The sequence below is a fragment of the Pseudoliparis swirei genome, chromosome 3 (genome assembly GCF_029220125.1).
Source record: "Pseudoliparis swirei isolate HS2019 ecotype Mariana Trench chromosome 3, NWPU_hadal_v1, whole genome shotgun sequence".
In the NCBI taxonomy this organism is placed as follows: Eukaryota; Metazoa; Chordata; class Actinopteri; order Perciformes; family Liparidae; genus Pseudoliparis; species Pseudoliparis swirei.
The window spans coordinates 21918173-21981062 of NC_079390.1; the positions used below are offsets into that span (position 1 = coordinate 21918173).

Here is a 62890-nt window from a genome sequence, read left to right on the forward strand (position 1 = left end):
TTAGCCGACGCCCACTAGAGTTCTTTAGTCATGCCCACTAGAGTCCTTTAGCCGACGCCCACTACAGTCCTTTAGCCGACGCCCACTAGAGTCCTTTAGCCGACGCCCACTAGAGTCCTTTAGCCATGCCCACTAGAATCCTTTAGCCGACGCCCACTAGAGTCCTTTAGCCGACGCCCACTAGAGTCCTTTAGCCATGCCCACTAGAGTCCTTTAGCCATGCCCACTAGAATCCTTTAGCCGACGCCCACTAGAGTCCTTTAGCCATGCCCATTAGAGTCCTTTAGCCGACGCCCACTAGAATCCTTTAGCCGACGCCCACTAGAGTCCTTTAGCCATGCCCACTAGAATCCTTTAGCCGACGCCCACTAGAGTCCTTTAGCCATGCCCACTAGAATCCTTTAGCCGACGCCCACTAGAGTCCTTTAGCCATGCCCACTAGAATCCTTTAGCCGACGCCCACTAGAGTCCTTTAGCCATGCCCACTAGAATCCTTTAGCCGACGCCCACTAGAGTTCTTTAGTCATGCCCACTACAGTCCTTTAGCCGACGCCCACTAGATTTCTTTAGTCATGCCCACTAGGACGCCCACTAGAATCCTTTAGCCGACGCCCACTAGAGTCCTTTCCTGGAAGTTGTTACTCTGCAGGTCGTCCATTGAACTCAATGGAAAGTTATTAAAATGAGCTCCACCTTTAAAGTTAGGATTGGTCCTTCTTCGTCATCTCGTCTTCGCCATTGCCTTCATTCCTTGGTCATCTCGTTTGTGTTCCTTGGGCATCTTGTCTTCGTCATCTCACCTCCGTCATCTCGTCTTCGCCCGTGCCTGCATTCCTTCGTCATCTCGTTTTCGTCAGCGCCTTTGTTCTTTCGTCATCTCGTCTTTATTGCTTGGTCATCTCGTCTTCGTCATCTCGTCTCTGTTCCTTGGTCATCTCGTCTTCGTCATCTCGTCTTCGTCTCCGTCATATCGTCCCTGTTCCTTCGTCAGCTCGTCTCCGTTATCTCGTCTTCGTCATCTCATCTCTGTCAGCGCCTTCGTTACCTCGTCTTCGTCACCTGAACAATGGTTCAGTTTTGTTCAGCTCTTTTCGTCGAGCCCCGGTTCGGCTGTTTGTCCGGTGGACATTTCTCAGAAATGTTCTCAAACTGAAAAAGGCCATAAAGTCTGGACTAAACGAGGAAGGTGTGAAAGGGCTCGAGCGAAGTTATTTATATCGTTTCGTTGAGTTTGTAAGAAGACGTCGAGCTTTCGTGTTACGGTGTATTTTAAAACGGTTTCATGAGCCATCGGGTAAAAGGATTTAATCTCTTAATCTGATAACATGACACCGACCACATGCCGAGAACAAAAATGTTTCAGTAATGATGATTATATTAAAAACATGACGGTGCATGTCAACTCTGCAGCTACACTACATTCTAAGAGTGAACAACTATTTATTGAACTTCCTTATTTCTATTTACATCAGTTCATGACGCCACCTGAGCGGCTTCCTGTCCCCCCATCCTCCCCTCCACACCGATTGGGCGTCATGGTGCGATAGTGAAGGCGTTTTCAACGCAGACTAAAACTATACGCCACTCCGAAACTTTTGCATCAGAAGAAAAGTTCATAATATGTATTATTTTTGTATATTTGGTAGATTCATTTATGGGACTACACTTCCCGTACCGCTTAAACAGGAAGTGTAATGTCACCATGGCTTCAGTGACTTATCTATGCGCTCCATCTAAAACCAGTTTTTTTGGCCCATGTTTGTCACATTGTGTCAAATCTGCATCATAAAAGTTAAAATATCATCTCCCGTCTGCAGCGTACTCAAAGATGTTCAAACTACTCTCACTGAATTACTTTGATACCGAAAAAAACCGAAAAACAGACGAGTTCTAAAGAGTTTTTTTTATTTTTTAGTGGACGTCAATTCTTCAGAGATAAAATAAGTCACTGACTCGAAAATATTCAGTTTACTATTTCAATGTTTTTTGAGGAAGAAGAGGAACTTTTTAGTAATCAGATGCTAAGTGTATTAAAATAATCACCTCAGTGATCTGCGTGTCTATGCTGCCCGTTGGACTGCAGCCAAACGATAGAAACCTAACTTCCTGTTGCATGCCTCACCTCACAGTCTAATAAAGAATAAAACAACGAGGTTTCTGTTCTGGTGTTTCAGTGAAGACAGTTTTTAAAAAACAAACACAAGAGCCTCTTTAAAGTAACTTAAATGAAAATCAGTGAAGGAAGAAAACTATTTTTGTGGTCAGAAAGTGGCAAAGGATTTACTGCAAGTCACCGGTCTGACGTCACATCTATAAACAGTGTAAAGCTTCTCCAAGGAGCTGGTATGTAGTGTCTGTCGCCCCCTGTGGACTAAAATGGTACTGTCTCAGAGCAACAGGGTCCCTTTAGAAAACCTCATTTTACTGCAGCAGGGTCTGACAGTCTGCTCCTCTCAGTTCTGGTTCTGGTTCTCCCGTGCCCCCCCCCTTCCCAACAGCAATACATCCTGGGTCTCCCCACACTGGACTGGTCTCTGCTTGAGGCCCCCGCTGGAGTCTGAGCTGAAGGAGGTTCTGGTGAACCTGCATGATGTCATCCGGTTTCACCAGAATCCGACCCGGTGGTTCCGATGAGGAGCTTTAAGAAGAACTCTATAGAAGCAGACCATCTTCTCTCTGGTGGTCTGTTTACTGATAGAGGTCTAGTCTATAGAGGATCAGGACTAAACTGAGACTGGTAACTTTAATTGACACTCAACAAGACCACAAGAAAGCAGCTCGCCGTTATGACACTTAAAAACACGTTCAGACCAAATAATACGAGACGTCATTTAAAACGACGGATTTTCATTTGGTATTTAATAATTTCTCAAAGGCTATAAGTTCATTACAGCATTAAAAATGCTTTAAATTAATGCTCCCCCACCCCCAAAAAAACAAATGGACATTTCTAACTCTTCAAAGATGAAGATTCTAACCAAATGTTTTTTTAAAAAAGACCAAAAAAAGCAACAGCTAATTTTTTTTTTGCACAGTTTTTTTTACAAACAGTCTCTGTTGCCACAGTAACCGGCTGGATGTGGCGTTCGCAGGCTCCGCCCCTACAGCAGGACGCAGTGCTTCTTCTGGGCGGCGGGCTGCGGGTTGAGGAAGGCCCTCACGGCCTCGGCGAACACCTCCTTGATGCCGTCCTGGTTGAGCGCCGAGCACTCCAGGTAGCGCATGGCCTGGATCTGGCGGGCGAGGGCGGCGCCCTGATGGTGGCTGACCGGCACCTGGTTCTGCTCCTTCAGCTTCCGCTGGGTCTCGCCGTCGTTCCGGAGGTCGCTCTTCGTGCCGACCAGGAGGATGGGGACGCCGGGGCAGTGGTGAGACACCTGGAGACGATGACACACGTCTTTTAAAAGGGGAAGTCGGATGTTTCGGGGAGAGTCGGTTCAATTATTTGATTCAATCTTGAACGCCCACTAGAGTCCTTTAGCCGACGCCCACTAGAGTGCTTTAGCCGACGCCCACTAGAGTCCTTTAGCCGACGCCCACTAGAGTCCTTTAGCTGACGCCCACGAGAGTTCTTTAGCCGATGCCCACTAGAGTTATTTAGCCGACGCCCACTAGAGTCCTTTAGCTGACGCCCACGAGAGTTCTTTAGCCGACGCCCACTAGAGTCATTTAGCCGACTCCCACTAGAGTCATTTAGCCGACTCCCACTAGAGTCATTTAGCCGACTCCCACTAGAGTCCTTTAGCCGACGCCCACTAGAGTCCTTTAGCCGACGCCCACTAGAGTCCTTTAGCCGACTCCCACTAGAGTCCTTTAGCCGACGCCCACTAGAGTCCTTTAGCCGACACCCACTAGAGTCCTTTAGCCGACGCCCAAGCGGAAACACTCGCGGAGCACGGATTACTTCGCCGGCCTACGACCACACCGACCACACCGGACTCGACTGCCACTCCTCCCCCAGAAAGGAGGCGCCGCAAGCGTTGTGAGAGGAAGCAGAAGAGGGGTAGGCGCGGAGGTATCCGAGCTAGGCTAGCGGCTAGGCCAACTCGTCCAGCCATACCATCCATTATCATGGCTAATGTGCGATCCTTGGACAATAAAATGGACCACATTAGACTGCTGCAGACGGAGCAGCGAGACGTGAGGAACTGCTGTGTGCTTATCTTCACGGAAACATGGCTAAACGACAACATCCCCGACTCTGCTGTGAGACTGGAGCAGCTAACATGCTACCGAGCGGACAGAGCCCTCGCTGATGGAGGGAAAACTCGCGGCGGCGGGGTATGTGCTTACATCCGGGACGCATGGTGCCGGGACGCTGCCGTGGTATGTAGACACTGCTCACCACTGGCGGAGTTTATGATCATAAGGTGCCGTCCTTTTTATCTGCCGAGGGAATTTACGGCGATTCTGCTAGTCGCTGTTTACATCCCCCCGACCTCCAACAACAGTGATAGAAATGCGGCACTTTGTGAACTGTATCAGGCCATCGGTGAACAACAGACGGCTCACCCAGACGGCTTCACCATCTTTGCTGGAGATTTCAACCATGCAAACCTTAAGACTGTCCTTCCCAAACTACACCAGCATGTTGATTTCGCTACAGGAGGAGACAACATTTTGGATCTGGTCTACACAACCCACAAAGGAGCGTACGAGGCCGCCCCAAGTCGCCACATAGGTCTCTCTGACCACATCACCGTCATGCTAATGCCAGCATACAGACCCAGAGTGAAAGCCTCCAGACCGGTTCTGAAGCAGGTACAGGTGTGGCCAGAGGGGGCCTCCTGCGCTCTCCAAGACTGCTTTGACTCAACAGACTGGGGAATGTTTAAACAGGCAGCCACATACAACGACCACACTGACATTGGGGAGTACACAGACACTGTTACTTCTTACATTAGCAAGTGCATTGATGATGTGACCCATGTAAAGACCATCACCACTCGGGCTAACCAGAAGCCGTGGCTAACAGGGGAAGTCCATCGGCTGCTGAGGACTAGGAATAGGGTCTTCAGAGCTGGGGACGAAACGGACCTGAAAACAGCGAGAGCCAACCTGTCCCACGGCATCAGGAAAGCAAAAACTTCCTACACAAAAAAGATAACCCGGCACTTTAAAGACAGCAGAGACACACGCAGCCTGTGGCGGGGCATTCAGACCATCACAGACTATAAACCCACGCCACAGAACTGCGACAGCAACATCTCTCTGCTAAACAACCTCAACAGCTTCTTTGCCCGGTTTGAAGCACAGAACAGCACTCGTCCACACAAGACTCCGCCCCCTCCCCATGATCAGGTTCTGTGCCTGTCTGCTGCCAGCGTGAAGAGGACTCTCTCGTCCATCAACACCCACAAGGCAACAGGTCCAGACAACATCCCTGGTCGTGTGCTGAAGGACTGCGCAGAGGAGCTTAAGGGCGTCTTCACGGATGTCTTTAATACTTCTCTGAGACAAGCTGTTGTTCCATCATGCTTCAAGGTAACCACCATCATACCTGTGCCAAAGAAATCCACTCCGTCCTGCTTCAACGACTATCGTCCAGTGGCACTGACCCCATAATCATGAAGTGCTTTGAACGACTAGTCATGTCGCATATCAAATCCATTCTCCCCCCCACTCTGGACCCTTTCCAGTTTGCATACCGGGCCAAACGGTCCACGGAGGATGCAATCTGCTCTGCTCTCCACCCAGCCCTCACCCACCTGGACAAAAAGACTCCTATGTAAGAATGCTGTTCATAGACTTTAGCTCAGCATTCAACACAATCATCCCACAACAACTAATCTGCAAACTTGACCAGCTGGGGCTCAACACCTTGCTGTGTAACTGGCTGCTGGACTTCCTGAGTGAGAGGCCACAAGCAGTACGTGTTGGCAACAACACCTCGAGCAGCATCACACTCAGCACAGGGGCCCCTCAGGGCTGTGTGCTCAGTCCCCTGCTCTTCACCTTGCTGACTCACGACTGCAAAACCAGCTACAGCACCAATCACATGGTCAAGTTTGCAGACGACACAACATTGATAGGTCTCATCACCAAAGATGACGAGACCCTCTACAGGAGGGAGGTCAACCTTCTGACCACGTGGTGCGGAGCCAACAACCTCCTGCTCAACAACAGCAAGACCAAAGAGATCGTTGTTGACTTCCGGAAAGGCCACACCCATCACCCACCACTGACCATCAACGGTGCGGACATTGAGCAGGTCAGCAGCACCAAATTCCTGGGGGTGGAAATCAGTGAGGACCACTCGTGGACAGCCAACACTACATCGCTGGCAAAGAAAGCACAGAGGCGCCTCTACTTCCTCTGGAAACTGAGGAAAGCAGGGAGCCCCCCATCCATCATGTGCACCTTCTACCGCGGCACCATCGAGAGCATCCTGACCAACTGCATCACTGTGTGGGGCGGAAGCTGCACAGACCACAGCAGGAACGCCCTGCAGCGCATAGTGAAGGCAGCTGGAAGGATCATGGGTGCCTCACTCCCCCCCCTCCCATCCCTGCAGGACATATACAACACCCGCCTCACCCGCAAAGCGACCTCGATTGTGAATGACCCCTGCCACCCCTCACACGGTCTCTTCAGCCTCCTGCCCTCTGGGAGGAGGTACCGGAGCCTCCGGGCTCACACCGCCAGGCTGTCCAACAGCTTCATCCACCAGGCTGTCAGGAAGCTGAACTCTCTCCCCATCCTCCCACTCCGTCCTCTTTCAGACTCACATGTCTGAATGCTGCTAGCACAATTTATGTTGTCTATATGTTTACATGTTTCTTACTATTTTTGCACTTTATGTTGTCTATGCACTTTATGTTGTCTATATGTTCACATGTTTTTTTACTATTTTTGCACTCTATGTTGTCTATATGTTGCACAATTCACTTTATGTTGGACAGAAGAGAAACGCAATTTCGATCTTCTGTATGTTTGCACATATGGAAAATTGACAAATAAAACTGACTTTGACTAGAGTCCTTTAGCCGACGCCCACTAGAGTTCTTTAGCCGACGCCCACTAGAGTCCTTTCCTGGGAGTTGTTACTGTTTGATTCAATCTTGAAATAGATAATAAAACATTTTTACCTTCGCATTCTGAGAATGCGGAAGGTTATGTTTTGATCGCTGTGTATTTGTTTGGGTGTTATTCGCATAACTCAAAAAGTATTAAACCGAATCGCATGAAATTTGGTGGGATGATTGGTTATTATCAGGGGACCATTTGATTAGATTTTGGGATCGATCGGGTCAAAGGTCATGGTCAAGGTCATGAAAAGGTACCAAAAAAGTGGCTGCGGCGAAGGTATGCGCTCTACCGAGTGCCCATTCTAGTATAAATCATATTTTCTGTGTCTGAAAACAACGTTAACAAACACGATAACGCTGCGTTCCAGTGTTTTATATTTATATTTTTACGACATGCTGCAGCCTCCCTCACAAAATACGCCCTCTTTGCATGCGGTACATATTCAATTGGGACACAGTACTTCCTCAAAGACTTGACCTTTGACCCTCTTGCTCATATGTCGGCTGCACAAAGTTATTGTGGGTCAGAATATCCTGAAATACTGAACTTCCTGGTATTTGTTTCTAAATATGACTAAATACTAAATAATTATAGCTTGAATATGGACAGTAATTCTCCTCAGAAATCGGACTGCTCTCTATATTTTCTTCTCCTTTTTTTATTTATTTAAAGAGACATGCAAGAAATAAAATATGCTACTGCGCAAAAGCAGCTTGTTAGCTTAGCTTAGCATAAAGACTGGAAACCAGGGGAAACTGCTAGCATGTCTCTCAGCAGAAATAATTGTCCGGCACATACAACTGAATTCTTGTTTATACATTTAGTTCTTTTTAAGGAGATACAACATGTTTAATCCGTGCTGGTACTTTATATAAAATAAATTATTATTATTATTATTATGAAAAAAATTGTTTACAGAATTATGGCCACTAAATGTGAAGCTACATGACATAAATAGTTATTAGACCACAAAGTAAATTAAATTACATTTCATACATTTTTCAATACAAAAACTATTTGTATGCCGAGACCTCATCGTGAATATATATTAAGAACATAATATTTAAGGAGAAAATGTAGTGATGAACACAATTATCATGAAATGTATTTATAAAGTGCCCATGTGATGCTTTCAAGACCCAGAAATGTATTAATATAAAAGCAGGAAATTAAAGCGCTCTCGTTTCAAATTACATTTCAAATTAAACTATAAAAAAAAAGCTGAACAACTAAAAAAAAATGTCTGCCTCTGTTGCCGGGTAGATTTGCGACCTCTGACCTCTGGATGCCACTTGTGTTTGATGTTCTCGTAGGAGGCGGGGCTTGAGATGGAGAAGCAGATGATGAAGACGTTGGTCTGCGGGTAGGACAGCGTCCTCAGCCGGTCGTACTCCTCCTGACCCGCCGTGTCCCACAGGTTCAGACTGATGGTCCTGTTGTCCACCGTCACCTGAACGCACCACACACACACACACACACACACACACACCTGATCAGAGACCAATGAAATACTCTTCAACCATTTTAATCGATTACTTTCATAAGAAACTTCAAGCGATTTGCTGTTTTTTTATTTATAATAATCCGACTTTAAGCAGAATATTATTGAGATCTTTATTATTTGTTCGGACAAAAACAAGATATTTGAAGACGTCAACTTTGACTTAATAGATAATGAAGATAATCGTTAATTATAGACGTACACACACACACACACACACACACCTGGCTGCTGTAGTTGTCGAACACAGTGGGGATGTACTCTTTGGGGAAAGCTCCGGTCGTGTAGGAGATGAGGAGGCAGGTCTTCCCCACAGCGCCGTCACCCACAACCACACACTTTATGCTCTGCATGACGACCTCTGACCTCTGACCTCTGGCCCTTCAGCAACCTGCAACACACATAAAGTTCCCGTTTCTTTTCATGTGAACATTTCTTCTCCTCAACTTTTTTCTTTTAAGTTGTTTTGCTACATCCCACTTCTACTCTACTAAAAGTAAACATTTATACTGTACTACATCTCAGAGGTCAATCTGTATTGGTACAGTGTGGTTTTAGTACTTTTACTGGATCTGAAAACTTCTTCCACCGCTGCATAAACAATAAATAAACCATAAATGATCATGATATGAGCATCTGGGCCGTTAGTTCACCTCCAGAGAGCCGGTCGGTTCACTCGTTCCTCTCCGGCTGTCAGCGACACTTCACTTCCTTTCAGTTAACACAGTTTGTTCAGAGACACATGGCGTCCCATCGTCTGGCTGTAGGGGAGATGGAGGGGGTGGGGGGGGGGGGGGTTGTCGTCCGTCAGTATTTGTGTTTATGGAAATCATCTCTGCAGAAGGAAACGGTCTCCAAACAAAACAGAGATGTTAATCTGCACACGCTCGAACACAGACAGATTTGAATACCGGCGTGACACACACGAACACACACACACACGCACACACACACACGCACACGCACACCGTCAGTTTAGAAACTGTATTTACGTGACAGAAAGACACCTACTTGGATTTGTATTATTTGTTATTTTGTCCTCAAGCTTCACTTACAGGAGGTGGACCAAACCTCTGTGTGGCTGTCGGGTCCCTAAACCTCCAAGTCCGAGTCACCGATGCTGTGTTCAGGGACCCAAGGCCACATGCAAGTCACCAAGGCCACATGCAAGTCACCAAGGCCACATGCAAGTCACCAAGGCCGCATCCAAGTCACCAAGGCCACATGCAAGTCACCAAGGCCACGTCCAAGTCACCAAGGCCACGTCCAAGCCACCAAGGCCACATCCAAGCTACTAAGGACACATCCAAGTCACCAAGGCCACATCCAAGCCACCAAGGCCACATGCAAGTCACCAAGGCCACATGCAAGTCACCAAGGCCACATGCAAGTCACCAAGGCCGCATCCAAGCCACCAAGGCCACATCCAAGCCACCAAGGCCACATCCAAGCTACTAAGGACACATCCAAGTCACCAAGGCCACATCCAAGCCACCAAGGCCACATGCAAGTCACCAAGGCCACATGCAAGTCACCAAGGCCACATCCAAGTCACCAAGGCCACGTCCAAGTCACCACGTCCCTTCCCCCTATCCACAGACACCTGTGGTTGTTTTTCTCCCCAGGACCCTTCAAGGCCATCTCCATGGCAACGACCATCTTGCGGTCTGGGAACTTTGTCTGTTGTGGACTGGGGGAGGACGATACATCAGGCCACTCACACACGAACTTCCACTCACTGAAATGCACTCACTACCCCCCCCCCATCCCACGCCTTCGCCTGCTTTGCCCCCCCAGGGTGACAGGACGGGGTCTGCGTCCGGCGCCGTGACGGCGAAGGACCGGGCTGGCTGCTTGTCGGTGCTGGTTACCTTCTGCCCCAATGACGGGGCTATCGCCCAGTCTTTGGATTACCTCCCCTCCCCCCCTTCCTACTCGTTGCAAGTCATGTCTAAGATGTATGTGCTTATGTGCAATGGTGTTTTTTGTTTCTCCTGCTCCCACACTGTACCCCTCTAGGGGCATAGTCGGGGGGTGGCTTTTTCTTTTTCTCGCCTCTCTTCCCTCATGTTATGCTGTCATCTTTCATCCACCCTTTCCAAGATGGCACCGCGGACGGCGCCTCGGTGTCTTGGTGCGCGAATCTTGCACCTTCCGCCAAAAAAAAGTTCCTCGTTTGTTTGTGAAAACATTCTTGGCAATAAACCTGTTTCTGATTCTGATTCTGATGCAAGTCACCAAGGCCACATCCAAGTCACCAAGGCCACATCCAAGTCACCAAGGCCACATCCAAGTCACCAAGGCCGCATGCAAGTCACCAAGGCCACGTCCAAGTCACCAAGGCCACGTCCAAGTCACCAAGGCCACATGCAAGTCACCAAGGCCACATCCAAGTCACCAAGGCCACATCCAAGTCACCAAGGCCGCATGCAAGTCACCAAGGCCACGTCCAAGTCACCAAGGCCACATGCAAGTCACCAAGGCCACATCCAAGTCACCAAGGCCACGTCCAAGTCACCAAGGCCACATGCAAGTCACCAAGGCCACATGCAAGTCACCAAGGCCACATGCAAGTCACCAAGGCCACATCCAAGTCACCAAGGCCACGTCCAAGTCACCAAGGCCACATGCAAGTCACCAAGGCCACATCCAAGTCACCAAGGCCACATCCAAGTCACCAAGGCCACATGCAAGTCACCAAGGCCACATGCAAGTCACCAAGGCCACATCCAAGTCACCAAGGCCACGTCCAAGTCACCAAGGCCACATGCAAGTCACCAAGGCCACGTCCAAGTCACCAAGGCCACATCCAAGCCACCAAGGCCACATCCAAGTCACCAAGGCCACGTCCAAGTCACCAAGGCCACATCCAAGTCACCAAGGCCACATGCAAGTCACCAAGGCCACGTCCAAGTCACCAAGGCCACATCCAAGCCACCAAGGCCACATCCAAGTCACCAAGGCCACATCCAAGTCACCAAGGCCACATGCAAGTCACCAAGGCCACGTCCAAGTCACCAAGGCCACATCCAAGCCACCAAGGCCACATGCAAGTCACCAAGGCCACATCCAAGCCACCAAGGCCACATCCAAGCTACTAAGGACACATCCAAGTCACCAAGGCCGCATGCAAGTCACCAAGGCCACATCCAAGTCACCAAGGCCACATCCAAGCTACTAAGGACACATCCAAGTCACCAAGGCCGCATGCAAGTCACCAAGGCCACATCCAAGTCACCAAGGCCACATGAAAGTCACCAAGGCTGCATGCAAGTCACCAAGGCCACATCCAAGGCACCAAGGCCACATCCAAGTCACCAAGGCTGCATGCAAGTCACCAAGGCCACATGCAAGTCACCAAGGCTGCATGCAAGTCACCAAGGCCACATCCAAGCCACTTAGGCCACATCCAAGTGACAAGACCAAGACCCCCGGTCTATGTACGAGTCACTTTGGGTTTAGCGGGTCCTGAATCACTAAGATTGTGTCCGAATTACCCAAATTGCCCCGAGTCACCCAGAGGTCAGTCGGAGTGCAGCAGCAGCATATCTGGAAACAAGCGGCGAAGAAGAAGAAGAAGAAGAAGAAGAAGTGTTGATGCATATTTAAGTTTCTCTCTGAAGGCTCTGATTAGTTTGAGCTTTGTGTCCTCTGTGCTGCTAAAGAGGAAACGTACCAAAGAAAGACGAAGAGCAGCGATCTGACCGTGAAGTGATCAGACGAGCAGCTCGCGGTGGATTGGGTCCCGAACAGTAAAATAGTTTAACTCCGTCATGTCTCTCTCCAGATGTCTGGATAGAGAAAGTGGTTCAACCCAGACTCTGGGGACGCCGACCCCGCCCCCCCACCCCCCCCCCTCTCTCTCTGGGCGGAGGTCGGCTGATCTCACTCCTGCTGGAAGCTTTAACCTGTGATCTCACACTTTTTTCACTTTCTCCTGCTGTTTCTTTCCTCATAGCGTTTAGACGGCGCAGTGCGAGGAGGACCGTGACCTCCCTCTGACTCGCTCAACGGCCGAGGGAAATATTCAGAACGTGAACTTAAGAGTGTAGTCTTGCTTCTGACCTGGGGACTATTTTCAGCGGCGGATTAATCCAAATTTGGTGCTCAGTTGGTTCATATAGGTTGAATCAGAATAGTGTTGAAGGACGTCCTTTTGTAACTCAGATGTAGTTGGAGGGGGGGGCTCCCTCACTGTGGTTTCATGTTGATATAATGCAGCAACTGCAGTAACTTAAGAACTCAAAGACGCGATGAGTCCGACTCGCTGCCTCTGGTTCCGTGATGATTATATTCAGCGATTCATTTGAAAGCTACCAGTTTAAACGCGTCGCTTTAAATATGTGCATCTCTGATTGGCTGCAGTTCCTCCAACACGTCTGTGACTGCTTGGAAGTGAACGGGGAACCCCTCAAGTCCACAAACAGTTCATATGCAGGACTTCATGATCCCAGCAAGTCTTTTCTGAATCTTTGCGCTGACGGAGTCAAACTGTGAGAGGAAGAAAGAATAAAACACGTTGAGACAAAAGAGGAAGAGAAGGATCGAGATCAGTGATCTGACGCACATTCGTTGTGTGAAGGAAACCTTCCTCTCATAACTTTAGAATATCCAGTGACCCATTGCCTCCGTACGGCTCTCAACATGGCAGAGAGCTAACAGCGCTAACAGCGGCCACAGTGCTGATGGGGCCAACAGTGTAAACCTGAGGGCCGCATGAGAGCAGCGCATAGCATGCTAACCAGTGGGGCACGCTCACATGCACTAAAAGACACAGTCACATGCACTCACATGCACTAATATTAACTAAAAGCCACGCTTTTTTTCCAAATAAAAAGTCACAAGACACAGTAATAACATTCTTCAAAAAATATTAATTAAATAACTATATAATTCAACTTTTTAAATACATTTTAATCAATTAAAAATAATAGTCAGAAACAGGCAAATGATACAAATTAAATGTATATAAAAATACCTTTATAATTGAAATTAATAATCCATAAAAATAATACAATAATAATATTACTTTTATAACTACACCTCCAAAATGTTCTCGTCTATATATCCATGTTTTTATAATTAGAATATCTTATAAGTTAAAAGCATGACAATAATCAATAAAAATAATACAATAATAATATTACTTTTATAACTACACCTCCAACATTTTCTAATCTACATATCCATGTTTTAATAATTGGAATACCTTATATGTTAAAGGCATGACAATAATCAATAAAAATAATACAATAATAATATTACTTATATATCTTCACCTCCAGAATGTTCTAGTCTACATATCCATGTTTTAATAATTAGCGTTCCTTATCTGTTAAAGGCATGATATATGAACATTTGTTGAATTCGAGTGAGTAACTTTTAATTTATTGCTCGATGCAAAATGGAAAGTATTCAGATCTTTCACATGAGTACAATTATTAATACTGCAGTGGAGGAATTTAAAGTCATGGGTTCAAAATCTTACTTGTACACAAGTATGAGCATCAATATATAATTAAAGCACCAACAGTACTCCGTAGAAGGGCCTATATTAGAACATCATATATTAGATTATAATTATTGATGCATTCACGTGTTCATCACTTTAATGTTGCAGATTGGATGGAGTGCATTCGTTATACTTAATGCTGCTACGTTAGCTGCTAACCCACAATATCATAAACTAGACACAACCCACACACACGGCACCAGTTCCCTGATTGAGGGAATACATTTCTTCATTAAATGCTCTTTTAAAAAAGCAAAATGTTGAGTTGATTAACCCCCCAAAAAAATCCCAGGCGTCTCTTTCCCATTGTAAATCTTTGGGTCGTTTTTTGGCGCGATGGCGTCACGTGACAGACCTGGAGGGTCTCTTGCTGGGCCTGTGTCGGTGTTTGTGAACGCAGCCTTAATGGAGGAGAAAATAACGACGAGGTCGGCATCTGAAACTCACATTTTGCCCACAATTTGAGGATTTATGGCGAGTAACGTTAAAATGCGATCAGCGCCACTGAAGCCCGTCGTCTCCGTGTTTCAGGAACTAACGAGCCGCTTCAGTTTCGCCTCGTCAGCTGTGGTCTGGTTCTGCATCTTTATTTGACAATGCTGGTTCTGTCGACCCACAGAGGAACCGAGTCATCTCGGGAGTTTTGAGGTTTACAGGATGTTTTCACGGTGGACTTTTTCTACTTTTTATGAAATCTAAAAAAACACCTGCTCTGCAACATGACTAACAGCAGACCGCGGACAAACAGAGGTCGTGTACGTCTGCACAACTTCAACCGGGTGGTGGACCACATCTGAGAAAAACAAACCAGATGTTACGACTTGGCTTTCCCCTCGGAGTCCTTGAAACATTTAAAACCACACAGGTGTTCACGTGAACACGGATGTTCCACGAAACCACTCGAAGATATTGAAACCACCGAATATTGGATCAAACCAGGACTAAAACGGCAGAGTATATTCAACCAAACTGGCGTTAAAACTCCGGATAATATCGGACAGATCTGGAGCTAGACATTAGAGATTATTGGATCAAACTTCCTAAAACACCAAGGAATATTGTGCTAGACCAGAGACCAGAGACCAAGACTCAAACACAGAGACGACTCGACAAAACACAAAGGAATATTGTGGTAAACTCAGACTGTAGTCACAGAGATTATTGGACTAAACAAAGGACTAAAAAACCAGAAAATACTGAACCAATGCGCCAGAGATTAAAATACCACTAAATATTAAATCATAACAGGATTAAGAAAGCAGAGCATATTGGACCAAATTGAGGCTAATCACACTGGAACATATGAGTCCAATCTGGGGCTAGATCATCTGAGATTATTGGTACTGTACTTAAATACCACAGAATATTGGATCAAACCAGGACTAGGACAGCAGAGCTCATTGGAAACTATCGGATCAACCTCGGGCTAGAACATTGGAGATTATTGGATTAAATTCTCTAAAACACCATGAATATTGGGTTAAACCAGGACTAAGACGACAGAGACCACTGGAACAAACCGGGAATAAAACAGTGGAAACATATTCGACCCAACCGGAAATATACAAGAGACCAAAAACACACATCGGATCCAACCGGAGGGCCGAGAAACTCGGACCCAACCGAGGCTAAAACATCAGAAATCATTGGAGCCGAACCAGGAACAGAACCCCAGAGGATTCTGGACCAGCCGGGGTTTTAACTCGGTTCCCGTCAGCTCGGCTCGCGCTGCGTGCCGAACACAACGCTGTCGTTAGGGTGCCACTGGCCCGCCGATCACAAAGGTTTGAATCGCACCCGACGGTCCGCTGAGATGACCTGAAACCACTTTGATGGAGGGCGAAGCTGAGAGGACAAGAATCAGCTCTCAGAGAGCAGGAAGTGGGTCTGCAAGCGGCTGTGAACGTCCACGACGGACAGCTTGCTTCTCGTTGGACTGATCGACTTTGTTTTCTCTTCCATTTTGAGTCTGAGTCCCCCCCCCCCCAACAGGCCAAAGAGGAACTGGTCTGTGTTGAAACTGAAACAGGAAGGGTTCGGCCGACGCCGTGTTCATCCAGCAGAAGGCCGTGTGAAGGAAATGTGTTTACTGAGTCGCAGCGTTCGCCGAGGCACTCAAGACACTAACCCCAGAGCCACAGACATCCTGCTTGGCAAGGGTCGGGTGGATGACGACACCAACAACATAGTCCTGGTCTTAAACTCTGATGATTATTGAACCAGATCAGGGGTAAAACAACCAGGAATATTAGACCAACCTGGGGACTAAAACACAAACACATGTTGGACCAGAATAAGACTTAATTTTTTAAAGAATAACAGACTAAACTAAGACTGTAGCACCAAAGGGATTGGACAAAACCTGGATTAAATCTGGTTTAAAGACGAAGATATTAGGCCTGGACTGACATATCAAACATTATTGGACCAAAACTGGAAGAAAAGAAACAGCAGATATCATGGTCCAACAACCAAACCACAGAATATCAAACCAAAGCAGGGCTTCAAGGCCACAGAATATCGGACAGAATTAGGGCTAACGTAGCAAAGATTACTGGAGCAAACCAGGAATAAAACAATTGAGAATATCAGATCAAACCTGGAATAGAAAATGTGAGTATTGGGGAAAAAACGAGGCCAAAGGGCCAAAGAATATCGGACCTCACTAGGACCAAAAACATATTATATTGGACCTAAGTACAATTTAAACACGAGAAGATTGGGCCAAACCCGGAATAAAACATTAGGATATTAACCCAAACCAGGGAGATAAAGGCCTCTAACATACCAGATAATATTGAATTTAACCCGGAATAAAACATGAGTATATTAACCCAAACCAGGGAGATAAAGGCCTCTAACATACCAGATAATATTAAACTAAACCAGGAATAAAACATGAGGATATTAACCCAAACCAGGGAGATAAAGGCCTCTAACATACCAGATAATATTAAACTAAACCAGGAATAAAACATTAGGATATTAACCCAAACCAGGGAGATAAAGGCCTCTAACATACCAGATAATATTAAACTAAACCAGGAATAAAACATTAGGATATTAACCCAAACCAGGGAGATAAAGGCCTCTAACATACCAGATAATATTAAACTAAACCAGGGTAAAACCCTAGAATATTGAACTAAAACTGAGTCATACTTTAATATGTCCATCTTCTGGATGATTCACCACGTCGGGCCGAACTCGGCGGTCTCTGACACGTCTCCCTCTCCGACTTCCTGTTTCGTATCTGAAGGCGTGACGTCAGCTGCATGAGCTCTCTCCTCCGAGCCGTGATCCCACAGCGCATTATGATAATATAATGTACATTCTGATCATTTTAGATTACTAGGACTATGATTTACAAATGTATTATATGGAATTGTATGTAATATGATAATATTTACTGCCGTTCATTATTCATTTTTATTTGTATTTATTTTTACCAAATTTAATTAATAAAGATTAAAAAATAACGCTAAACGTCTTCAAAAAGGCAGTTTGTGATTTCTATAATATTCATAATCTCATGTTGTTTTAATATTTATATATATATATTTTCTGTGATATACCTGGAGTTAAAGGTTCACGTATAGTTTAGTACTCCTATGATATAACTATAATTTCTCTATAATATTAATGTAGAGAATATTTAAATTTATATCCAATAATATCTTAATATTCTAATATTTAATTTGACATAACGACTATAATAGTTCCACAGTACTATTTATATAGGTGGGTGTTTCCTCTGGTATTACTGGAAGTGATATTTATCCTTATACTGGCCACTGTTACATCAACGTAGTATTTATATGATATTTATAGTAAGATAAAACTGTGAAAAGCTCATATATATTAGTACTGTTATGATATTCTGAAAGTATTATACTACATATATACAACATAAATATATATATGTCGTATATGTATATATATATATATATATATATATATATATAAATGCTCATAATGTTGCCGAGTATTACAGGTACTATTTCACAACCCCAAATACTCGCTTCTGATACATTCCACAGTATTTCTGTGAGAAATACTTTTAAATTGAATTTATGTCAAAGTGCAAAGAAGAAGTGGGTGACACACACACTAACACACACACACACACACACACACACACACTGGGAGTGGTCGCACCTCATCTCTAGTTTGCAGCAGCAGCTTCAACAAACAAACAAACAAGGTTATTGATCAGCTGGGGAATCGATCAATCTGCGAACAGGAATTAAAGCCGAGATCAATAAAAAAGTTTGGACAGAGAGAGGAAACAAACACACTCACACACACACACACACACACACGCAGCTGATCCCGGAGCACCGGGCGGATGAAACAGCAGAGACTCACCGGGCATCAGTCCTCCTCTCCGGGCACGCAGCTCCGCTCAGACCCGCTCCGCGTCTGTGTGTCAGTATGTTTGCTTGTGTGCGTGTGTGGGTGTGTGTGTGTGCGTGTGCGGGGGTGTGTGTGTGTGTGTGCGCGCAGGAGGGACAGCGGATCTCTATCTCAGTGCGAGGCGGGCGGGCGGAGCTAATGAAGAGGAGGAAGTCCGAAAGGAGCGAGAGGAAGTGGCGGAGCAAGTTTGAGGAAGTTTACTGTGTGTGTGTGTGTGGTTGTGTGTGTAACACTGGACTTTTATGTTTGTTCAGTACAGAGTTGAGAAACTCTTAACAAAAAAACAAAAAAAGATGGTGTTTCATGTTTCTACTGTAATTTAAAGAACCAATCAGAAATAAGCAGGTCATCATGAAGCCCCGCCCATTATCAGACTGATCGACAGATCTGTTAAGACAGAAACTTGAACACGTTTATCTCAGTGGGAACCTTTGAATGAGAATCAATTGACAACTTATTGTTGTTTGTTTGTGTGCCTTTTAATCATGGTGTGTCCCTTATGGTAGTTCATGGTAATCAGTCAGTTTGTGTCTCTTTCATAATGTTCTCACCCTTTGTGAACGTGTTGGTTGTCTCATTTTGGGCTCTCTTTGTGGTCATTTGACTTTCAACAACTATTGTTAGCATGTGTGTCCCTTGTGTGGCCAGTCTGTGTCCCTTTGTGGTCATTGTTATTGTTGTGACTGAAATTAGACCATCTTTTCGCTGTAGCGTTTCCTGCACCTGTTCTCTCTGGCCGCAGCGGGGCGCTATTATATCGCCGATACGGAGCTATGATGCCTTCCTGTGCTGTCGGAGATTAGACAACCCTGGAAAGAAAATTAGCGATTCAGTTAAGGGTTTAACATCATGAATCTACTTTACTTTGTCTTATTCTTTTGTTCTTGGATATAGAGAAAATAAATGTTTCAAAAACAGATTTTTTAAAACGAAAAATGTAGTCTTTTTCTTTTACCATTTTAAATCCAGAATCTGTCTCTTGATCCAGAAGTATTTTAATTAATAAAGACTGGAGGAATATCTTACATGTTGCACTCGGCCGCAGACGAAGGATACGGTCGACGACGAGGAGGCCGAAGTTCCAGAGCAGCAGAACAGCCAGCACGAAGGACGGCCGGCTCAAAACTTCCCATGGGTTTTCCGGCTCCTGAACGCACCTGCAGCTCCTTGTGGAGGACACAGCCAATCAGGACGAGGCTGTTGAAAAGACCGGAAGAGTTCAATGTTCCATCCCGCCCCGCTGTTGTTAGTTAATGTCTCCTCGCCATAAAAATAAAAGTGTCATAGAAAGGTTTGGTGGGGTACGACCGACCGTTTTAATTAAGTAACTTTATATTAAAAAAAACAGCCAACAAAAGACCTAAAACCGTGAGACGAAACTTGTTCCCATGGCAACAGGTGTCGGGGGAGCGGTTCAAAGAACCCGGATGTCAACATCAAGTCAAGTCAAGTCAAGTCTTTTATTGTCAGATACACAGAATGACACAGGGTCAGACTGGGCACTGAAATTCTTAGGACAAGGCACCACACAACAACTACCATAGCCTAACATAATATAACATAACATAACATGACATACACACTGTACAAGAACTCTGAACATAATACTAACATATATACATATAATACACATAATAACTAGACTACAGACAAATGGGAGTAGCAGGAAGTGAAAGCAGGTAGTGCAATAGAAAGTGTAAGTGTAAGTGTAAGTACAAGGCTGAAAGTGACAGTGTATGTAAAGTGACGAGTGTAAAGTGTCGAGTGCAAAAGTGTCGATCGTGTGTCAGTGTCCATTGAGCAGCCTGATGGCTCTCGGGAAGAAACTGTTCTCCAGTCTCTGTGTGCGAGACCGGATACTACGGTACCGCCTTCCAGAAGGCAGCGGGGTGAACAGTCTGAAGGCTGATGATGGCAGTCCTTTAGGATCCTGCCAGTCTTCCTGAGGCATCGTGTGGTATGTGTCCTGCTGGGAGCTCCCTACCGATGATGAACTCCACAGTCCTGACCACACGACGTAGGGCCTTGCGGTCCTTGGCTGTGCAGCTCCCACACTGTGATGCACCCAGTAATCACAAACATCTGCCTCATTAATTTAGAGATTTAAAAGGTTTAACAACTTATTTTAAAACGCCACCTGTTTGAGAAAGCAGCAATGTTGTGAACGGCTCCTTGAGTTTGTTTGTATAACTTTATTGACACGTTTAGTGCCGAACACAAAGTAGACTGAACTTGTATTTACATCAATATATTTAGATTTTTAATCACCTGGTAAAAAGTACAATAGTTTTATTATATCTTAAATAAACTTTATTGTTGAAGGACATAATTAGTCCTGTAAACCTCGTGAAGTTTGGTATTCTGAGATTCTCATTTTGTCGATTACAATTTTGTTGTGGACTGAAGTAGAAGATCTGAACCGTTAAAATCAGAGAACACCAGAATGTGATGAAGTGGTTTATTACATGGTAAAATCATATTCTGATGCATGTCCGTTTGGCAAGTCCAAAAGGTGAATTGAATGTTGTTTGTGATGCAAACAGTTCGTTGATAGAAGAATTACACTTCACTCAAAAATCTCCCTTAAAGCAAACTTTATATAAATAATGTTGGAAATCTCAATTCAAATTAAATGCAACTCAGGTTTTATGTCATCTTATAGAAACAACTGGATTAGTCATACGTAGCTGTATATATTTTAACACATGAAATTAGACAAATCAAACAATACTACAAATGGGGAAAAGTAACCGGCTACTGCTTCCCGAAAACAATAATCAGAATCAGAAACAGTTTTATTGCCAGGAATGTTTACACAAACGAGGATTTTTTTTGGCGGAAGATGCAACATTTAGACATGACAAACGACAATCAACGCAACAGTGAACTTAAGTATAAGATAAGGGTGTCCAGCTGCTCGTTCTATGAATTTAATCTCGCCCTCCCGCTTCCATCTTTTGGTTCAGCTCCTTCCGACGCTTCTCTGTAACGTACTTCAAAATATCATTCTGCCTTTTTCGTGATGTGGGCCCTTGATAGTTCTCAGGATGGCCCTGGAGCAGCGGCCCGGGGCTCCTCATCCGAGTCCTGTGCAGTGGCTGTGAGGTCCAGAGGCCGGATCGAGTCCCTCTGCCCCCGAGCCGTGTGCGCGGCCTCAAAGAAAGGCCGACGGCCAGCGGTCGTCCTGCCGCCCTCGTCCCCCGAGCAGCTTCTGGTCATAACGGATCCTGAGTGTAAAAAAAACACGGTACACAATAAAACTTAAGAGTCACCGTCAGAGTGAAGTTACAGAACGCGCCCATGTGATCCAGTAGCCCAGTCACCAGATAGAACTTTGATTTAAACCTGTATTTTGTCAAGTTCTCCCACTTCTTTGAGGCGTGAATCGTTGCGTCGTCATGCTGCAACGCCATCTCTTTAGTGAGCTGATGAGAAAAGTAAAGTTGGGGGTCCATGATGGGCGAGGATTAAATGCAATGTAAAGATAAAACATGCAACACAACTGTCAGAATGTTATGCCGCTCCCAAAGAGCTCGTGTGGGATGGTAGAATTAAATTGTTTTTATTAATGGATGAGGGAAACATGTGAAAGTGAGATATGAATATTTAGCATGAATCATTTGGATCTATTTTTGGTTGCATTTTTATACCTAGAAGTGAGACAGTTGGATCTTAGAATATGATGTGAAAGAGCTTCATAAGCTTCAGCTTTTTGCTTTCTTCTAGGTTTTATGTCTCATTTTTCTACTTTTTTTTGGGTGTATTCTTGTGGAGAAACACTAATACTTACTTAAAATCTTGAGCAGGAGCATTTCTGTGGCCAGTAACGTGAAGCTCGCTCGTTCTCCATCTGTAACTGGATAGCAACGTCCTTTGATCAGAGCAGTTAGAAATCATCATCGTGTCACCAGAGAACAAATAACTACACACAGATATCAACCACCAGTGAGCTCAGACTTCATACTCACATACTCTGTGGTGGATCACGAAGACCGGCAGAGGCTTAAAGACTCCGTTGCCGTCTGTGGGATTCAGCCCGACAACCCAAACAAGCCACACATTGGGGAGCAGCTCAGGCCCAGGATCCCACAGCCGGAGGAGCTCATCCAGAGCAGAGGGAGCAGTTTCACCCGGCCGGCGATCCAAATGGAGCACCCCTCTTCAAGCCCTCGAGGCTGGAGGTCTGGCGGATGAGCGAGTGCACATCCTGTGGTCGAAGGAGTTTTACAGGCGTGGAGGATCAGACTGTGGGGGGGGGGGGGGGGGGCTAATTTATAATGGTTAATTTATTATTTGTTGCGCTACTTTTATGAACGCAAGACTTGCAGTCAACGCTACGGTACTATTCTGAGTTCAGGCTGCTCGTCTTCATCGGTCTCCTCGTGTTCAGGTGACCGTCTCCAATATCCAGCGTAGATACACGGGAGAGGAGTTTTGTATCCGTGTCCTTCCAGGAGGTCTGATGTTAAGTTCCAGCCGCCCTCGTCATCTGCTCCGGGTGAACGACCCCCTACGACCTCGGCCGGTGGACAGAAGGTGCCATCGACTGGCTTCTGATTAAACACCACGGAGCTCCACGCATGAAGGAGGAGGATGACGACTACGCCTCCATGGTCCAGAGGGGGTGCACTGACCCGAACAGTTTAATTCATCCGACCACATGCCAACATATCTCCAGATATGTCAAGCATCTGGCCAGAATGAAAACACCAGCTCGTCTCTGAACACCAGCCCAGAGAACAGAGCAGTGGAGAAGATGGTGGCTGAGATCCTGAGAAGCAGCAGCAGAAGATGACGAGGAACTGCGCTCAGCCAGAGTCCCGTTACCTTGCCGACGGTTCCTCGGTTCACTTCTTCTTCCAGACCAAGACAGTCAAATATTTCTACTGCTCCGCTAAGGTCTTTAAGACGTATGAATGCGAAGGCCTGAGAGACCCCCGCATGTCCTTTGAGGACTTTGCAGCGTCTCCTTTCTTTGAGCTGGAGGCCGCCAAGCAGAGGGGGGCCGAGTGGAAGAAGGTGAAGGAAGAGAGGAAGAAGAGGAAGTCGGCGGAGCCACTGAAGCGAGGCCCCGGCAGCCCTCACGTACACAGCTGCTTCCCCGGGGTGTTGGGGAAGTACATCTACTGGCCCTCCAGGGTGTTCTCCCTGTACAAGGACCAGGGCATGGGGAAGGAGATGGCCTGGGGGGACTTCCTGCAGTCCTCTTTCTATGAGGCGGAGAGAGACAGATGGGTCACAGAGAGGAAGAAGAGACCAATCACACCCGCTAAGTGGCGAGGAAGGTGGCGCTGTGGCACCATGTCTTCATACGCCATCAGGAATGAGAACTGGATGATCCTGAGCCGACAACCCACTGGGGCTTCACCAACTCCCAGAGAGGTCTCAGGAGACACTGGAGAGACGTTTGGCCGGGAATACTTTGAGCCTGGTGGCCGCCCAGTTCCTCTGGACTGGGACACAAACTGGACCAGGATCCCTCCGATGAGGCCATAATGATTAAAACCGATCCCTCGCTTCAGGACAAGTCTCCTGCTCAGCTCCAGCATCGCGTGAGCACCAATGCTCTGTCCTTCAGCGGGGAGGAGATGTGTCCGACCGACAGGAGGTGATGGGGGAGTACGTCCTGCAGTTTGGTAAATACAAGGGGAAATCATTCAGATGGCTCCTAGAAAACGACATTGGCTACGTCATCTACCTGATGAAAACGGTAGAAGAGGAGAGACCTGCTCAGCCAGATGAGCCCCTTGTGGCTAAAGCTTCAGTAAAAGGTTATTATTTAGTTTTGCTCCTCACGTTCCACCATCCTGAACGTCGTTCTCACTCCGTGTCGTTTCGTTGTTTTTCTTTCGATCCCACAGCGAAGACTCTGCTGCCGGTCCCTCCTCAGCTGCTTGCCATCGCCCCTCAGCTTGTGAGGGAAGATCAGGAACCCAACGTGTTGAGGCCAAGTGTGTAGTGCTCCTAGCCTCGCAGGGTGTTATAGAGCGTATATTAATCATGTATTGATAACATCTGCTGTTAACAATTAGTTTTTCACATCTGTTGTTCAAACTTTGTTCCAAAGCACAAGCAAAGCCAGCGTCCCACACTTCTTCTGCAGAGCCGGGGATACCAGCAGCACCATTCCTTCCTGGGGGCACATGTTCTACTTTTCTTCATTGCAATGAGAAAGGATTTTTAAATGTTGATTTTTTAATGTCCTGATTTGATCTCACTCCTCTGTAGATTCACCATCTCAGAATAAGGCCTCTGTGGACACGGAGACACGGTCCTGGATCAAGGTGTGCATTTCTGTGACATTGTTGTAACCACGGAGCTCTCTTCCCTGTCCTCCGATTGTACATGTACTGTCATGTTGTTTTGGGTTCTACGTCTCTTCCATGTGCAGCTCCTCCCGTCTCTGTCGACGCTTCACCCCAGCTTGCAGCCTGTCCCTGGTCGTGATCAGGATGTGGCTCAGTGGCTCAGCAGCAGAGGCTCTGGATGAAGGCGGAGCTAGAGGGGTTGGGGCTGTGGCCAGGGTCACGTCCAGTACGCCACCTCATGAACAGGCGTCTCTGTGGCGTCATCCACCTCAAGCGGAGCTCATTGACTCGATCTCTGACCTGCCGTCCCCGAAGTTCTTCCAGCTTCACCCTTTCTTCATCTGGAAGCCGGAGCACGCGCTCATGGAGAAGGTGAGGAACAATCACGTGTTGCCCTGTCTCCACGGTTGTCCTAACCCTCATGTCGCTTCGTCTGGCGTCAGTAGGGCGAGGGTAATCATCGACACCAGCAGCCAGTACTACATTTGGGCCTCACGACTCACGTGCAGGGGCTGTAAGAAGTACTGACGAGCCCCAGTGGCTGGAGATGCTGCTGCAGCGCTTCCGTGACATTGTGCCGACTTTCCTGACGCACTAAAAGGCCGTCTGCAAGTCAGTGATGGACGAGATGAGGCGCAGCGGTAGGTCACCGGAGGACATGGCCAAGCAGCTGACGGAGACGCTCCATCTCAAGTACGAGCGCTCACCTGGCCTACCTGCTGAGCGTGCAGAACGTCAGGGATGCGGAGGCAGGGCTCTCCGGCCAGAGAACCATCACTGGGCTCCTCAGACAGGCCGACGCTCCAGAGGCATTTGGTGGCTACTCCGATGCTGACAGCTGGTGTGGAGTCTCCATTTCATCCCACCTCACTCTGCTGCTGCAGGGGACCTTCAGGCAGGCGCTGAGGTCCGACCACACCCGCAAAGTGGCGAGGAGGGTGGTGCTCTCATCCGGCACCATGTCATCATACGCCGTGATGAACGAGAACTGGATGATCCTGAGCTGATGCTGCAGTCAGAGTGGACCGGTCCCTTCATGCCATGTATGAGGGTCTGAGTCAACGCTACACTGCAGGTGGAGTGGAGACTGCTGTGCTGCCTTCAGGGTCCTGCAGGCTGGAGCTCAGGAGCAGCTCTTGTGGGACTGCTGGAGGACCTCAGAGGCATCGTCTGGGAACCTGGAGAACACCAGCGCCTCAAGGACCAAGTTCAACAATAGAACCATCTAGTTGGACTCGTTCCACTGCATGCGGCGCTTCAGTCTCGGAGCATCACTCGCTCTCCACCTTTCTGCCAGTTCCTCTCTGCAGCCTTCCTCGTTGTGGGCCAGGGAGATCTCCAGAGGCGAACACCTCCTGTGGGATCTCTCCACGGGCATCTCCCCCGACGCTCAGGCGCTTCCGGTCTGCGTTTCCCGAACGACGTCTCAGGAACCAGGATCCGCAGATACTCGTTTCTCCTCTCGGAGCAGCTGCAGACATCATCCCATGTCACTGCATCACTTCTTCTCCGTCTGTCAGGAAACACACAACATGTTCCCGTTCATAATCCTACAACTCAGAGCTCCTGATGCTTCATTCTCAATTTATTCTGATAAATCAGTATATTTATTCAGACTTTTGGGGGGGGGGGGGGTGGATCATACTATCCACTGGCATCATTTATTTCTTTTAACTAATGTTAAAGTACTGACACGTAAAAACTCAATGCAAGACTTGAAAATCTGACGTCACTGCAGCAGTGACGATTTGTATTCATTAAATAAAGTTCATTTAAGATGAACAAATAAAGAAAGACTAACTCAATTTATTCTGAGAAGTTTAATAAAAAAAAGAGAAATCAGCTTATTTATAAAACGTTTGGGTCAAAACTATCTTCTGGTTAATTTTTTATTTTTAAACAGAGTTCAAAGTACTAATACGACATTAAAAAATGGCAAAAGTTACCGACGACGTACAAAGTCAAGACGCGAAAGTCTGACGTCACTGAAACAGAAATGGAGGAAAAACGTCTGTTGAACTAGAGTTGAACGTAAAACCTCATTTATACAGAGAAAGGACGTAACTACGTGAACACATGTAGATAAATAAAGCATTAAATATATATTGTAAAAACTATAAGGTAACTGCAGTATTTAGCTAACGCTATAGGCTATACCTAACTTACATTACTTGGCTGTTGATTCAGCTGCTACAATGTTAGCATAGCCTAGCATTAAGCTACCGGGAATCTATTAACACAAAAGAGCATTTCTAGAAGTTTCCACTCGCGTCGTGAACAGTAACGGTCAAAGCGGACGTTATCTTCAGCTCAACGTGAGCTCTTACCGAACACCGGAGCACAGACCGGTCGCTTGGTGAAGTTCTTTCGGACCGGCTCGTCTCGTCTCACGTGCTGCTGCAGCTGCAACACGCGGCAGTTAACCGCAAAACACGGCACCTGAGGCTGCGTTCAGGGACGCGGCAATAAGTCCGATTTTATAGTCTCCCAGTAATGGATAAGTAATCCAGAAGCTACGTGTAAAATGCTCAGTTTCTGTATTATAGTCTTCAGGCTAAATCAGTCAGTTAAACTTCTCAGCAACACGAGCCTTACTTTATCCTCGTTTCAATCATCTGTGAAAAGTTAATTAATACTCATTGTGAATATTTAGCTACAGTCTAATTTCATTAAATATAACTACTACTTCTACTTTATAGATAACATGTAAGGTGGAGGTATAATGTCTGTGACAAACAGAATGTTGAGTTATTATTAAAAGGTGCAATTGTATGTGTTTATTTAATACATGTTAACATGAATAAATGTTGATAATGGAGAAGCAAAGCGACCAGCAGGTGGACAGATTGAATATGATTCAATTAAAAACTGTATTTGACAAAAATTAAACAGTTAAGTGTTATTGTTATTAATTTCTGTCTTAAATTCTTAATTTATTTATTCCTGTATGACTTATTCTTGCTTATGAATGTGATTATTAATGTATTTATGCTTTAAAGTCTGCATGTAGTAACTCTGGTTTTTAAAGACAACCGATATTGGAAATCTATTTAATTTAAACAAAACACGCGGCGAAAAGAGTCAATTGCTTCCTCTTGGTCTCGAACCGGGGACCTTTAACTGGGTTAGGCGAATGTGATAATCACGACACTACGTAAACTTAAGTTAAATAGTGTTTTCACTATCAGATATCTATCCAACCTAATCAATAGATCACCTGTCTAAAATACTTTAAAGAACTATTTTTCCTCCCTCAATACCAGCCCAAAAAAGGTGTTGGAGACAAAGCAGGGAAGAACACCTGCTGCCCCTCCAGGGTTCTCCCTGTAGAACCCGGACACGGTTAAGGACAAGACCTGGAGGGACCAGTCTGACGTCTATATATTGTACTGTATTGGTATAATTTTTTATTTAACTTGTATAAATATAATTAGTGCACGAGAATAAATATAGATATGATTGGATACATGTCTGTATTGTGGCTTAATGTTTCCTTAACATCTGTTAATGTCTACATTATACACCGATTATTCATTTATTATATTTAGATTAAATTAGATTTAGATTAGATATACTTTACTCATCCCCGGGGGGAATGTCTTTGTTGCAGCAGCAAACATGTTTACAATATATACAATACAATAAAATAAAATATAATAGCAGAGTATATTACATTTGAGAATTTCAATAACATAGGAAATGAAAAGGAACACAAATTATATTAAATGAAATAAAAAATTGTTTTAAATGTGTACAGTGTATCCAAGTAAAGTATATAAAGTGAAGCGGTGCAATGGTTATTGATGATGTTCAATTTGAGGAGGATCTGGCCCGAGGAGATTCATTGTACGGCTCATTGCAGTGGGCAATGTTCTCCTGTATCTGGCCTTATGACATTTATAATTTAGAGCTACAAAAACTGTATTTCCCCACGGAAATGGTAAAAACTTTTTTTTATGGATCATAACTGGTGAATTCCACGAACATCGATGTCGAACGTTGTATGATAATCTGTAGGTCCTCCATTCTAACACCAAGTCAGTGATCGGGCCTATAATAATTGTAATATTGTGTATAATATGGTCATTCATGAACCAACTTCCTTTTTTTTTGGCGTGAACAAGTCTTCAAGTCTTGTGCTCTGCTGAGCCTTGAGTCTGTTCCTTGAGTCTGTTCTGCCTCTACCTGGTTGTCACGATCTTCTATACCATAACCATACCTGCCATAAATATCATGATACTGATACAATACCATAAAAACAGTATACCAAAAATAAGACACTGGTATATTTATCTATAATAGTAATAAATAAAATATCTGTATGGTTCACTTTTTACCAACTTTTTCAACACTTAACAAATGGCAGTAATATTAGTATTAACCTACAATATATTAATGAAACAACATGGAGCCATCATAGCATTGATGATACACTATGAAGCCGTTAGTCTGTATCTGACCAGATGATACAGAGTTCATCAGGATGAGCAGCTGTAGAGTTACACAACTTTACAGACTGAACTTAAACATTTCACTTCTGGCATCTTTTTTTATTTTCATTTTTAAAGCCGAAAATTCCGCCCTTGCGCCCTTGCGTGAGGCGTGCCCCGGGGCCCGCTTAACAACCTCGTTACCCGGTCTTTTAATGAAATCCAAAAAAAGCAAAAACATTTTTAAAAAAGGGGGGAGACACCTGACGTGAAGCGAGAGGCGGGCTCATTTAAAACCTGCCCCAAAAAGCGGACACACGCATTCCCGGCCCACCCCCATAAAGGGATTGAAACCCCCCAACCCTTCCCACTTCAACCATAAAAGGGGGCCAATTGATCCCAAAAAAAAATTTCGGCACAGTTCAGTGATCCCATGTTTTTTCAAAGGAAATTTTTTAAAGGGAAATTTCGCCATCAAAAAATTTCAAAAAAACAAAAATGTTTCCCCGGTCTAACCGGGGTTTTTTTAATCCTTAATTTCCCCTTTTCCCATTTATTTTTTAGTTCTTATACTCCATGGTATATTTGGCCCCAAGGGTTTTGGGGCCTTTTCCCGGGGGCAAAGAACCCGTTGTTTTTAGGAAACGACCGGAAAAAAATGGGCTAGATTTTTTGGTTCTTTTCACCCAAAAGACCCCCTTTTTTAATAATTATTTGAAGGTTCTCAGTTTTTTTTCAAGCTTTTAGTTTCACTTGGGGTTTTTTGATTGAAACTTTGGGTTTTGCCGCGGTTTTATTGTGGGGGATTTTTTGAATTTTTGTTTTAATGGTCAACTAACAGGAAATCTTTCTTGTCTTTTGTTTTGTTTGAAGGGTAAAAAAGCCCCACTTTAAAGGGCAAATTTTTAAAGAGCGAATAAAAAATTGGTGGGCATTAGTTTTTTCCGTTCCTTTCGGAAAAAGGCTGTTACCAGATTCAAATGCCCCATGTTAAAGGGGGCCTTCAGCGGGTTTTGTTTTTTTTGGCAAGGGATGGAAGCCACCCTTCCCCACAGGGAACGGTGTCCTTCAAAAGGGGCCCTGGGCATTCCAACCCTCCGTAGGCCCTAGGATGAAAAGACCCCGAGGAAAGTCTCCCTAGTCCGACATTAGACCAAGTTTACCCGTCCCAAAATGTTCCAAGGGGGTATATAGGCCCCCCCCTCAGACTCAGAACCGGTGTCCTAAAACCCAAAAGTTTTCCATGAAAAAAATTGGGCCTCTCCCGTTGGGGGGGAACTAAAGAAGTTAACTGTCCCCTTAATTGAATGTAAGTGGTTCTTGGAGCTTTTTAAACGTCTTTAAAGGCTCTAATGCACCCTTGTTTCAGGGCCCCCCCAAATCTGGCCCCGGGGCCCCCCCGGGCCCCCAAAGGTTATTTTACCGGCCCCGATTACTACTTTAAAATTTGTTAGTGGCCGGTTTGGCCGCAGGCACCCCCCAACTGAAAGGGTTTCTGTGCCCAGTGGGAAGGGTTTTTTTTTAGTTTCCTAGGTTCCCCCGGTTGAACCGTTCAACATGCCCTCTTTGTTCGGTTTGGGAAATTGCTTTGTTTTTCCCCTTACCCGCCAAAAAAGCCTTAGTTGTAAAAGGGATTTTTTGCAAAAGGAGGAAAAATTCCTGGGCTTCCATTTTTTAAGGAAATAAAAATTTTGTTCCCCCCCAACCCAATAAATCACACTGTTTCCCCTTTTCAAAGCCAGAAAGGAATTTTTTTTTTCTCCCCAGCCCCAAACCGAACCCCCAAAATGTCGTTTTTTTTTTTTTTGTACAAAACTTGGGGTTTGTGTCCCTGTCAGCTTGGGGGAAATCAAAATTTACCTTTGTTTCCCCCCCCGGGGTTTTTAATGAATTTAAAATTATTGATAAATCGCTGTTAAAATTAGTTTTTACATTGTTTTAAACTTTGTTCCAAAAAGAAACCCCCAAATTTTAAAAAATAAATAACCCCCTATTATTAGCATAATATTTTTATTCTTTATTTGTTTTACATTAATTTTTTAATTTTAAATTTTGGGTTATTTTTGTTCCTTTATTTTAAAAAAATAATTTAAAAATCCCCTTTATTTTATTTGTGGAATTAAACTTAAAAAAAAATTTTAGTATACGCTGCAACTGTAACAAAAAAAGTGTAAAATAAACAGGGCCCTTAAAAGTCTTAAGAATATTTTAAAATTTAAATTTTTTTCATTTTATTTCAAAATGATTTATTTTATTTTTAATTTTAATAAAGGTGTGAAAAAATAAAAAAGTTTAATTTTTAAATTAAAAGACTTCAATTTTATAATTTAAAAAAAAAAAACTTTATTAAATTAGTTTGGTAATTAACCCTTGGCTTCCACAGAAAACTCCCCGGAAAGGGTGGGGCCCCCCCCCTTTTGGGCAAGGAAACCCCTAACTAAAAACCCGTGAGGATGCTTAGGAAATATTAAATAATAGTGTTTTCCCACGATGGTTTTAAGATTTACTTTTGGGTTGAAAAAAAAAATTTATTTAATTATTAATGGGGAAAAAAAAAAATACAATAATGCATTATAAAACCAGGATGAAAGTTCGGGCATTTCCCAAAACCTAAGGGGGGGAGGACCAATACCTAAAAAAAAAGCCCCCAAAAAGAGGAAAAATGAAACTTTTGGGCAAAGGGGAAAAAAAAATTTTTTTTTAAATTAAAAATTAGATAAAAAGCAATAATTTGTAATAATATCTTAATAAAATTTATTTGGGAAAATGACCTTTGGTTTTTTGGTTTTCAAATAATTATTAAATTGGGAAATTATAAATTATAATTATTATTTTAGGAAGCAATTGGCATTTCTAAAATTACACCCCAATATAATAAAAAAAAAAGGGGGAATTTTTTTTACTTTTTGTCAGATTTTTTTAAAAAAATTTTTTACTTTAAAAATAAATTATAAAAAAATTATATTTAATAAACAATCTAAATTATCTCCCCAATTAAACAAATTTTTTTTAATTTTTTTTTTAACCTAAATTATTTCCGATTTAAAAATTAAAATTTTTTAAAAAAAATTTTAAAGGGGGGAGACCAAAAATGGTGGACTAATTTTTTCCTTTTTAAGTTTTTAAAATCTCCTTTCCAAAAGAAAAAAAAAAAAAAACCCAGGTTCCAGTAAAAAGTTTTGTTGTTGATTCTTAAGTTTAAAAAAAATTTTTTTAAAATTTAAAAAAAAAAAAAAGACTGCGAAATTAGCCAAAAAAAAAATTACCAACAACATTTTACTGGAAATTTTTTTTAAAAAGTTAAAAATCTCCCCCATAAAAAATGGGGGCTCCCATACAAATTTCCCGAAGGGGTTCCCTTTTACCTCTAGACCCCCCCACAAAAAACTCAAAAACTGGAAAAGGGGTTGACGAATCTCCCCGCCCCCGAGCGGGCATCCAACTAGTGGTTTATCGGTTTTTAAATTTGGCCTGAGGGCGGTTTCTCCAGGTTTCCCCGGGCCCCCCAGGTCCTCCCCAGCCCAAAAGTGCCCTTTAGCCCACCTCGGCCCTGGGGGGCGCCTCAAACTGGGTAAATTTCCCTGCACCCAATTTTTTTTGGAAAATTGAGCCCCAAAATTTTTAAATAAAAAACAAACCAATGCCCTTTTACTTTTCTTCGAAAAACAAAAAATCTTTAAACCCTTTAAAAATTAGTTTTGAACTGAAATAGCTTAGCCTTCCACCCGGGGGCCTTTTCCCTCCCGCTGCTGAGGGGACCCGACCCCCATCAAATGAAACCGTTTGCGAGTCACTGGGCATCCCCCCCATCACGGGGGAAAAGGGGCCAGAAGAATGATTTGGGGGTTGGGGGCCCCCCCTGTAAGGTTGGGCCCAAATGAGGGGGGTAAATAATAACCCCCTGTAGACGGGGTGCCCCAAATGCCCGGGGGGCCTTCTGGGGGAGGTGGTTCCCCTGGGGGGAAACCCCCCCCCCCCTTGGCCCCGGGAGGGAGTCCCCCGCCCTTGGAGGGCGTTAGCTGTTGGCCCTGAGAAACAAAAAATTTTTTTTCCCGGTGTTTAAAAAGGGTTTTTTTGGGGGAAATGCCTTTTACGAAAAAAAAAAAAACAAAGAAAAAAAAAATTTTTAAAAAAAAGGGGGGTTTTGGGGGTTTTTTAAGTGGTTGTTTAAAAATGTATTTTTGGGGGGTTTTTGTTGGGTCAAATAAAAGGCAGGGTTGGGGGAGGCCCGGGAAAGGGAAAGAAGGGGGGGGGGGGAAAAGAAAGGGGAGGGGGAAGAAAAGGGGGGGGGGAGAAAAAGGGGGGGAAGAAAAGGGGGGGGGGGGGAAGAAGAGGGGGTCCTGGGGGGGCATGGGGGCCCGGCCCCAAGGCCCAAACCCCGGGGCTTTTTTCGGGGGGGCTTTGTCCCGAGGACCGAGCCTCCTCCAAGGGAGGGCTAACGGGAGGTCCAGGGGGGGGGAGGACAACCCGGCCCCCCCCATGACCAATGAAAAGGCCGGGGGGGAGATTCGGTAACCCTTCCCGGGGATGACTTGACCGACTTTTTTTCGTGGCCAGGGGCCACGGGATGGGGACAGAGAGGATCCAAAGGCCTTAAATTTAATTTTCCCTGGGAGGGAATTTTACTGCCCAGGAAGAAATTCTGCTGGGTTCGGTTGGAGGAGTTGCCCCCTTGGGCCCGGGGGTTGGACCCAGGAAAAGGAAAAAGGGGGGGGCCCCCCGGGGGGGGGTCTCATTCCCCTGAAACCAAACCCCTCCCCCTGCTAAAAGTTACTATTTTCTCTGACCTTTGGGGTTTTCCCCCGGGGGGGTCTCTCCCCCCGGTACCCCGAGGGGGGGGTACCCAAAAAAATTGGAGCTTGACGGACTGGTGAATGGAGGTGCAGTTGTTGGTGTAAAGGGAGAAAAGCAGAGGGGAAAGAACACAGCCCTGAGGGGAACCTGTGCTGGTGGTCCGGGACCTACCGCTGCGCCTCATCTCGTCCATCACTGACTTGCAGACGGCCTTTTAGTGCGTCAGGAAAGTCGGCACAATGTCACGGAAGCGCTGCAGCAGCATCTCCAGCCACTGGGGCTCGTCAGTACTTCTTACAGCCCCTACACGTGAGTCGTGAGGCTAAAATGTAGTACTGGCTGCTGGTGCCGATGACGACTCTGGGCCTCCCAACTCCAGACGAAGCGTCATGAGGGTTAGGACAACCGTGGAGACAGGGCAACACGTAATTGTTCCTCACCCTCTCCATGAGCGCGTGCTCCGGCTTCCAGATGAAAAAAGGGTGAAGCTGGAAGCACTTCGGGGACGGCAGGTCAGAGATCGAGTCAATGAGCTCCGCTTGAGGTGGATGACGCCACAGAGACGCCTGTTCATGAGGTGGCGTACTGGACGTGACCCTGGCCACAGCCCCAACCCCTCTAGCTCCGCCTCCATCCAGAGCCTCTGCTGCTGAGCCACTGAGCCACATCCTGATCACGACCAGGGACAGAGGCTGCAAGCTGGGGTGAAGCGTCGACAGAGACGGGAGGAGCTGCACATGGAAGAGAAGTAGAACCCAAAACAACATGACAGTACATGTACAATCGGAGGACAGGGAAGAGAGCTCCGTGGTTACAACAATGTCACAGAAATGCACACCTTGATCCAGGACCGTGTGTCTCCGTGTCCACAGAGGCCTTATTCTGAGATGGTGAATCTACAGAGGAGTGAGATCAAATCAGGACATTAAAAAATCAACATTTAAATATCCTTTCTCATTGCAATGAAGAAAAGTAGAACATGTGCCCCCAGGAAGGAATGGTGCTGCTGGTATCCCCGGCTCTGCAGAAGAAGTGTGGGACGCTGGCTTTGCTTGTGCTTTGGAACAAAGTTTGAACAACAGATGTGAAAAACTAATTGTTAACAGCAGATGTTATCAATACATGATTAATATACACTCTATAACACCCTGCGAGGCTAGGAGCACTACACACTTGGCCTCAACACGTTGGGTTCCTGATCTTCCCTCACAAGCTGAGGGGCGATGGCAAGCAGCTGAGGAGCGACCGGCAGCAGAGTCTTCGCTGTGGGATCCAAAGAAAAACAAAAACGACACGGAGTGAGAACGACGTTCAGGATGGTGGAACGTGAGGAGCAAAACTAAATAATAACCTTTTTCTGAAGCTTTAGCCACAAGGGGCTCATCTGGCTGAGCAGGTCTCTCCTCTTCTTCTACCGTTTTCATCAGGTAGATGACGTAGCCAACGTCGTTTTCGAGGAGCCATCTGAATGATTTCCCCTTGTATTTACCAAACTGCAGGCCGTACTCCCCCATCACCTCCTGTCGGTCGGACACATCTCCTCCCCGCTGAAGGACAGAGCATTGGTGCTCACGCGATGCTGGAGCTGAGCAGGACACTTGTCCTGAAGCGAGGGATCGGTTTTAATCCTCATGGACTCATCGGAGGCCCGATGGGAACAACACCGCCTTCCTGCCTGGGAAGAAGTTGGTGGTCTTCTTCATCATCTCCTGTGCACAGCAAAACAACGCAGCGCATAGACAGAGCCCCTCACGTTAACGGTGATGAGCATTTGGAATAACTAGGTAACAGCTTCATTTATTACACAGATATAGGCAGACAGGCGAAAAACTAAGTGTTTTCCACCTTATTATTCTATATTCTGCTTGTCATAGAACTTGAACCCATCTTAAACGTGGGGAACTGTAGTAATTACCCATTCAAACTAATATTATTCATAAAGACAAGCCAATGAGTTCCTGTTGATGTTGACCACGTTACACACACAACAATATACATTAAATACGTCCCATTCAATACTAACCGTACGATGCTAACAACCAGTGGCGTGCCGTGGGCCTGGGGCATGGGCCTTCAGTGAGGTCCTACACAGTCCCACCCGAATTAATCCACCTCTTATTACTATCATCATGATGCCATGGCTCTAGACACTCTCCAGTTAGACAGAGACGTAGTATAACCAGGCGTTGCGTCACCTTGAAATTGACATTTTTATTCAGAGAATTGCAGGGGAAGAGTATAATACAGTACAGTTCAACTAATAGGTAAGAAGATAGTCGAGTGCAACAGAATTATATTAATATTAGTCTTCTATCCATTTCTGGTCCACAAACTTTGAGCTTTAAGTCCAACTTTGTTCACAGTGTGTTCACTAAACAGCGCATTGCTACCCAAAGCAGTTTCACCGTGATGATGAAGATGTAAGTTCCTGTTTACCCAAACACATCACACAATTAATGAGTCTTTTCAATATGTCCCTATTGTTCTTCACCTGTTCATTGTGCAGCTCCGTTGCCCTGCGCGCGTGTTCGTTGATCTGTAGATCCGCTCCGTGTCCCCAAAAGTTTTCAAAGCACCGATGCTTGTAAGCGCCGAGCCGTACTTTGGTGTCTCGTTGCTGCCTCGATTAGACAACACAAGTTTGCAAAGCCAGTGTGGCTCCAAACACCAAATCGATCACTTGCAAATAACAGGCATTCCCAGCAGTCCGGTGTGCAGAGCTTCTCGGAGCCTGAGCCGTTGGTAGCGCTCGTAGTTGGAACTTTGAAAGTGGCGAACGAACTCCTTCCCCGCCTGTGACGGGCTTTGTAGCGTCAGCGTCGGTTTTAAAGTTCGTCTTGAGAATGGCGTTATTATAATTATATTCAATTCAATTCAGTTTATTTGTATAGCCCAATTTCACAAATTACAAATTTGTCTCGGAGTGCTTTACAATCTGTACACATAGACATCCCTGCCCAAAACCTCATCGGACCAGGAAAAACTCCCAAATAACCCTTCAGGGGAAAAAAGGAAGAAACCTGGAGGAGAGCAACAGAGGAGGATCCATCTCCAGGATGGACAGATGCAATAGATGTAATGTGTACAGAAGGACAGATTTAGAGTTAAAATACATTCAATGAATATGACAGAGTGTATGAATAGTTCATAGTAGGCATATTCCACGATGGAGACCTCCACGATCCATCAGGCAGATGGCGGTGGGGAGGAGGAGTGGGAGGAGTCTCAACAGGACAGTGGCGTAGTCATGAGCAGGAATTCCACGACCCAGACGATCCATCAGGCAGATAGGATCTATGCCGTCTCATAGGGTCCGATGACCCCATGAGACGTGAAGTCAAAAGGACTCGGGAGAAAGCCTAGTTAGTAACGTGTGATTGAGAGATGAAAATTCATCCTTAAAGAGAGAAAAAAGAGGAGATAGGTACTCAGTGCATCCTAAAACGTCCCCGGCAGCTATAAGCCTATAGCAGCATATCAAGGGGCTGGACCAGGTGAACCTGATTCAGCCCTAACTATAAGCTCTGTCAAAGAGGAAGGTCTTAAGTCTACTCTTAAACGAGGTGACTGTGTCTGCCTCCCGGACTGAAATTGGAAGCTGGTTCCATAAAAGAGGAGCTTGATAACTAAAGGCTCTGGCTCCCATTCTACTTTTTAAGACTCTAGGAACTACAAGTAGTCCCGCATTTAGTGAGCGTAGCTCTCTAGTGGGGCAATATGGTACTACAAGCTCCTTAAGATATGATGGCGCATCACCAATCAAGGCTTTGTAGGTTAAGAGAAGAATTTTAAAAGTGATTCTTGATTTTACTGGGAGCCAGTGCAGAGCAGCTAGTGCAGGAGTGATGTGATCTCTTTTCTTAGTTTTAGTGAGAACACGAGCTGCAGCATTCTGGATCAACTGGAGGGACCTAAGAGATTTATTAGAGCAGCCTGATAATAAGGAGTTGCAGTAATCCAGTCTCAAGTAACGAACGTGAACCAATTTTTCTGCATCTTTTGAGACAAGATGTGCCTGATTTTTGAAATATTACGTAGATGAAAGAATGCAGTCCTTGAGATTTGCTTTACGTGGGAGTTAAAGGACAAGTCCCGATCAAAGATAACGCCAAGATTCTTTACAGTGGTGTTGGATGCCAGGGCAATGCCGTCATCAGAATCCACATCACCAGATAATTGATCTCTGAGGTGCTCAGGGCCGATTAAAATTACTTGGTTTTGTCTGAGTTTAACATCAAGAAGTTGCAGGTCATCCATGTTTTTATGTCTTTAAGACATGCTTGAATTTTACAGAGTTGGTTGCTCTCCTCTGGTTTTATCGATAGATATAGTTGAGTATCATCTGCATAACAATGAAAGTTTATGGAGTGTTGCCTGATAATATTGCCCAAAGGAAGCATGTATAAGGTAAATAAAATTGGTCCAAGCACGGAACCTTGTGGAACTCCGTGATTAACGTTGGTGGTTATCGAGGCGTCATCGTTTACAAATACAAACTGAGATCGATCTGATAAATAGGATTTAAACCAAATTAGTGCCGTGCCTGAAATGCCAATCGACTGCTCCAGTCTCTGTAACAGGATGTCATGGTCAATGGTGTCGAATGCAGCACTAAGGTCTAACAAGACCAGCACAGAGAGGAGTCCTTTATCTGCTGCCATTAAGAGGTCATTTGTAATTTTCACCAGTGCCGTCTCGGTGCTGTGGTGTTTTCTAAATCCTGATTGAAATTTCTCAAATAAACTATTATGATGTAGAAAGTCGCACAACTGATTTGCGACCACTTTCTCAAGGATCTTGGAGAGGAAGGGAGGTTAGAGATCGGTCTGTAGTTAGCCAACACCTCTGGATCCAGAGTGGGCTTCTTCAGGAGAGGTTTAATAACAGCCACCTTGAAGGAGTGTGGTACGTGGCCTGTTAGCAGAGACACATTGATAATATCTAATAGAGAGCCGCCAATTAAAGGCAACACGTCTTTAAGCAGCCTCGTCGGGATGGGGTCCAAGAGACAGGTAGACGGGTTAGAAGTAGAAACCGTTGAAGATAATTGGTCACGGTTGATGGGAGAAAAGCCCTCAAATATACACCAGGGCATACAGCGGTTTCCAAGGCCATTCCACTTGAGGACAGATTGGCACTGGTTATGGGCAAGAGAATATTAATCTTGTCCCTAATAGTTAAAATCTTTTCATTAAAGAAGTTCATAAAGTCATTACCACTAAGGTTTATAGGAATGCTCGGCTCCACAGAGCTGTGACTCTCTGTCAGCCTGGCTACAGTGCTGAAGAGAAACCTGGGGTTGTTTTATTTATTCTATTACTGATGAGTAATAGGCTGCTCTGGCATTACGGAGGGCCTTCTTATATGTTTTAAGACTATCTCGCCAAACTAAGCGGGATTCTTCGAGATTAGTTGAACGCCATATGCGTTCAAGCTTTGTGACGTTGCTTTAGTTTGCGGGTCTGAGGGTTATACCAGGAGCAAACCTCCTCTTCCTCACTGTCTTCTTCTTCAGAGGGGCTATCGAGTCCAGTGTCATTCTCAGAGAGCCTGTGGCACTGTCAACAAGATGATCAATCTGGGACGGACTAAAGTTAGACCAGGAGTCCTCTGTTATATTGAGACGTGGTATCGAATCAAATACAGAAGGAATCGCTTTAAATTTAGCTACAGCACTGTCAGTTAGACATCTGGTGTAGAAACTTTTGACTAACGGAGTACACTCGAGTAGTATAAATTCAAAAGTTATGAGGTTGTGGTCTGACAGAAGAGGATTCTGTGGGAAGACGTTCAAATGCTCAATGTCAACGCCATAAGTAAGAACAAGATCAAGCGTGTGGCCAAAGCTGTGAGTGGGTTTCTGTACTCTCTGACAGAAGCCAATCGAGTCCAACAAGGAGATGAATGCAGCACTAAGGCAATCATTATCAACATCCACATGGATATTAAAATCTCCAACAATAATAACTTTATCGGTTTTAAGAACCAAACTTGATATAAATTCTGAGAATTCAGATATAAACTCTGAATATGGACCTGGTGGCAGGTACAGAATCACAAATCGAATTGGCTGTAGTGTTTTCCAGGTTGGATGTGAAAGACTAAGAACAAGGCTTTCAAATGAGGTGTAGTGTAATTTTGGTTGAGGATTAATTAATAGGCTCGATTCAAAGATGGCTGCTACTCCACCTCCTCGACCGGTGCCTCGAGGAATGTGAGTATTAATATGACTTGGAGGAGTCGATTCATTTAGGCAGACATATTCTTCATGGCTCAGCCAGGTTTCAGTTAGGCAACATAAATCAATGTGATTATCTGATATTAAATCATTTAGTAACACAGCTTTAGATGACAGAGATCGAATATTTAGGAGACCACATTTAATAGACCTATTTTGTTGCACTGCTGAAATAATGGTGTTAACTTGTATAAGGTTATTGTGTACGACTCCTCTTCTGCTTACTTTTAATTTATTTAATTGAAGTGGCCGTGGGACAGACACAGTCTCTACTCTAAAGTCATGGGTGGGTAACTGCTCGAATGGAAGAGCAGAGAAGGGTGTTAAACTACAACTCTGCTCCCAGTTCCTGATCTGAACCCTGGGTTGTCATAGATTAAGTCCGTGATCAACTTGGTCATATTCGCAGAAATGAGACGCTCCGTCCAATGTGGGATGAATGCCGTCTCTCCACATCAGATCAGGTTTTCCCCAGAAAGTCTTCCAGTTGTCTACGTAGCCCACATTATTCGCTGGGCACCACCTCGACAGCCAGCGGTTGAAAGACGACATTCGGCTATACAATTCGTCTGTCTGCAAATTTGGGAGAGGGCCAGAGAAATTACGGTGTCCGACAACGTCTTGGCACACACCGATTCCACATTAATTTTAGTGACTTCCGACCGACGGGCTCGGGCGTCATTACCACCGGCGTGTATTACAATCTGACTGTATATCCGCTTATCCTTAGCCAGCAGCTTCAAACAAGACTCCACGTCGCCCGCTCTGGCCCCGGGAGGCACACTCTAGTCCCGTGGCTTCGCTATTTTCACGTTCCTGACTATAGAGCTCCCGATAACCAGGGTGTGTTCCTCAGCGGGTGTGTCGCTGAGCAGGGAAAACTGGTTGGAAACGTGAAGTGGTTGGTGCACAGCGGCTTCTGTGTAGACTCTTACTCCTGCGAACAGTTACCCACGATCCCGCTGATCGGGCACCACCGGAGAACAGCTAACAGCTGACTGTAGGCTGGCGGCCACGGGAGAGGGCGGGCTAACTAGCATAGCTGTCTGAGCTTTTAGCGCTGGAGCCGTGCATCTAACCCACTTAGACCTGCCTCCAACCTAGCAAATAAACTACACTTGTTGCATGTATCGTTATCATTAAGGGAGGCAGGGGGATAACTATACATGAGACACACTGAGCAAGAGGGAGCGGGAGGGAGAGAAGAAGAAGTCATGCTCGCTGTTGAGCTGGCAACCAGAGCTTACCGGAAGAGTGAGATGATGCGTCTAGAACCGTTTCCAAGCCAACTCTTGTGCGCTTACAAATGCAGGGGGAACTTAATCTGCAAATCGATATCTTCTCCTCCTTCCGCCATTGTGGGTTGAAAAAACAGCTTAGTAGTACGCGAATTAATTCGTTTATCAAATTCAGTTTCCTAGTTCTGAGGTTCTGCATCTACCTGCCCATAGGCCCCGCCTCTCAATATTGGTAATCCAATCAAAAGACGTGCACGCACTACGCCTGCTAGCTGGCTCCTGTGCCGGTTCCGGGGCTAGCAGGCCTTCAGGAGCCAACTCTAAAGCTGATTGGTTGACACAACATTTTCATTCCCATTCACTTGAAGCTACCAGCGCCCGCAATGTTGATTCTGAAGGCCTAAGGGCAGATTTTAGATCCCTAGCAACACACGATGGCTGAATATGATTGGATAAAAGATCTAACATAAAGACCAGCCCTCCAAATCTCAACCTGGCGCTGGCAGCAGCGCAACCAAGAGGAACGCTATGAAATTAAGAGAATAACTCTTACTCTGGGGAATAATTGAATACATATTTGTGGGAACATATATTTAGAAAAAAAATTATTTTCTGATGTTTAGGCCAGCAGAGAAGGCCTTGCTGGCCCTGACGGCCCGCCACTGCTAACCAACACAAGTAAAGTAAACTATAGAAGCATTTGACCAACATATACAACTGAGAACTGTTCATTAAGTAACTTCATTGACAAAATGCGGCGTACTTACAAGTAACTGTTGGTCCACGAAAAGACGCTGCGCGAGGCTCAGGTGTGTGTGCTGCTCAGGGTTGCCAGGTCTGTGTGACAAAACCAGCCCAATGGCCAATCAAAACCAGCCCAAAAACCAGCCCAATATCAGAACTAAAAATATGCCCGTGCCAAACCATATACACTGCTTTTAAAGTCCAACAGCATTGCTATCATTGCCAAATGTATTGTAATATCTACAAAGTAACACCAAATGTTTAGTATGCCAGCATTAAAAGCAGTTTTCCCAAAACAGTTATTTCACCTAGGTCCTAAAATGGCCTTGTGTAATTAGATACAGTATATTATCATAAATAAAATGTGTGTATGTGCTGATCTGGAGTCAGTTTGGTAGGATTTGGGTATAAATAAATTATTTCATTTAAAAAATGGATTTTTATTTCAAGATATTCATGTAATTTGCATGAAAAATAGGTCTAGCCGAACCAGCGGACAAAATATTCAACCCGCGGCAACACTTCAAAAGTAGCCCAATTCCGCGGGGAAACCGCGGACCTGGCAACACTGGCCGTCTCTCACTCAAAGGGGAACATACGGGGTCTCTTTGCCTCGTGTCCAGGGGGGAAACAGCGCCCCCAAAGACTTGTGGCCAAAGATATATCGCATCGGAACTACCATAGAGAAGTCTTTGAAGCGAGCATTGTGACGTCACGGCACAGAACCAGTTAGAACTGGTGGGTTGAGTGACGTCACAATGCTCGCTTCAAAGACTGTGTCGCCTGTGACGTCACGGAGCAGCGAATCAGAGTATGTAATACGAGTGATTTCCAGCAGACGGCACTGCTCCTTCATTGAAAGGAGTGGGGCGGATCTGTGAGTCCCATAGAAGGCAGTTGGAGAAAGTTCTAGGGATTTGCCTGCCCTCCCCTGAGTGTCGGCCATTGCCGCCACACGGGGGGGGTTTGTAGGCAATTTTCCTACACTTTCCCGGGTGTAGAATTGCCTACACCTTCTGCAGGTGTGGGGGGGGGGGTTCGGTTTGATTCACCTCGTGTGTCTCTGCCATAAGAATCCCTCACACCCCCCCCTGGTAGGGGGGTTTGGTGAGATTCACAGAATGGTTAATGGGATTTGTGAATATATATATATATAGCTGAATTCTAAAATGAAAAAAAGAAATAATATAAAACTAATTAAATACAGTATATATATACATATATAAACAGCTGAATTCTAAAATAAAAAAGAAATATAAAACAAATGAAATGAATAAAAAAACTAATTAAATACAGTATTAAATATTTAAAAACTAATTAAATACAGTATATATATACACATATATATATACATACATATATAAACAGCTGAATTCTAAAATGAAAAAAGAAATATAAAACAAATGAAATGAATACAAAACTAATTAAATACAGTATATATATATACATACACACATACATAGAGTAGTGTATTCAAAAACATATATATAATATAAGTGCTGAAACAATCAGCAACATGACCTGGTTTCAGCTTCTCAAATGTCATGATGGATAAAAATGTCATATATGTATACATTATTATGTAATATTTCTATACGGCAATAATTGTATTTATTCTAGTAAAATAACGACATTTATTCCAAAACAATAATTATATACATTCTGATGAACTGGACATATATATTTTTCAATGCAATAATGCTGCTTAAATTCGTCCAATAATTCTTATTGTATTATTTAATTAGTATTACTATATATATATGTGTGTGTGTGGTCACTTGTTCCTCTCTGTGACCCATCTGTCTCTCTCCGCCTCATAGAAAGAGGACTGCAGGAAGTCCCCCCAGGCCATCTCCTTCCCCATGCCCTGGTCCTTGTACAGGGAGAACACCCTGGAGGGGCAGAAGACGTACTTCCCCAACACCCCGGGGAAGCAGCTGTGTACGTGAGGGCTGCCGGGGCCTCGCTTCAGCGGCACAGGCGACCTGTCGGCAGCGGCTCCGCCGACTTCCTCTTCTTCCTCTGTTCCTTCACCTTCTTCCACTCGGCCCCCTCTGCTTGGCGGCCTCCAGCTCAAAGAAAGGCGACGCTGCAAAGTCCTCAAAGGACATGCGGGGGTCTCTCAGGCCTTCGCATTCATAAGTCTTAAAGACCTTGGTGGAGCAGTAGAAATATTTGACTGTCTTGGGTTTTAACATTTAATTAAACATCTTATACTATTAATTTTTTCCAAACTCAAAATGAAATATTTTAGCACAAATCCTTTTAACACAAAATCAATGCATTTAACGCTGCAATGTGTTTCTTCACCAAACTACACAGCAGCTAAACACATTACGCAGCATTTTTAAACACCATGAACGTAAATAAACCATTTCACCGACCGGCCGTCTTTGGACTGAACCGTTGATGAACCTGAAGCGTCTTCTCTCTGCTGTTTGCGTGTTCCAACGCATGAGAACCTTCCTGTCCCCACAGGTGCTCCAAATCATTGACACTGATTGATCAGGTGACAAGCTACCGGTGTGCTGCTGCTGGTGCACTCTGGGAAATGTAGTTGTATGAGACTAAGTCCTCAGATTCAGCTCAACAGATACAATTAGAGTCGGAGAGAGGAAACTAACAGACTAATGAGAGAAAACATCTCCACTCTGACAGTCATGACAACTGTCTTTATTGGTAGAAGTAGTCGTTTAAGACCATTAAATCAAATGAAAACATTTAACGGTCATTTTTATTAACATTGAAAGTGGATCTTTATTAGCTAGAAGCTGTCCTGACCAGAAAATAGTGGGGAAAAAACAATAGATGTTTCCGCCCGGTCTCGAACCGGGGAGAAGGCGTGTGAGGCGAACGTGATAATAGTGGGGTCGGATGCATGTGTAATTTTTCTCAGTCATTTCAAATTGGTGTTAAAGTTTGGTTTTCACTTCTAAGTTGAAGTTTAGGGTCTATAGAAAAATTTGAGTCCGAGTGTCAAACACACAGATAAAAAATGGCCTCTAGGGGCCGCCGCAAAATATGTAAACTGCTACAACTTTTGATTAGATTAACCAAATTTAACAAATGAGGTATATATGGATTCAGAATTAAAAGGAGAAACTGGTATGCTAAGCATTTGGTGACCAGATAAAAATAAATACACTTTTAGCCCAAAATATTACATGGACACAAGCGAAATTATGCTTTTTTAAAGATAAAGTCTGAAAATATCCTCACAGTTGCTAAGGAATTTTACTTTTTAATGTTATTTCACAAGTCAAGACTGTGTGGTGATTAAACTGAAATTGAAATGCTCCTCACTCTTCTATTCTATGCCCTAGGAGGCGCCGCAAAATGTAGTAATAGCCATGAACTTTCTATGTATTGATTTAGGATCAGGTGTCTCAACTTTTTTCAGTCAGTCAATCAATCAATCAATCAATCAATCAAGCCAACAAGCCATCATTTTATTCACAAGAAATTTTCACAAAAGAACTTTATATCTGGAAGAAAGTAAATCAATAACAATAAGAAGATAAACAATAGTTCTTCTGGCATTAAAAAAATGAACAGAGGACCATAGGGCTAACATTTATTCTGAGAACTTCACTCTACAATGATAACTATAATTTACTTCTTTGATTTATTCTATGTCAGTCTTAGAAGTTCTGACATGTGCACTTGCACAGACGTGTGCACTTTAACCCTTCATGCACTTGCACCGAGAACTGGCAGGTCGACTTGTACAAGTACTTGTACAACCACACTTCACATCTAGTTGTAATACGTCTTTGGCAAGTGGTATCGTAGTCCAAATGGGAAGAAGTTTGCTGTCCTCTTCTTTCCACCCATGGTCAGTGGGGTTGTTGTCAGGCATTATAGACCTAAATGAATGAATACATAAATGCATGGTTTTTTGTGTGATTATATAGTACTCAAATCCATACAGGTGCATACTTACATGTGGGCTGTTGTCCAGATGCTTGCTTGGAAGACACTCCTTTTGAGATGTAGATCCAAAGCATCCATTGTTGGGGGGATTCTTTCAACATCCCTCGTCTTCTGTGAGAATAGCCTCATTCGAAGAAGATCAACATCATTTTCCTCATTTGATTCACTGGAGTACAGCCTACAGACAAAGTTTACTGCAACTTCTTTCAGCCTTGGAGAGGTTTGGAATGGAGTCTCAATGATGGTTGCGAACTCCTCTGTCAAGTGTGGAACTTCGTGCATCAATTTGCAGCAGGATCGCTTACCCCTGAACTTGAAAGAAGATGTGCTGTCTGATCCCGTGAATGCGTGGAAGAGAGCCATGGCTTTACATGTTTCTGTGCCCAGTTTTGTGGCGAGAGTGTTCAGGAGATCATTCTTGATGTCTTTCCAGTTTTGAAGCAGATCCAGATTTCTGCAGTTGCATTCAAAGCCTTGATATGATGGAAATTACTCAGCAGGATTACGACAACATCTGTGTCTCCAGTATAGACCATCCCAACTGATGCTGTTTGGAGGGCATGGAGAAGATGCACTAGGACACAGTGTCAGCTTCCTCGTGGTTGCAGCGATCCATTGGAGGACTGTTTCCAACATGGTGGACGCAATCATCTGCTGTTATGTAGACATCTTTGTCATCTGGGAACTGTCCATTTGTTACAAGCGCAGTTGACAGGAATGAAAACAGTTCTGTCTTATTATCCTCATTTGCCAGAAATGCCTGCCAATCTCTTGGGACTTTGGCAGTGCCAGAGATGCGTTGTCGGGTGCCTGATCCTCGCTTTTCTCTTGTTCCTCCTTTGATTGTCAAAGCACGATACTGGTCCCAGACGATGTCCACTCGTGTTGATCTTTTCAGGTCACGTTGAACTCTTGGGCAGAACACCTAGCTCCTAGCTATGTTTGTGCTATAGGGATATTCTGAACACCAATCTTAAATCCAGTCGAGTCATTACACAGCCTTTATTTACAATAACTTTAAAAATCATGTTTCATAGCAACTTTGAGGACATTTCCAGACTTTATCTCCAAAAAAAGCATAATTTCGCTTGTGTCCATGTAATATTTTGGGATAAAAGTGTATTTATTTTTATCTGGTCACCAAATGCTTGGTATACCTGTTTCTCCTTTTAATTCTGAATCCATACATACCTCATATGTTAAAATTGGATAATCTAATCAAAAGTTGTAGCAGTTTACATATTTTGCGGCGCCCCCTAGAGGCCATTTTTCATCTGTGTGTTTGACACTCGGACTCAAATTTTTCTGTAGACCCTAAACTTCAACTTGGAAGTGAAAACCAAACTTTAACACGAATTTGAAATGACTGAGCCTTATACGACCCCACTATAACCACTACACTACAGAAACAGATGTTAGATCAGCATCTAGCTAGCAGACTAAATGTATTTCCCTCTGTCCTTATGGGTGCGTGTGTGTGTGTGTGTGTGTGTGTATAAGGCTTTAACATTAAAAAATATGGAAAAAGTGAATCTCTGTGAAACCTTTCTGGATGCGCTGTATATATTTTCATTGGCTGCTACAGAGGAGGAAGTTTATTCACGTGGGATTGTTTGTTTCTTTGGACTTCGTTTTTGTTCCTCTTTGTTTGCAAAAGAATAAGTTTTGTAAATCACAAGTTGAGCTGAAAACCCACTCGGGTCACTCGAGGAGAGGTTGCCACGCAACAAGAGACGCAATCGACCCTGTGATTCCCCGCTGGACTCTTGAGCAACACCTCCGAGTGGGGTTTTCAACTTGCAGTCAACTGTTTTTGAAAGTTAAAGACAGTGTGGCGTTTGGTGTGTGACGAGATCCATCATGAACACGTATTTCAAGTCAAGTTCCAACTTTTAACATGACATTAGATGGTTAAAGAGTAAACATAAGATATTCATTTTATGTATGCAAAAATCCACAATGTATGCAATACAATAAATTTAATACAAATTTAATAATAAATAAAATAAAAACATGCAATCATTAAGAGAAAAACATATCAAAGTTAACACAAATGACTTTTGGCATAAAATGTAAGTGGATAAGAGTAAAAACCCAAATATGTGTGTTTGAGTGTTTATGATTTTACATTGCGTAATTTCAGAGCGAAAAGTTTTTCTTTTACGATTTTCTATTCAGATTTGGAAGAACTAGTCCGATCTTTTATTTAAATGACATTCAGACTCGTGTTCCGTGAAGATTTGGAGGAGAAAAGTCTTAACGACTCTTATGAGTGTGTTGTTATGAGCTGCCGCCATGTTGAGAGCCATGTGGAGTCAACAGATCTGTTCTGAATTTAGCATCTTTTAAGTACAGGTAGAAATACTCTTTTTAAAAGTACCCTAAGTAACCTAAAGGTAGCAAAAGTAAATATATATTTTATTATGTTTTATATTAATGACGGATTAATATGTTCATCACTTTAATGTTGCAGCTAATACATCATCGGCTTACATTATACCATATTACCACAAAATTAAGGAATATCCAACTTCAAACATGTACTTAATTAAACGTGTTGAGCAACTTTATCATCATCATCATTATTCCAACAGATGTTGAGTGAAAGAAAAAGTATTTCGCTTTTTTCCCTCTGTGATGAAGTTACCAGACTTTCGTCAACGTGTAAAGAGGAACTGACACACACACACACACACACACACACATAGAGTATAAAAGCCTGTGTGTGTGTGTTGCGTGTCATCTCAGCTCAGCATGGGCGAGACCTACGTCCGACACGTCGAGCTCTTGGGCTTCGAGAAACGCTCCTACCCGAGTAAGCATTACGTAAGATCCCAAAAACCTTCACGAATCCTCCTTAAAAAAAAGCAGGCAGAGCCGCTCCGGAAGTCACCTTTAAAGTGTTTAAAGTGTGAGGTAATCTCTGCAGGTGTACATGCTGATGGCGAAATGGAGCGACCTGTCGGAGAAGCTGATCTACAGGACGTATCCGGAGATCTACACCCTCCACGTGAGCTCCCTCTGCACCACAGAATGAATAACGAAGAACACATCGATGCAAATTTGGGTGCAAAGTCTAAACAAAACATCATGTTTTTGAGCCGCAGAAATTGCTGAAGGAGATGTTCCCCATCGAGTCGGGTGAGATAGAAAAAAAGGACAGAATCATCCCATCATTACCAGGTAGTAATACTAATACTATTAATGATGCTTGTATTAGTAATGATATTTAAGCTGTTTGCATGTTAAATAATGCAGATTGCGTTTTGTTTTCCTGCTGCTTAACTTTAGTTTTTTTAGGACGTCAATAAGTTGCCAAAATAAGGTTATAAGCGTTATAAGACTAAATCACAACTCATATAAATGCGACATTTTACGAAAAGCTGTAATGTTCTTTCAGGAAGCACCTGAGGTGATTCAACACATGCGGCTGAATCCACTTCTCTTTTTTCGGGGGATTTGTTTAAGCAAGAGAGCAAAGCTGCAACTCACTGATGTCAAAATGTGTGTTTTTTATTAGAAGGGGGGGGGGGGGTAGAACTACGGTAAATAAACAAGACTGAAAAAGAAGAACAAGCGAAGAGCTCCAAACACACAGATAATTTATCAGTTATCACCTTTTATTGCATGCGTAGTAGTTGTGGAGATAAACCAATCAAACAGAAGCAGCTGATTCAGCACGGCTGTCTTAAAGGGACAGTACACCTACAAAATAAACTGCATGTCACCGTCCCAATATGAGGGGCCGCCCGGAAGACTTTGGATCGGTTTTGTTCTGCAGGTTTTTTAATACTATTGTTTCCTAAAGAAGCTCGAGAGCCAGGCGAGCCGTTTCCAGTCTTTATGCTAAGCTAGGCTAACGACGTCCTGATTCCAGCTCCATCACTAACACACAGACATGAGGCGGGTATTCATCCTCTCATCTCACTTTCTCAAAACGCGATTCCTGTTTTTCAAATTCCGGCCACAAAGATTTGAGAGGAAGTGAAATCTGTTCTGTGGACTTTGTAATTCCGCTTTCGCTTTATTTTTTATTTTTATGTCAGCCAGGTGTGATAAAAGAGAAGAGCGAGCAGAGCAGTTTTCTGTTCCTGTTCAGGTGTTCAGGTGTTTTCCTCCTTCGTAAGAAGTTAAGTTACGAAACTAAACGAGTTGCAATGTGGGGAACGAGAAGCGGGGGCAGGACCTCGCTTCTGGTGCAACGGCAGTCTGGAAACTTCCACTTCCTGAAGTGGTGGAAAGTAGAATAAGAACATCTACTCGGGTACAATCTGAAGCTACTTTTTCTTGAGTTTTCAAATTGTATTTTAACGACATCTCAAAGGAAAATGTAGTAGTTTTATAACAGCCAAACGGAATATTAAGTAGCCCAAAAACTGCCTGAGTAGTAATCTGATTTATATACAATAATATAACTCTGTGAAATGGACCGTTATGCACAGAAGTTCTTTTCCTTTAATACTTTTAGTACATTTTACTGTTAATACTTTTGTGAAATCATGAATTTCAGGAAGATTGTTTTGGGGTGTTTTTAATTCATTATTTTTTCATTTATATATATATATATATATATACTTTATTGATAATGCACAATATGATATACAGTGATCAAATAACAAGTATTTTCATTGTTTGTGGGTATGTTTCAATCAGATTAGGTGTTTTTAATTTAGAAGAAGTATTTATATTCGTTCATATTTTTTCAGGTCATTTTATTTGCAATACAGAATTAAATACAGAAATCCCAATCGGATATAAAGTCGTCTGCTTTGTTAAATGTCTTCTTAAAACCTCCAACTTAAAGCTTCAAATACACTTTTGTTTTTCCACTTTCTTAATGACTTCTATTGGTTTTTTTTTAGGGCTGTGAAACGATTAACATTTTTAATCGGGTTAATCACAGGTTTCTGTGGATTAATCATGATTAATCACATATTACCGATATTCTCGGTATATTTTGTGAGAACATAGAGATTTATGACAAAAGACGGATATATACATTTATACATTCTTCTATACAATGGTGCTGCAACTCAGCAGTTATTTAGCAGTTTTCTTCCATATGGAACATTAATACATCTTCATCCTAAACAGAATGTTTAACCCTCCTGTTACCTTTCGGGTCAATTTGACCCCATTCAATGTTTAATGTCGGTGTTCTTTGGGGTCAATTTGACCCCAGGCTGTTTTTCACTGTGTCAAACTTATAAGAAATATCAACTTTTTTATATATTTAAAGGGCTATTTAGGTAGTCAACAAACAAACATAAAGTACCTCACACTTAAACTTGGGAAGCAATATTAATTCTAATAATTTTCTGTAGGTTTTAATTGCTGGGGTCAAATTGACCCCGAGGGTAAAATATGTTAGTAAATGTAAAGGTAACAGGAGGGTATACCTCTTCCACTCCACTGAGGACGCCGGCGTCCTTAAGCCCCTCCCCTTCCCTTTAAACGGCTCGCTCACGCAGACCACGTCAATAAACATGGGCATGTTTGGTATCCCAGCATTCAACATATCCTCATCTTTGCAAAGAACATATACATTTTCTTTTATTTCGTAATAATTTTTCACAAGAGGAGCCCTAACACACAATGTCTAAAGTCGCGATCAATGCAGCAAGTCGGGTCTTGTAACATTTCGACGGAGAAAACGTACAGAATACACTTTCTAAGTAGATGTATTAGCGGAGGTATTAGCGGAAGTACTAGCGGAAGTTAGCAAAGAGCTAGCGGAATCAGAAAAGGTAAAAAGTTTTACAAAAAAACTTTTTTTTTGGTGCGCTGTGTCTTCCCTGACAGTAACGTGTTGAAGCCAGGAGACCGCGCTGTCTTTGCCCGGTGTGCGGTATTAACTGGTTTTTGAATTAACTGGTTTTGGTACGCGTGCATGAGGCAGATGTGCCGTAGGAGTTGCCTCTCAGGACCCGCCTCGACTAACTAGGAAATGCACATTTCCATCGCTTAGCCTCTCTGTCACGTTCTTTTAATGTAACTCTAATGTTTGAAAGACTAAACACGGATGACTTTGCTGTAAAATGTGATACCTGTTCGGGAGGCTGTAGTTGAGACGCCGAGGACACGGAGCGAGGACAAAGTAGGTGACTCTGCTGATGCCTGTTCAATATACTACTAACTTCAATAAATACTTGACAAAATGCTCTTGTTGTCAGTCTGATATTTATGTTATACGTCGTTATCTGACGTCCAGTCGATGTGAGACCAGTTTACTCTTCATACAGTGTGTAATGAAGCATGTAGCCCGTTGTTTACACCCAGCTCGCCCACCGCTGTCAACTGTGAAACTGTGATCGACAAGTGATATGATCGTCATGAAGGTGGAAAACGTTTCGTTAATGCCGTCGAAATCCTAAACGAAGGCTGGAGCTGCTCCCCCGTCATGTGTCTAAAGACACGCTCACTCCTGTGTGTAGTTATTCAATGTGTGTCCTTATCGTAACAACAGGTAACAGTCATGTTTAATCTGGACCAGTGAGCGCTGCACAGGGTAGAGTATAGTTACGAGGATATATGTGGATCCGTAGTCTCGAATATAAAACATAAGAGACGTGAGAGCACACAGTGTTGTATCACAATTTAATCTGAGTCGATCACAGTTTCCCAGCTGACAGCGGTGGGCGAGCTGGGTGTAAACAACGGGCTACATGCTTCATTACACACTGTATGAAGAGTAAACTGGTCTCACATCGACTGGACGTCAGATAACGACGTATAACATAAATATCAGACTGACAACAAGAGCATTTTGTCAAGTATTTATTGAAGTTAGTAGTATATTGAACAGGCATCAGCAGAGTCACCTACTTTGTCCTCGCTCCGTGTCCTCGGCGTCTCAACTACAGCCTCCCGAACAGGTATCACATTTTACAGCAAAGTCATCCGTATTTAGTCTTTAAAACATTAGAGTTACATTAAAAGAACGTGACAGAGAGGCTAAGCGATGGAAATGTGCATTTCCTAGTTAGTCGAGACGGGTCCTGAGAGGCAACTCCTACGGCACATCTGCCTCATGCACGCGTACCAAAACCAGTTAATTCAAAAACCAGTTAATACCGCACACCGGGCCATGAACACGGTGATTTGCTCCGTTTTTGTTTGACTACATTTTATGAGTAACAGTTAGGGGGGTGCTAGTGACTTTTCATGCGCGAAGACCGGCATCTGAACTCTGCGGCAACCGCGATCGACATATTGAGCACCCCTGCATTAAAACATTGGTGCAAGTGACTTTTTTTCGTCCCGATGTGCGCACACACGCCGGCATCCGGCCAGACGGGGATCGGAGTCGTGTTAACGTGACACGTAGAGACAGAATGACATGCTGCTGGTTCGAGACGACCAACAACAGACGGATTGGAAGCTCATTCTGCGCATGCGTTAAATGCGTAAAAAAAAAAAACGAAGTTAAACCTGTAATTTAATTAACTGAGTTAACGCGTTATTTTTCACAGCACTAGTTTTTTTGAAGAGAAGAACAACTGATTCATGCTCTCTTGTTATTGACGAACTCGTCCCCACTAGTCTCGTCTCTATACGTTTAATATTCTCTTCGTTGTGTTCTTGAACTCCACATATGTGGATCTCCTTTATTGTGAATATTTAACTTAATGAAAAAAACTTGGATTTCTCACCTGCAGAATCTAATGGCGTCTGGATGAAATCCGTCCTCCAGTTCCTGTTGTTGTTGTTGTTGTTGTTGTTGTTTCTAAGATAACGACCTGTGTCCTCAGCGTGGCGGTGGCTGCTCAGCCAGAAGTCCCCAGAAACCAGGCAGAGCACGTTGGCCGAGTACTTCCACTCGCTCATCGACCTGCCGCCTCACATCTCCCGCTGCCGGCAGCTCGGCCTCTTCCTGCGCGTCCGGCCCGAGGACGAGAACCCGCCCGCCGCCAACACGTCAGTCCACCGCAGGGCGGAGACAGCCGCTCGGGGGAAAGATTGACCAATTAAAACGGTGCTTTTTTGCTTCTTCAGGCTAAAGAGGAACGAGACGTTCGTGGTTTCCAGGGAGTTGGCCAGAGGAAACGCTTCCGGTGGGATTCACTCTTAAATTCAAAGAATTCACTTTGATGCTTTTCTTTTTGATGATGGATGATGATACAATTTAATTAAATTACGTTTATGTTGTATAGCCCATTATCACAAATTACAAATTAGCCTCGGAGGGTTTTACAATCTGTACCTATAAGACATCCCTGACCTTTGACCTCACATCGAATCAGGAACAACTCCAAAGAAATAGGAAAAACCCTTTCACTGGGAAAAGAGTGAAGAAGCCTTCAGGAGAGTAACAGAAGAGGATCCCTCTCCAGGATGGCCTGAACAATAGACTCTATTATCACACTTTTAAATCCTAAAAACTATGTTAATGTGTTATAATAATTATTGAGGTTGTCATGTTTTCTGTTTTATTTATTTGTTTCATATGCTTTGATTTTTTTGTAATATTTTTCATAAAAAGCACAATCGTCTTAATTTTTTGGGGGCTGAATAATTAAAACATGCATATTTAATGTTTTTTAAGCGTATTTCTGCAGCGAGATAATAACTTCAGTTGTAACTTCTGCTCTTCCTGTAAAAAGTTTGTTTTTCCTGAATATTTTTTTGTTTTGACCTTTTCAGAGATTTCTGGCCCCATCCTGTTGGACACGTACCGAGTGATCGCCGACTTCACCAAGACGTCCAAGCACGAGATCGACCTGCGCGCCGGAGACCTGTTGGAGATCGTGGAGAAGAACCAGAACGGTGAGAAGAAATCAAGTCTGGAACACCAACGTCACAGAGGTCACAGAGGTCACAGAGAGTCTCTGGTTTGAATATTTAAATCGGGAGGAAACTTGATTAATTTGGAACAACATGATGCAAACATTAGGAGAATATTGAGGGTCTGAGGGTTTGAGGGTTTGAGGGTCTGAGGGTCTGAGTGTCTGAAGGTCTGAGGGTTTGAGAGTCTGAGGGTTTGAGGGACTGAGGGTCTGAGGGTCTGAGTGTCTGAGGGTCTGAGGGTCTGAGCTCCCTCTGTCCCACCAGGTTGGTGGTTCTGCCTGGGCGAGTCTAAGTGCGGTTGGGTTCCTGCTTCCTACATGGAGCCCCTGGACGGACCGGAGGAGGCCGAGGAAGACGAGCCAGACTACGAAGGCAAGATGCTCTCATTTTGTCTTCAATATTATTTATCTGTTTAATATATTTTCGTTGTTTCTCATGACGCCGTCTCTTCATTCGTGTCTCTGCAGGAGAAACGTTCGTCACCAGTAAATCCTACGAGGCGGAGCAGAGCGACGAGATCTCTCTGGAGGCCGGAGAAACCATCTCAGTCATCCACAAGCTGCTGGACGGCTGGTGGGTCGTCAGGTAAGACACACACACACACACACACACACACACTCACACACACACTCATTAAAGTGACTATAAGAAGCCTTTATGATCCTAATACATTTTTGGCATTGTGTATATTTAGTATTTTCTAATTTAATTGAATGATCATTTCCACAAGCTTATTGCCTAATGTTCTGTCCGTAAACAGATGAATAAAGTTTAAGCATTTGAACTGAACCAATAACATCTTCTAACATTAGCAGTTATTATTAGAAAACGACTAATAGTTGTCTAATAGTCGGCATGTTTTACTGTTAGCCTGTCGGCATGGCAACGAATAAAAAAGGAGCCTTCAGGATAAAATTGACAAAACATACTTAAAAATTAAAAAGAAAAATGAGTGTGATACCATTGTGTTTAAATAAAGTAAACAGATGAACTCAATAATAAAGTTGTAGTTATTGTGTGACTGTTTTTAAAGGTTAGATTATTGCGTAATAACACAAAGTGACCAGCAGGGGGTAGCACGACACCAGAAACTACTGTGTTCTGAGAGCAGAGAGAAGCTTCACTTCTAAATATAGACACATTCCTGTGAGTCCATGTGTTTCTCCATCTCTGGACTTCTAAATGTCACTTTTAACATCTGCTCAAAGGAATCCTCCGCTTAGGCCTCTGATCCGTGTGTGTTTCTAGGAAAGGAGACGAGACCGGCCACTTCCCCTCCATGTTCCTGCTCCGGGCCGGCAAGCAGGAGCTCCACGAAGCGGAGAGGATGAACCTGCAGGCGCATAAACCGCCGCCTCGCAGGTCAGGGGAAGAAATCATGACAGTTAATACATTTGGATGTTGGATTAAGTAAAATTACCCGTTTGTTTAACCCCGAAAAATAATGGAAAAGTCATAATTACCGGCTGCAAAAAAGAATCAGATCAGCACTTTAAAAATAACCAAAAGTAAAGAGGAAACTAAAAAATAAAGGACATTTCTTTGCAATAAACGGATATAAATTAAGAGAAAATGATGCAGATTTGTACAAATTCAGAATTTGTGTTTTGTCAGTTCTTAATAACTCTTAAAATGCTCTAAAATAATAATGCTATGAATACGGCAGCGTGGTTATTGTTTGTACCATAGATAGAATATAGTTTATACACTTTTGTACCAGGGGAGGATATTTACATATTTGTTAGCCCACTGACTGAAATCCAGGAGCATTTAAAAAGAAATTGGGGCCCCTTTTTGAAATTTGTGAAATAACATATATATTTAATATATAGTCTTGTATATAGTTTTTAACAATAATTAAAAAACATTATTTAATATATATATAGTAGAATATATAACTTTTATAAAAAATTCAAAAACATAATTTAAAAAAATATATATAAAGTGTTGTATATAACTTTTATAAAAAAATTACTTTAAAAAAACCAACATAAAAAAATATATGAAGAACTCGAATATATAACTTATAAAATGTTTTAAAAACACTAAAACAAATGTAAAGTCTTATATATAACTTTTAGAAAGAAAAAAAACATTATAATAAAAAATAGTCTTATAACTTTTATAAAAAAAATTAAAAACATATAACGTCTTATATATAACCTTTATAAAGAATTAAAAATATATATATTTAAAAATAACATGAGTTCAAGTATATTTGCCGTCCCACCTCCTAACTGTCTAATATTTTAAGCTGCAAGTCGAGCTCACCACCAACTCCTCCCCTTACTTTCACAACCTTCGTCCTTTTCCTCGTCTCAGGTCCACCATCCGAAATGCCAAGAGCATCCACAACAAGGCCCGCCGGCGGCTCAGCCAGGACAGCTACCGCAGGAACAGCCGCCGCTACCTCCAGCAGAGAGGCGGGAACCTCAAGAACGCCGCCAAGTCGCCGCTGAGGGAGAGGAAGAACCAGGGTAATGAAAACAAGGTTCGAGGGTGGAACCGTCAATTACTTAGAACCGCTGTTGTAATGCAGCTTTTCTATGGGAACATTTGAGGTATATTTTGTATATGTATCGGTAAGGATGAGAATAGGGCAAAGAAAATCGACATCACCTAACCACGGTGTCATTTCTTACCGACAGACAACATTCCCGAGATGTCCGGCTCCGGTTCGGAGAGCGAGCCGAGGAAGGCGGCTCCGGTCATCCCCCCCCGGCCGAGTCCGGAGCTCATCATGGAGCGCTGCAGCGACAACACCCGCAAAAAAGTCAGCATCCACAGGTCCGACCGCTAGCGGCGGGACTCACCGCCAAATTGTGACTTTAGAGTAAAACCGATAACGTGTTCTATGTTACCAAAACCAACAATGTGTTATAAAGAAATAAAGCTCCGGAGGGAGGTAATATTCAGGTAAAGAAAAATAAACAGAGACATTATCTGAGATTAAAGTGGTTACATTTTATGAGAAAAACACTTGAATCTAAAACACAGTAAGCCTGGTGATCCGTGGTTGAGCCAACCTTGTAGAGTGAAGCCATGGGATTTATTATTTATTTCTTCTTGTAAATTTCAGATAATTTCAAAGTTTGAATTTTTTATTTTTAACTTTCGATTTTTAACTTTCTTTATTTTGTTCTATATATTTTTTTAGTGGAAGTTATATATACGACTTTCTATATTTTTTCAAATAATGTTTTTTTTTTTACATTTAAGAGAATCGTTTTTGCAAATGTTTCACTTCATAATCTCACAACATTTTTATCTCGTATATTTCAGTTTTATTCTTTTAAAAGTACAACTTTAATCTCAGTCTTATTCAGATATTTATGATGTTATAATAATAGATAAATAATTCTTGTATTTTTTCTATGAATTTATTGCTTGAATCTTGGAAATTCTACCTTTTTCTTTTGCAAATCTATGAAAGTATATTTTTTCTAATTCTTTCAAATTAATGACTTTAACATATCAGAGAATTTGTAAGTTAAATGTAAAACTTAAATTGGTTCTCTGAATATTATCCCCTTCCCAAGCTACATATTTATTATCTTTTTATTTATTAAGTCACAATAAATATAATTATTTTGGTTCCTTATGAAGATGTTACATTTTTAAATGCATTTTATTAAATAAAAAAGAGTCAAAAGTACCTTAAGTGTATGTGTTCATGGGGATGAAGGTTCATTGATGTGCTTTAAATGGAGCACGGAGGAAGAAGAGAAGAATACAAATATCAACAGATCAACACTTTGACTTTGCTGCTATCTGGTGGTCTTATCCAGAATCTCAACTCACACTTTCTAAATGTTCAAAAACAAAATATCCTGGTTGTTTATCGTTTTCTCCAGCAAAAAATGTTGTGATCCCAATGTTACTTTAAAAAAAAGAACATTAATCTTATAATCTGTCATTTAGTGATCAGCACATGATAATATTTGTAAAAAAATGTGCTGTTTTCTTCTAAATAACTATGATTATCTTGAGATCATTAGAAGTTCTCAAATTTTTGGGAAACCTTATATATATTTGTGTATATATTTGTTTTATGCCGGACTATTTCTTGACGCTGTTCGTCAACCAGTGGAGACTCCAGTGAGCTTTGGAGGAGCTGGTCAGTCGGTTTTGTTACCTTTTGGACCGCCAGGCTAACCGTTTCCCCCCGTTTCCAGTCATTGTGCTAAACTAAGCTAACTGTGTGTGTGCCCTGATATGTCTTTAGAAAGAGAATACACATATTTCACAACATCAACGTCCAACTCTAAACCTTATTTTTTAGTTAAAGTTGAAGTCACATTGTGATTAAAATGATTGATTCTGAGAAAAATAATTACATTTATGTTCTTTATTTGCTCAATGAATGTATAATAAAACGTTTATTTTGCAAAGAATTATCTGCACACACTTTGGCTTTGAATTAAAGATTATCTGCTTCCAAAATATGTATTGACACTTTCACTCTTTAGCCTTTTTTATATGTCTATTAGTTAACTTCTGACTTCTGAAAGTAGAAAAAACAGGGAGTAAGTAGATTAGAGAAAGTAAAGTATGTCCTCAAATTCTCTTGCAGCACATTTACAAATGAGGCTGTTTGGCTGTTGAGTATTGAGTCCCAGAAGTAGTATAAAATACCTGGAAATAGTCAAGAACTTAAGTAATGTGCTTGACTAAATGTATTTAGTTTAAATATTAAATAATGAACCAATACCTTTGACTAGGCTAAGAGAAGTATCTGAAACTACTAAGTACTTCTTCCCCCATTCTGCACTTCTGATGAGCTCTAAAAAATAAACATGGAGGCAAAATATTTGACCCTGACGTGATTTGAACACGCAACCTTCTGATCTGGAGTCAGACGCGCTACCGTTGCGCCACGAGGTCCTAGAAAGCTCATGAAAATCCCGAGTATATAAAGACGGACGACACCAATTCTGTATTTTAAATAGTTTATATTCTTGTTATTAAAGTTCGCTCATCAGATGACTTAATTTGTGGCGTCATCACGTCAAATGTGTGCTTAACATACGAACACGGCCCAACCGTTCCACACCGGATGACGTGAGACCTCCTACAAATGCAGTCTGAGTGTGAGCGCCTCTAAGCTCCCTGGTGGTCTAGTGGTTAGGATTCGGCGCTCTCACCGCCGCGGCCCGGGTTCGATTCCCGGTCAGGGAACGACACGTTTTGTCGTTAAACGTCAATATTTAGCTAAATACGTTACAAAATATCAGACGTGGAACCAATTGTAGTAACTACATATTTTTACACTAGTACTTCATATTTAGACTTATTTGCAGATGTACAGGGAATACAAAGTATTGTGATGTTTACCTGTTTAATATATTATCCTGTTGTATTTATTACTTTAAATAGATCTTTATTTACATCGAAAACAGTGTTTCTTGAACTGCTGTAACATCTGGGGATCAATAAAGTTGTTTTTTATATTCCTTTATGTAAACTACAGTGGAGAATATATGCCATTTTAAATACACTACTAAATAATCAGCCTAATTACAATGAAATAAAAGTAAGATATGGTTTATGTAGAGGAAGATATATCACCGTTGTTTAAACATAAGTACGACAGTATTATGGTATGATGACGGTGGTGGTGATAGTGATGATGGCATTCAATAATCGATCATTGATACGGGGCAGTTTGGTGTGTCTCTGTTTCTGCTGTGCATCTTCAACATCCCTCCTCTGCAGAGAAATTGCGTGTTTTGGCTGCTGCAGAGAAATAGGTCAAGTTACACTGAATTCCGCAAAACAGGACCGGATATCAGGTGATTATCTCTTTTCCCTTCAAAATAAAACACATATGAAGTTGCCGACAGGCAGTTGTGGGAAAAATACTGAGAGCTTTTACTTGAGTAAAAGTATATTTACTGCAGTAAATAAATGTCGTGTTACAATACAAAGTCCTGCATTCAAAATATATATAAAACACATATATAAATAAATAAATCTAATAAAATATGTCGTTTTTTTAACGCTGGAAACGAAGGCACTACTTATATATTTCACAATTTATGTTTTGAATAATATTAATTGGTAATTTAATTATCTAAAGCCATGAAATAAATATAATAAAGTGTATGTATAGTACTTAAATATACTTCAATGTTATTATTGCGTATTATTACTATCAACATCAGACTGTTTACATTTTATTTTTATTTCCATTTCTGTATTTTTCCGTAGCAATAGGAAGAAACAGTTACAGCTCCCGCTCTTATTTTGAAAGCCTCGACGGAAACGCCTTCTGCTTCCTGTCCCCGGCTTGACTCTCGGCGCGGTCGCAGAGAGGAGAAGAGAAGAGGACTCGCGGCGCTCCCGTTCGCGTTTCTCCAAATGCCACCGGACACCGACGGCGGCCTCGGACCGGACCGGGCGGACAGCGGCGGCGGGACCGCGACGCACGCGACTCACCGGGAACATGGCGACGGGAACAACAACCTGCTCGGTACCGGAGCGACGATAAATCTACGCGGGTGACGGAGGAGCATCACTTAACACAGGTCAGCGAACACCAGCGGCACACCGAAGACGAGCCGAGCACCGAGAAGATGGAGACGGGGAGAGAGATCGATGCACTTATCGATGAATCGATCGATCGATCTCAGTGTATCGTAACGATGCCGCGGTGTGGTCTCTGGCCTGCCTCCTTATTGAGCTCTTATTGTGAATTTATTCAAAAATATATATTTATAAAATATATATTTTTATTTTATAGTTTTACTTCTTTCTTTCTTCCCCTTTTTCTTAATTTTTATAATTCGTTTAATTCAATATACAACACAAAAAACAACCATATGTAATAAATGAAAGAAAAAAAGTGCCACAATAAGGATAATTAAGGTGGTTTATTCTAGTTAAGATGTGTTTATGGCAGTAGGACGAGTGACAACTTGCCTGCTGCAAACACACACACACACACACACACATTTGCAATGATGGTACACAATACAGGTATCACGCCTCGAACTAAAGGAAGGCAGCAGAGCCAGAGTTCGTATGTTTGATTCCTCGTGAAAGTCACAAGCTGAAGGTCAACGTGATGAAACCAGCGTAAAAAGAAAAGCTCAATGTGGAAGAAACGGTGTATTTAAGACATCAATAAGCAGAAAATCATATCTACCTGTAGATATTAGATACACTAGGATGTATGTGGAGAGTGAGTTACAGAAAACTACACATTTACTCTCTTAAAGTATTCAGTAAGTGATTAAATGTGAGTTTGTGTTGCAGCTAAAAGGAGACGTTGGGAATTAGACTGTCGTCAAGGAGACGGGCCTCACGTCTGGTTTCAAAGTAGGACGCTAAGCGTGATGACTTTATTTTTTGAGGGGGTAAAAGTACTGGCCAAAGTATCACTTAAAGTTAAAGGTCTGCACACTTTCCCGATAACTCCTATTAAATTTGATTTATAAGAACATTTACATTTAAAATGTGTACTTAGGGAGATTAATGAGAAAAAAGGTTAACTAACTTATTAAAAGTAAATACTTATTCCGCATGACCAATTCCATTTTGCTCATCAGTTCCTTTTTTATATATACTAAAGACTTCAGACATTGGATAAGTAGCTTCCTCCATGGACCCGCTGCAGTTTGCTTATCGCCCAAACAGATCCACAGATGATGCTGTCTCCCAGGTACTGCACACCACACTCTCTCATCTGGACAGCCAGAAGGGGGGCTATGTGAGACTGCTGTTCATTGATTATAGTTCAGCTTTCAACACCATAGTCCCCTCCAGACTGGCCGGCAAGCTGATTGAGCTGGGACTGAACACCCCCCTGTGTGCTTGGATCCTGGACTTCCTGACCGCCAGGCCACAGGTGGTCAGGGTGGGCAGACACACCTCCAAATCCTCACCCTGAACACAGGATCCCCCAGGGTTGCGTCCTCAGCCCCTACTGTACTCCTGTACACACATGACTGTGTGGCCA

At 43.3% G+C, this 62890-nt stretch overlaps 3 protein-coding genes and 2 non-coding genes across 5 annotated transcripts in view; 3 read left to right on the top strand and 2 right to left on the bottom strand.

Annotated features, from left to right (window-relative positions):
* Positions 1-2842: 2842 nt before the first annotated feature.
* On the bottom strand, positions 2843-18651 carry rhogb (ras homolog family member Gb). The gene is made up of 5 exons (XM_056406521.1): positions 18411-18651; positions 9184-9291; positions 8755-8921; positions 8309-8479; positions 2843-3377 (listed from the first exon to the last, which is right to left on the bottom strand). Exons 3-5 carry the CDS (start codon positions 8881-8883, stop codon positions 3102-3104), a joined length of 576 nt encoding a protein of 191 aa, XP_056262496.1. The 5' UTR covers positions 8884-8921; positions 9184-9291; positions 18411-18651; the 3' UTR covers positions 2843-3101.
* Positions 18652-46735: 28084 nt separating this feature from the next.
* Positions 46736-59375, top strand: ncf1 (neutrophil cytosolic factor 1). Its single transcript, XM_056411463.1, has 11 exons — positions 46736-48969; positions 49073-49153; positions 49251-49326; positions 53895-54060; positions 54139-54197; positions 54787-54909; positions 55195-55302; positions 55398-55515; positions 56179-56292; positions 57253-57407; positions 57579-59375. Exons 1-11 carry the CDS (start codon positions 48898-48900, stop codon positions 57728-57730), a joined length of 1224 nt encoding a protein of 407 aa, XP_056267438.1. The 5' UTR covers positions 46736-48897; the 3' UTR covers positions 57731-59375.
* Positions 59376-59742: 367 nt separating this feature from the next.
* trnaw-cca (transfer RNA tryptophan (anticodon CCA)) lies at positions 59743-59814 on the bottom strand. The gene has a single exon. It is a non-coding gene; the product is annotated as a tRNA-Trp (tRNA).
* A 222-nt stretch (positions 59815-60036) lies between these two features.
* trnae-cuc (transfer RNA glutamic acid (anticodon CUC)) lies at positions 60037-60108 on the top strand. The gene has a single exon. It is a non-coding gene; the product is annotated as a tRNA-Glu (tRNA).
* Positions 60109-61273: 1165 nt separating this feature from the next.
* st6gal1 (ST6 beta-galactosamide alpha-2,6-sialyltranferase 1) overlaps positions 61274-62890 on the top strand; it is a 17849-nt gene continuing 16232 nt past the window's right edge. Inside the window, exon 1 of the mRNA XM_056411723.1 lies at positions 61274-61457. The gene's annotated coding sequence lies outside the window, so the exon portion shown is untranslated. The remainder of the gene's footprint in view (positions 61458-62890) is intronic.

What these genes read in the sequence shown, in the direction of transcription:
- ncf1 (XM_056411463.1), top strand. Translation starts at nt 48,898, where the DNA reads ATGGGCGAGACCTACGTCCGACACGTCGAGCTCTTGGGCTTCGAGAAA. An exon ending in GGCCAGAGGAAACGCTTCCG is followed by an intron (nt 54,198 to 54,786) that starts GTGGGATTCACT and finishes TGACCTTTTCAG; the next exon opens with AGATTTCTGGCCCCATCCTG. An exon ending in AGACGAGCCAGACTACGAAG is followed by an intron (nt 55,303 to 55,397) that starts GCAAGATGCTCT and finishes GTGTCTCTGCAG; the next exon opens with GAGAAACGTTCGTCACCAGT.
- rhogb (XM_056406521.1), bottom strand. Translation starts at nt 8,883, where the DNA reads ATGCAGAGCATAAAGTGTGTGGTTGTGGGTGACGGCGCTGTGGGGAAG. An exon ending in TCGACAACTACAGCAGCCAG is followed by an intron (nt 8,480 to 8,754) that starts GTGTGTGTGTGT and finishes TGGTGCGTTCAG; the next exon opens with GTGACGGTGGACAACAGGAC. An exon ending in AACACAAGTGGCATCCAGAG is followed by an intron (nt 3,378 to 8,308) that starts GTCAGAGGTCGC and finishes CATCGTCTCCAG; the next exon opens with GTGTCTCACCACTGCCCCGG.